This window comes from Chionomys nivalis, chromosome 20 (genome assembly GCF_950005125.1).
Source record: "Chionomys nivalis chromosome 20, mChiNiv1.1, whole genome shotgun sequence".
NCBI classification, from domain to species: Eukaryota; Metazoa; Chordata; class Mammalia; order Rodentia; family Cricetidae; genus Chionomys; species Chionomys nivalis.
The window spans coordinates 31,712,972-31,765,297 of record NC_080105.1 but is presented as its reverse complement, the minus strand read 5'-3'; the positions used below and the strand labels follow the sequence as shown (position 1 = coordinate 31,765,297).

General features: G+C 42.1%; 1 protein-coding gene across 3 annotated transcripts; it reads left to right on the top strand.

Moving 5' to 3' along the window:
- Nucleotides 1–17,462: 17,462 nt before the first annotated feature.
- Pdlim3 (PDZ and LIM domain 3) lies at nucleotides 17,463–49,682 on the top strand. Of its 3 annotated transcripts, XM_057752792.1 has the most exons (8): nucleotides 17,463–17,666; nucleotides 28,991–29,142; nucleotides 30,330–30,414; nucleotides 38,907–38,974; nucleotides 43,905–44,168; nucleotides 45,488–45,618; nucleotides 47,676–47,787; nucleotides 48,921–49,681. In XM_057752792.1, the coding sequence occupies exons 1-8, from the start codon at nucleotides 17,574–17,576 to the stop codon at nucleotides 49,108–49,110; spliced, it is 1,095 nt and encodes a 364-aa protein (XP_057608775.1). In that variant the 5' UTR covers nucleotides 17,463–17,573; the 3' UTR covers nucleotides 49,111–49,681. The 3 variants fall into 3 exon arrangements, with proteins under 3 accessions (XP_057608775.1, XP_057608776.1, XP_057608777.1); XM_057752793.1 differs by lacking the exons at nucleotides 38,907–38,974; nucleotides 43,905–44,168 and adding an exon at nucleotides 38,386–38,573 and having other exon boundaries at nucleotides 48,921–49,682; XM_057752794.1 differs by lacking the exon at nucleotides 43,905–44,168 and having other exon boundaries at nucleotides 17,464–17,666; nucleotides 48,921–49,677.
- Nucleotides 49,683–52,326: the final 2,644 nt, after the last annotated feature.

Genomic DNA, 52,326 nt, shown 5'->3' with positions numbered 1-52,326 from the left:
TCATATAGGGTGCAAAGTGCCTGTGTGTTGGGTGTTCAGACCCAAGTCCACAGTGAGGTCACATGACGCACCATGTCTGAGCACTACCAGGCCCACCTCAGGTTCATTTGCCTTGGGTTTTGGATTCATTTGCGGTCACTGCAAATTCAGAAACTCTTCACCCTCACCAAATTTTTGCAGCCCCCACAGTTTCACAGTCCCCTATGCAGTCACGGCCCACCCATGGAAATGCTGCGCTTCGTCACTCGGTGTCCGGAGTCCCCAGCTCTCACTGTAGCCCTGCGCACTGCCAACCTCCCTTCTGATCCTGCCGCTCTGGCAGACTTCCACGCTGTCTCCATCCAAACCATCTCCTCTGGAACAAGTAAAGTTTCGTCTTTGCCAGAACAGGTCTTAGCCCTGAACCAAACCAGGCAGCTGTTTGCCAAACTCAGCAGTGATGTCTGATGCTAACGATCAGCGTGGAGCTGAGGCCCTAGGAGTGAATGATGGAATGGAAAACGATGACGCTTGATTTTCCAGGAACAGTTACAGCATATTTATAACAACGTAGGCTCTATCTAGCTCGCTCCAGCCTGCAGGGCGTCAATAAAGCTTATATTCATTTATTATTCTTATATGTTTGTGGAAAGAATGTTAATGAAACGGTTGCCTTATGAAAGGCCCTTGGTGTGAAATAAGTTGGACATCTTGAAGTTAAGGAGACCCTAAGCATTGTATTTGGAGAAATGGTCTTACTGGATAAAGAAGGGTGGCCTCAAGCAAGAGCATCCTCCTTTAGCCTCACAACTGCTGAGATTTCTGTCACGTGCCACCATCTGTCTTAGTGTACTATTCTCCCGAAGGGCCTGCATCCCCCAAACATTAAAAATTAAGCTGAATATCACATCCACGCTGGTCAAATTCCATTCTCAGGTTATTCTAACTTGGCATAAAAGGAGAAACACAACTAAAAGCAGAAAACTGCAATGCCGGTTCTACAACCTCAATCTTGTAGGAATCCCACTCTATTTAAACCCCCATCCTCTTTCCTGGGTGAATCTGTAGTGTATCTGCAAGGCTCATACCAGCAGTGGAAACATATACTAGGTGATACCTGGATTGTTCAGCATCCTCAAAGAACAGAATTAATGAAATATATACCTATTCAATCTAGGAATATGTCCATAAATACATAGGAGAATACCAATAGATGATTACTATTTAAAAAGCTGGTTTGTATAATTGTGGGAGCTAGGAAGTTCCATGATTTTCAACTGCATGTTTGATACACAGGAAAGTCAAGAGCATAACTCAAAGACTTGAGCACTGGAGAGCTAATGATGAGATTTCAGGCCAGATTGGAAGATCTGAGAGTAGGGAATTCAAGAGTAAAAGATAACCGTCCTAGCCTTCTTTAAATAAAGTATGTTCACTAATCCCAAAAGGACCCATCAAGACCTTAGTGGAGGAAAGAAAAATAATAATAAAAGAAATTCATGATGGAAATTCATGATGGGCATAACAACATAAAAATCTCAGGTCTTTCTTAATCAACTTTCAGTCATGATATTGTTTCTAATGTGAGGGCCACAACAGCAAGAAGAAAGACAATTTATCGAGGATTCTGAATGTCCTAGATGCCACTGCCCTGCCTTCCCATCACAGCTGGATGACAGAGCAGTATTAAAGGTCCTGGGGACAGTCATTCTATGTCTTCTTTTTTGTTTGTTTCCTGTTGTGATGTGTTTGCAAAGTATTTTTATTGGTACATATTTGTTGTACATAGTACTGGGTTTCATAAGGACTGTAGTTCCCATTTTAAATTGCTGTATAGAATGAGGTTGGAAATTGCTCTATCCATAGGAATACCATCTAAGCTTCCTACCAACCTTTCAAGTCAATCACCATTCCATCCAGCTTCAAAATTAATTAGTTCAGACCCCTGGACTGTGAGGACCTGTGGGAGTCTTTTGTGGCTGAGGCAAGTGAAAGACACCCGCAGGGCAGCCTGGGTCATTCTGGTCTGGGCTGCTTGAAGGCATCCATGGCATGCCACAGGGTGCCATTAGGATGAGCAGGTATCTGGTGGAGAAATGGGAGAGAAAGGGGCAAAATGGCTCGGGTGCTGTGGTAAGAGGCAGTTCTAAAGTACCGAGGCCTATGAGGAATGGGCTGATGTTGGTGGCCTGCTTGTCACTCAGGACCAGGGAAACATCCAAATTTGGGCTACTTCTTAGGGCTGGGTCTGTGGTCCTACTGCAGCCAGGGTCTGTGTTGACGTCCATGACCCATATTGTCACCAAGGCCATGGGTCTGGGCCACCACCTCTAGTCATTTTGGTGGCCCACGGACTATGACACCACTGGGCCCATGTTTATCTGAGTGACCTATGCGGGCCATGGTGACATTCAAGGTGGGGCCATGACTGGGTTCATGGCCTTACTGCAGCCAGGGTCTGTGTTGATGTCTGTGGAATCTGGGCCACCACCTGGGGTCATGTTGGTGTCCAAGGGTCACATTGCTGCAAGAGACAAGCCAGTCTGAATGGCCTACACTGCCACCTGGGGCCATTGTGACATCTGGGCCCAGACTCCTACCAGGGACCATGTCTAGGTCCACGGTACTACCATAACCAGGGTCTATGTTGGTGTCTGTGGCCCATGGTGCCAACAAAATCCAAATGTATGACCAGGGTCTAGACCACAACCCATTGATTTGTGCCCAAGGGCCATCTGCCTTCAAGGCCACACTGATCTGAGTGACCTACATGGATACCTGGGGCCATGATGTTCTCTGGGCCAGGGCTACTGCCAAGAGCAATGTCTCAGTCTATGGTCCTACTATTCTACCGCAGCGAGGGTCTGAACTGATTTTGGTGCTTTCTGTTACTATCGAGGGTGGTGTAGATGCCCAGGATCTGGATAGACATTTGAAAACATGTTTGTGTTTGTGGGTCTTGCTGCCACTGGGGCTATACAGATCTGGGTGGCCTGTGCTACCACTGGGGCCATAGTGACGTCAGGTTGAGTTGTTGCTAAGAGTTATGTCTGGATCTGTGGTTGTGATGATATCTGGAGTCTAAGATGATGTCCATTGTCTGTGTTACCACGAGGAAGGGGTGGATCATAGGAATCATGTGTGTTGAAAGACAACGGTGGTGCTGAGCAATCCTGACCCTCACCTGACCCTCGTTGGTCGCATGACTATGGGAAACAGGAAAAAACTAATGGTAGTCTTATCTTTAAAAGTTTAATGCCAGCCAGCAGTAGTGGTGCACACCTTTAATCCCAGCACTTGGGAGGCAGAGGCAGGGGATCTCTCTGTGAGTTTGAGGCCAACCTGGTCTACAAGGGCTAGTTCCAGGACAGGCCCCAAAGTTAAAGAGAAACCTTGTCTTGAAAAACCAAGAAAACAAACGCTTAATGCCAGCTGGGCATAGTGGCATACACCTGTGGTCCCAGCACCCAAGAGTCAGAGGCAGGAAAATCGCCGCAAATTGAGGCATCCCAGTCTACACAATAAGACTCTGTTTAAAAAATATGCTTAAAGCTTGATGCCTTTGGAAACTCTTTACTGCTGGTGTAACACACACGTATGTGGCTTTGTCTCTTCTGAGAGAGCATATATGAAGTGATTACATTTCTGTTTAACAGGCTTAGAGAATGCATATGATCCTGTACAGAAAAGACAGACAGACACTCACACTAGAGAATGGAGAAGGCCAGAGAATGCTTTCTAGGAAAAGTCTAACTTTAAGCCAAGATTAGAAGGTTCTATGGAGGAAATAAAGGATTTCAAGAAGATGGAAATCAAAACAGCATTCCCAGAGTAAAACTGAAGGAAGAAACAGATTTCAGTTGTAGCCAAGGCCACCCCAGACTGGACACTGACAGTGTTCCAGGTGGGAAGTTTGAGTCTGCAGAATGGAGTTGATGTTTCACTTGGCCTGAGAACGGAGAGAAAAGGAGACATAGAGTCTCCAGTCTTTACAAGATATGAATATAATATTCCACCCCTTTAGAGATGCAGACTGATGGCCTTACCCTCCAACAGCCAATAGGAAGAGAGTAAGGACAGAGTGAGAATCAAAGACTGTTACATCAGACAAACATTTCTACATGAGACAGGACTGCTCCTGGCAGCACCAATCTCTTCCAGGGAGAATGCTGAGCACTGAAGACACTCCACTTGGAGCTTATTTTCTTCTTGGAAAAACGTAGCCTTTTGACAAAGAACTGCCCATACCTCAACCACTGACAAAATGCAAGATGTTTGACTAGGACAAGCAGGATACAAGAAAAAAGACTGCCAAACCTTGCCACGACAGTGTAAGAAGGTTTTGAAAATTTTCTTTTTTTTTCTTTTTATTGTTTATTTATTTATTAAAGATTTCTGCCTTCTCCCCGCCACCACCTCCCATTTCCCTCCCCCTCCCCCATCAGGTCCCCCTCCCTCATCATCCCTAAGAGTAATCCGGGTTCCCTGCCCTGTGGGAAGTCCAAGGACCACCCACCTCTTGCTTCTGAAAATGGTCTGTCAGTTACTCTAGGCCTTAGCCAAAGTTGGTTGCTCCAACGTTGCAAATGAGACTTTGGGTAATTGCTCAGGCAGCCAGTTGTCTCTGTTATTTAATGCACATTTTGGAAGTTGCTTGATTGTACTTCCTGTTTACTCAAGTAATATTATTTCCCTTCTCAGGTCTTTGATGGAATTGAAGACTAGATAGTCATAGTTACTTTCCTCTCATGACTTAGCCAAACCATTTCTAATAGAAAACTTACTATCCTTAGGATAGGATAATTATTGAAATATTTAGCATATGTTTCTTTCTTGATATTGTTTATGCTGGTTGTAATTCTAATTTTTGTACTTGATATTTGTTCTTATTGTATATTGTTTTGTATTGGGTTTGGAACTTCTTATTTAGACAAAAGTAGGAGGTGCTGTGGGAACTCCTTTAGCCAATAGTCTTTAAGATACCAGCCCACTTGAGTGTGGTGTCTTGCACAGTCTCTCTCTCTCTCTCTCTCTCTCTGTCTCTCTCTCTCTCTCTCTCTCTCTCTCCTGCTGGATTTACTTCCTGTTCCTGGCTCATGCAGAGGACTGTTGATCTATGAGTCTACCCCTAAATGAAGAACCCTTTATTAGACTTAATTCTGAGCTAGTGTGGGATTACTTTATCATATTCATCTACACTTCTTATTCTCTAAGCCCAGAAACCTTTAATTCATACCATGAATGTCTACTCTGCATCTAAAACTCAGGGATGAGCACACAGTGAGAGATAGTCCCTCCAACTACGACCAGGATATAAACCTAAAATGCTCATTTCCTGCCCCTTTTCCACGAGAAAACTGGAGCAATCAGAGCTCCACCTTCCTTCCTAACCTGCCTGTGTTTCTCAAGACATTGAGGCACATTTATTCCGGGAAAAGAAAACATTTTTTTACGGAATTTACATGCACACTGCATGAAGTAGTCACGAGTTATTACGCCCATTTTTCATCTTCAGTTAAAGTACTTTTTCGAAAACAGAACCAGACACCACTCAGAGGGGAACTACGTTCTCTCTCCACTTAACTGACATATCTAGTACAGAACACACATGCTTGATTTGCTCAGAGGCCAGCATGGCCCTGGCGGGAACACAGGTGGGAACGCTCAGGGAGCAAGCAGGCCAAGGGCTGGGAGAGATGAGATGCTAGCAGGCGAGTTTCACTAACCAAGGCCAGGCAGGCAGCCATCTACAGCCAGAGCTCCCTGTAGCATCCCCCAGGGGTTTCTGTCCACTCTGTTCTCATTTGAAATGTTTTTATAGCGATGATAAACGGACTCCAAAGAGCAACGTTTCAGAACACATGGTCTCGGTTACTGGCGTAGGTTCAGATTCGGGTGTAAATGCGCACCCTAGCTCTTCTGATTGTTCCCTGGGGTCACTAAAAGCACATGAAAGAACTTGTAGAGAGAGAGAGTGCGTTAAAGGCTGATTAACCCCAGCAAGTGAAACGCCGTTTAATGGAAGATTAGGTATGTTCTAATTGTCTGAAACCCTTTCTGGCAGGAATTTCCTGGAATTCACTGGCTTCGCTGAGGCTGAAACGTCAATATTCAGAGTGTCCTCCTCCAGGGTTTTATGGCTCTACCTTCTGCCCTGGGGAGAATAAGACTTCAATCACAAATTCAAACCACTGCACTAAATGCTAATGAAAGTTAGAGGCATACATACATCCATCCATACATACATACATACATACATACATACTCTCAAGACACGGCATGAGGAGATCCGAGAAAATCAGCATGGCAGACAGCAGCAGAGCCATGGAATCCAGCTGGCCAGGAAGCCCTGATCTTCCCAATGTCCCTATGCCCTAGGTTTTGCAGAATTATTTTAAGAATTAGAAACAAAGGCCATGGCCATATTCACTGCTCAGCACTTTGCCTAACAGGTCGGGGCACCTCTCCTAATCTAGTCCACCACCATGGAACCGGAACAGAGACTCTGTAACACTAATGCTAATAAGCATTTCTCAAACTGCTGATGCAGAAAATGACATACTCTCCTTCAGCCTGAAATCCAACCTGAGAATAGCCCAGCAGAGATAAAAAACAAAAATGCCCTCTGGTAATCTCAAGTGGGAAAACAGACTTTAAAAAATTAATTTCTCTTTTCCTCCTTTTTCCTCCTTCTCTCAGTCTCTTTCTCTCTATATTTTTGTTCTCTCTCTCTCTCTCTCTCTCTCTATCTCTCTCTCTCTCTCACACACACACACACACACCTTTCTTCACAACTGTGCAGTTAGCAAGTGAGCTATTATTAACACCAGCCAGACACCTCAGCAACAGGATCTGGTGGGCAAAAGAGGACCCTGCTCACACCACAAAGTTCCAATTCATGTCCGCCAGCATCCTAATGACTCCCTTGATTGTCATTAGTTAATTCAGCACAAACAGTGGGAAAACTGCACAACAATTCAGGGAAGACTTCTAAATGAACTTGAGCTGAACCATCCCACCGTCTCCAGGAGCGAGCAGACATGGGAATGAAAGAGTACAGGCTCCTGCCAAGACAGGGGAGAGAAAGCATGGATTTCAGTGTGGCTAATTCCCTAGGAGAGATTTCGCAAGGGTCCAAATCTTCCAAAGCATGAAAATCACATGGGCTTTTACCAAAGAGGAAGTCAGACACAATGCAGGGAAGGGCTTGGGAGCCTTGGCTGGCTGCCCAGGCCCTTGAATGTGTTGGTTTATCCAGCCGGTCCAGCAAGTAGATGCAAATGCGGCTACAGAGCAGAGTGGAGTTGAGGGAGGTGACGCCATAAACAATACCACAATACCGAGAGTGGCAATTCTCAAGGAAGGTGCTCCTTGGTGGTCTATTGTTAAAGGAGGAGGTGAAAAGGAAGTATTGGCTTCCCAGTCCAACAGATCTCAGATCCCAAACCATCTCCATCTCATCATGACAAACAGCCCAGTGCCCAACTCTGGGCTGTCGGTATGAGAGATTTTCAGGAACACAGCCCTTCTGTAAAGCAAAGGACATTGTCGTTAAGACAAAAAGGCATCCTACTGAATTGGAGAAGATCTTCACCAACCCCGCATCAGACAAAGGTCTGATCTCCAAAATATATAAAGAACTCAAGAAACTGGACATTAAAATTCTAATTAACCTAATTAAAAAATGGGATACTGAACTGAAAAGAGAATTCTCATCAGACGAAGTTCAAATGGCCAAAAGATACTTAAGGTCATGTTCAACCACCTTAGCGATCAGGAAAATGCAAATCAAAACAACTTTGAGATACCATTTTACACCTGTCAGAATGGCTAAAATAAAAAACACCAATGATAGCCTATGCTGAAGAGGATGTGGAGTAAGGGGTTCACTCATCCATTGCTGGTGGGAATGCAAACTTGTGCAACCACTTTGGAAAGCAGTGTGGCAATTTCTCAGGAAATTGGGAATCAATCTACCTCAGGATCCAGCAATACCACTCTTGGGAATATACCCAAGAGATGCCCTATCATATTACAAAAGCATTTGTTCAACTATGCTCATAGCAGCATTATTTGTAATAGCCAGTTGTGGCTTCTTAATGTGTGGCCTACAGACCACCCACACTGGATTTTGACTTTACAATTTAATTCAAATCTCTTGAATAGAGAATGTAGAAGTTTACATTTCTGATAGGCATCTAATCTGTTTTAATGTATATAAAAATTGATCTGGCTAAGGGGAAAAGGCAAACTTAAACAAATCTATACCCTTCCCTTCACAGTAGTTACACACACACACACACACACACACACAAATAGTAGGGAGCAGAGAGAAGAAGAAAATGAAGAAGGAAAGAAGAGAGTCAATTTAAGTACTATATGGAACAATTTAGTAAAGAAATCCGAGTCCACTCCACCTGCGAGTCTATGGAGTGACTGCTCTGTGGTATTGGGAGCAAACAGGACATCTGTGGCCTGTGTCAGGCAATTAAAGTTCCTCTAAGCCATCTATTAGTGCTTTGGCTCTATCCTAGGGGCAATGGAACACTAGTGTAGGATCCTAATCAGTACATTGACTGTCTCCACCTCTCAGCCTACCATGTATTCATTGACGGGAGGGAGATTCCTTTTGACCAACATAGCCATTGCTGACTTTCCCAGATCCCCCTTTCCCATCATTAGCAAGCCTTGAAGGTATTTCTTACATTCACCTCTCCATCTCCTAGACTTCAATCCATGGCAGACTCCCTCTGTTCTCACGATCCTGTTGACTCTGCACCCTCCAGTAACCTCATAGTTGTCAAGTCCGTCAGGCATTCTATGATGCTTGCCTTCTCTTGAACTTTTCTCCTTGAGTGTCCCTATGTTAGTACTTTAGACCTCATCATCCATGTTCCTCTTATTTTCCCGTACTTTAAATGCTCCTGTTTCTATTGTTCCCCATTTTTACAATCAGTGAACATCTGTTCTTGCCCCACACACCTAATTCCTGGGAGCAAGCTCATCCAGCATCTGCTGCTATTGTCTGGGTAAGAATATTACCCTAATATTTAGAAGCTTAAAAAATACCCATTTTATTAGCCTCCCACACACTGCGGTGTAAGAATCTGGAAAGGGTACAGCGAGAATGAGTCCTCTTTATTCAAACCATCTGAGCCTAAGCTAAGAAGACCCAAGACTAGGGAAACTTGTGGGCTAGACATGTGTGGCAGACAATGTGTGTGCCACCCCAGATATTTGTATCTTAATGGAGTGGCACTATGGATACTATAAAATGGGAACTCGGAGGGGAAATTGAGTTTGGATGAGGTTTGTGGGAGGGGGCATCACACTGAGATCAGTGTCCTTGGTAAAAGAGGAAGTGAATAGAGCAAAAAGTACAGCACAGGGCACAGCAAAAGGAGGCCATTGGCAAGCCAGGAGGAGGCCCCTCACCACACACAAGATCTCCTGACACCTTGATCTTGAACTCCCAGGCTCCAGAAATAGAACTCAGTATTTTGTTATGCTTTCCTGTCCATGTTTTTAGTCATAGCAGCCCAAATGGATGAGGACAGACTGGAGAGAGGAACATTTTACTGGTGTTTAGTACCTAATCTGGAGTGACCAGACTGTGTTCCAACATGTCATCTCTTCATGCAGCCTAGGCTGCCCTGCAGCGCACTAGCTTGGGACTGGAGGCCAGGATGTTATAATTAACAGGGCAGCAGCTGCATGGTATTTTCTGACTTAGCCTCAGAAGCCACACAGTATCATTTTCACCTGTAACACATGAGTCATGCATCACTACGAGTTCATAGTGAGGGGACATACCCGCCATCCCTTGAAATGAAGACTAACGTGTAACAGCTTTGTAAAGGACATATGACAGCCACATGGCTTCATATGTGACTTCAAAATAGTCATCGCAAGCCTGGCTCTAGGTTTATGTTTCCAACTGATTACTGGTGGTGGTGTTTCTTGTTATTTTATGTAAAAACAGGATATAATTACAGGCACTTCTTAAGAGGAAGACATAGTTCTGAGTATTGACCATAGCAACACTAGGAAAATATGTAATATTTTAAAATTATTTCCATTGGTATATAATAATTGTACATATTTACAGGAGACTGTAACGTACACATGTATTCAACATATAATGATCAAATAGCAGTAATTAGTATATACTCGTCATCTCAAACAGTCATTGCTTGCTTTGGAAGCACCAAAATCCTTTCATATAGATATCTTGAAACAAATAATAAGCCATTATTAAATGCAGTCACCCCACTGTATCATAAAATACTAGAACTTCTTCCCTTTTCTGTATCTTTGGTTTTTGTTTTGTTTTGTTTTATTTGTTTGTTTTAACCGAATCACCATTTCCATTCCCCATTCCCAACTTCTGGAAGCCGCTATTCTATTCTCTACTTCCATGAGATCAGCCTATATAGTTTCTACATCTGAGTGAGGACATATGGTAATTGTCCTTCTATACCTTTCATCACTGGTTTCAAAAAGATGCTAAACATTGCACATTAAGGTCACCCAGAAAATACAATGGAGCCATTCTGTGGCCCAAGCAATCTGTTCCAAATCTTAGTCTTTTAACTAGGAAACCACCTGGCACAGATCTTCCGCAGGCATTTCAAAATCAGCACAACCAAAATAAAGTTTTAATCTACCATTTCCCAATTAAAGTGAAAATATCTTACTGTATCTCTTACATATTCTCACCTGACTAAAAATTCTACCATTCATGTAAAGCCCAAATGTCAGGTTGAGAGCCAACCAAATCTCTTATATTCTCTAAATTCCCATGTGAAATTTGTCCCCAGACTATGTCAATAGACCTCTTAAGGATTCCCACACTCCCCCACTATTTCCCATCCTGTACACCCCATAAACACTGTCCCCTTTCTCCTGTACTAACTTTTATGTGAACTCCTGCTTTATGCTAGCTTTAATAAAAATGGACCCCGAAGAGAGAAGCACTATTAGGCGGCTTGGCCTTGTCAGATTAGGTGTGACCTTGTTGGAGGAAATACATCACTGTGGAGGCAGATTTTAGGTCTCATATATGCTCAAGCCATGCCCAATGAGACATACCATTTCCTGTTGCCTGCAGGTGAAGATGTGGGACCCTCAGCTTCTCCAGCACCATGTCTGCCTGCATGCCACCAGGTCTCACCAGACGATAATGGACTAAAACTCTGAAATTGTAAGCCACCTCATTGGTCATGAGTTGCCATGGTCATGACGTCTCTTTATAGCAATGATGATATTTATAAGTATAAAATTAATTGTTACACCCACTGCTTAAAGCTCTTCAAAGACTTCTGATGGAATAAGCTAAAAATATTAGTTCACCATACAAAATCCCCTCTGGTGTGGCCTCTGGGTACCCTGGTCACCTGTGCTGTGTCAGCCTCTAGCTGTGAGAAATGACTTGCACCTTCCTAACTTACCGTGAATCTTGCCTTTCCATATATACACTCTGTTTTCCTTCTTAGTCTTCCCCAATTCAGCCACTTGGAAAACTTACTTTTAAAATCGAAAGCTAAGCAGACATAAGCAGGAGGCAGGACACTGTTGAGGATAATCACCCCTTTGGAGATTGTGTACAATGTGATTGGATTAGGAAGTCAGATATCAGGGAACCAGGGAAACCATGCTACATCCTGTTAGCTCTGTCTCTAGATGGTTAAAATGCCCCTTTGTGACTCAATAGCTACAGTTGGGTTCTTCCCACCATATCAGAAATTTAGATACCATGGCACCTTCATGATGACTCTCCACACATCAAAGATATCCTGATAAGCAGAGATAGAAAGAAAAAGAAATCACAGGGACATTATGACCCCAGAGCATCTCCCTTAGAGTGGGATGAAGGTTGTACCAAAGGGGAAGAACTTAATGATGACATCTGATAAAGAAGATTACTTTACCATTAATTATCAATCAAAATCCATGCACAAATATGACAGACAAATGGAGCATCTGGATCAAGCCGCCAGCCACTGCTCGCACTTCACCACAGCCACCGCTCATTCCTCCTTTGAAAGGCCAGCATACCCCTCCACTCCGCCTTCTCTCTCTGTCACGTCCATCCCCAATGAAAACTCCGCCTCTTGAACCAAATGCTCCTCTCAATTGGCTAGCAGACAGGTGACAGAATTCCTATAGCATTATCAGAAGAGGGCAGTACAGGTTGCAATCTGAGTACACAGAAGTCTAAGGTACAAGTTGTTGGGAGCTGAGGTCAGGCTAGACTATACAGAGAGTGCTGTGTCAGCCAGGCACACAAGACTGTGCTTCAAAAAGCTAAAAGAAACAAAAATAAGACTTTCCCTAGTGGCATTGCCCACCTACAGCCAGCCTTGCAGAGCTTTTCTTGACGTCTTTCCCAGGGACAGGTGGTTATGTCACTCTTATTCCATCACACCAGTGCGATACTGGCACAGAAGATGTGGGAACAACCAACAAATACATGATTGAATTTCAGGTCCACTCCATGAGAGGAACTCATGTCTGAGGCCACTCAGGTGGCTGAAAACCTAAGAAAAATCAAATACTGCTGTTCTGCTAAAGGAACAGAGCCATCTAAATGCTCCTAATGACACTCTTCCATTAACATAGACCAGTTCTTGCTTAGCCACCATCAGAGAACATTCCCCTGAAGTATATGGGAACAAATATAGGAACTTGGAATACTCAGTCCTAAATGGGATGTCTCCATCATATCCTTCCCCTCAGGGCTCAGGGATCTATGCAGAAGAAGAAGGACATCAGGACCTGGAGGGGATGGAAGATGACAAGGACACAGTGCTTTCCAGACACAGCAGGGCTGAGTATGCATGAACTCAGAGAGACTGTGGCGTCAGACACGGGTCTAAGCCAGTTAGGGCCCCAGCACTGAAAGGGGAAGTAAACACAAGCTCCTATCTCCTATCGGCAACCACTCACAAAGAAGAAATTAGTTTTCTATGACAGTGTCATAATGAATGTACAAACCACACTTAAGGGCAGCCCCAACTCCAACAGTAGATGGCCAAGCAAATGAACTCAACGGAATTCTTAAAGGGTTTTAATTTCATACTGCTTTGGCTGGGCTTTTTTTTTCCCCTTGAACCTTACAGCCCTTTTTCCTGTATATTATTGTTTCCAATTTTGTTTTTCTTTTAATGGGATTTATTTGTATGCAAGTGTATGAGTGTGTATCTCTCTGTACATTTCTTGTGCATTTTCTTTAGCTTTTTTGTTTGTTTGCTTGTCATATTCTGCTTTGTTTGTTTGTTTGTTTGTTTAATTGCTTATTTGTTTTCTAATGAGAGAGAAAAGATGACTTTGGATTTGGGTGGGTGGAAAGGTGGGGAGGAGCTGGGAGGAGCTGGGAGAGGAGAAACAGCAATCAGAATATATTGTATGAAAAAAATCAATAAAAATTAAAAGTATAAATAAAAACTTACAAATATGATGTTCTGCAGTTCCCTTTGAAAAAAGAAGAAAAAGGGAAAAGAAAATAAAAATGAAAATATCATGTACAGCTTTGATCACTTCTACTTGGACAGTTCTCTCTGAACATTTACCTGTTGACCTCAGTGAACACTGGATGGAGGGAAACTGCCCATTCCACATTTTTCTACCCTTACTCTGCAAAGCCTTAGGAACCCATTGGGTAGTATATAAATGTCATATCAATGACATCTGTATCCACATCATAACTGCTTTTTCAAAATATTTATTTCTGTGTGTACACCTGTGTATGCAAACAGAGAACAGAAAATGGTATTATATGATGTGGGATTCCCGTCTGTTTGCTGTGAATAATATTAATCAATAAAGGAACTGCTTTGGGCCTATAGCAGAGCGACAGGGGAACCGAGCTAGGCAGGGAGAACTAAACTGAATACTGAGAGAAAGGAGGTAGAGTTAGAGAGAAGCATGTAGACCTGCCAGAGACAGATGCCAGAACTTTATATGGTAAACCACAGCCTCGTGGCAATACACAGATTATTAGAAATGGGTTAAATTAAGATGTAAGAGTTAGCCAATAAGAAGCTAGAGCTAATGGGCTAAACAGTGGTTTAATTAATACAGGTTCTGTGTGATTATTTCGGGGCTAAGTGGCTGGGAACCAGCAAGCAGTCTTCCCACAACAGTTGTGTGTCCTCTATCATTCTCTGCCTGCTCCTTTGAGGCAGGATCTCTCCCTGAACCTTGTGATAGCATCTATTTGACAGGCTCGGAGTCAACAAGCTCAAGCAAGCCATCTCTTGTCTCTGCCTGCCTTAGCACTAGCCAATGCCCAGCTTGCTGAGTGGATGCTGGGATCTGAACCCCAGACCTCAGAACTGCACAGCAAATACTGCTGTTGGGCGTTCTCTTATCTCAAACCATAGCTTATTAAACTTTGTGCTGTAACCTCATATGGGTTTCATGAAATAAAATGTGCAATCACCAAAAAAGGCAGCAATGAAAGGTATCTGAATACTTGATGCCCCCCAAATGAATTCACAATCAAATATGTCATGAATCTGAATGTTTCTGGAAGGACTGGACCACGCTGCATTTCCTGACTTCATTCTAGTCCTGAGTCTGAACACACATGTGTACTTACACTACACATGCCCTCATGCCATCCAACACTAATGAAGACTTCCTGGAACATCTCTGTTGAGCTTGAGTGTATTGTGAGCTATGGATTGTAGCGTTTTTACTCTACAAAAACTTCCTGGTTTTAGAAAAGCATAATGGTTTAATCACAGAAAACAAAGTCTTTAATCCTCAATTCTCATTCTATCGCTAGAAAACATTGCTCTGTTGTTTTCTTTACAATGGGGGAAAGGGGAAATGAAAATGGGCGAAAGACCACACAACTAGATCTTAGGATATTTGATCTTTAAAACTGTGGTTTAATGGGGCTGGCCAGATGGCTCAGTGGCTAAGAGCACCAACTGTTCAACTGTTCTCCCAAAGGGTCCAAGTTCAATTCCCAGCATGCACATGACAGCTCACACCTGTCTGGAACTCTTGTTTCAGGGCTTCTGACACCCTCACACAGACAGACAAGCAGGAAAAACACCAATGAACATAAAACAAAAATTATACATGTATATATATATACCTGGGTCTCAAATGATACAAAAATTATTAAATAATTTTGACTTGAAATTAGCACAGAGTGTCCAAAACTTTCTGACATGGCCCTAAATATATCGGTGTCATTCAATCCTACATATTCATGGGAAGTGATGTTCTAATCATTTGCAATTATAAAAACAAAATCATGTTCAACTCTGGAAAACATAAAGATAGATAAAGATAGTCTATGTCCAGTAATATCAAATACTTAGGCAGGGTTTAAATGTTTATGTAAAGATAAACAAGCACATTCTCTTCCATTAGCATGTAAACTTGCTTTTCTCCTTAAAAGTATATATAGCAAAGAGTGTTTATGATTTATTATCAATAAAGGTTTGGTTTGTATACCCATTTTACATATACATTATTTATAGGTATATGTATGTTGTATGTATATGTGAGTGTATGTGTGTATATGCATGTATGTATGTGTATATATGTGTGTGTGTGTATGTGTGTATGTATATTCAGGTTGATAAAAAAATTCCTAGACAAAAATGAGTGATTAGTGCAAAAGTTTAAGAAGCTCTTATTTAATGGTACCAAATATTTAGTACAAAGACAAAGAATTATAGTGTAACTAACCTGTCCTAAAGCCAGTTCATAAGATAGGTATAAACAATCAGTGATGACAACCACACAACATCAAGTAATTTTCCTCACTTTTTGTAACAACCATGTGTGTGCACACTTGTGAGTGCATGAGTGTGGGAGGGGGTGGGAGTGTACAAATACCTAGCCGTTGACTGACAGAGGAAATGTGTTCTGCAATCATACACCCACCAAAGTAGTCAAAAATAAGCAGAATGAATTGTTTATTTTACTGATAACTCAGCATAGAGGGCCCTGGAAAACACCTAAAACTAGAAAAATCACCTACCCCCTGAGACCTGTACAAACTACAGTATCGGGTTAAATGATGCCATTCTTGGTTCTGGAACCCACACTTTCCCAGACTGAGCCACTCTGTTTACAGATTCCCGAATCTCCTTTCCTTTTTCTCCAAATGCATCCATCCAAGCAGAATGTTCTGTTGAACGTGCTCAGCTCTCCTGGGCCAGGGCAGCCCTATCCTATTGAACATCAAGTCCAAGACTTCCTTGGGTTTTTAAGCATCTCGTGCTTCTTTTCCCACATCCTTGCCTCTCTTCTTGTGAACCAGAACATTCTGACCCATAACACCAGATGCACTTGGTTCCATCTACAACTAAAGCAGAATGCTACCCAGACACCCCTGGCCTCTATTCCTATACAAGGCAGACACTGACGCTGAGCCGATCTGGATTGTTTCTTTCCACTTCTGCCATGTGTTAGCTATGTGATCTTCTGTGAACTAATCCCATTCAGACAAGTTATTTCCCAGCCTAAGAACTGATACTAACCATAGCAATTTGCTGGCCTGATGAAGATGAACAAAGACACAGGTAAAGCAATCGTTGCCACCTGGACCACAGAGGTGATTAACAAACAGTCACCCCTTTCTGAGGCACTGCAATTTCCCTCAGTCTGACAGTGGGTCCTTCAGGTCCCTTTGTTCCCTTTCCTGTAGACACCCTCATTTTGGCTGCAGCAGCCAGAGAGCTTCAAACCCTACATTCTCACACTTACCCCTGTGTACCAAACAGCCCTGTCCAACCTGCAGACCCTGGACACTCCACCTGCATCTGGGGGTAGCTATGAAGGTAGCCCAAACTCAAATAGAAAACTTACCTAGCACATCATCGTGAGATTGGGGGAGGGGGGCGGTAAACAGGGCACGAGAGGGGATAACTGCAAGCATAAACATCACAGATAACAAACCACGTCTAGGTCACAAGGTGAGGCATGCCTGATTAGGCCCAGATAATTTAATTGCAGAAATACTTGGTATTCTTTTTATACTGTGAGGGACACCATGAAGAAACATTTCCTGATTCTCGCAATACTCCTACAGGTACAGTAATTGTTCCTGCTTTACAGACGAAGAAATGAAGACTTTAACTTGGCCAAAAGTTAGGAAGTAAGAAAATATTAACTCACTCAAAACTGCTAAATTCCGAAGTGCCTGGATGTGCTCGTGTGTTGTTTTTAATTGAAAGTACCAAGGGTGCGGTTTGATTGCTTTTAACGTTCCAGCAAAGTGCACTGCTGGGCAAGTAGACCATGAATAAGACAGGTGTTACTTAAAGGAATGATGGACGCTGAAACCTGAAGCCTCTTTGAGCCTCTTTCAGCCGGGAGAGGTCTGGACGACTGCACCCAGCTAAGAGCTCCTCTGGCCAGGCGCTGTCTCTCACTTCCAAAGTTGGAGCTTTCCTTGGTGGGAGGGGGGCGGGGAGGAGGGGAGGCCAGTGACGTCACTCCGCAGCAGGGATAAAACTCCCCGACAGCATTCCCAGCTAGGTCGCAGCCTGGGGAGCTAAGTGGGTTGTCCGGTTCCGGGACACGCAGTGTGCACCCGTCGTTTGACCCGGTCCCAGGAAGGCATCATGCCCCAGAACGTGGTCCTCCCGGGCCCTGCGCCCTGGGGCTTCAGACTCTCGGGGGGCATAGACTTCAACCAGCCTTTGGTCATCACCAGGGTAGGTGTTTTCCGTTCTGATTTTTGCTAAGGGTCACCTGGCATCCAGGAGGCGCGGCAAGTGGCTCTGGAGCTATAGGAGAATAACCAAAAAGCCCGGGGAGGGAGGCAGGATAGCGCACCGAGTGAAGGGGAGGCGGGTGCTGAGCTTCTGGATCCCAGTTGAACTTCAGCAACAGGCTGAGAAGATGCGAAGCGGTTTTGAAATTTATCCAAGTCGGCTCACACACCCTGCATCCCTTTTTCTTGGTCCCCCAGCCCCATGTCCAGGAGAGGACAACCGACAGTGCCAGTTCCTGGGCTCAGAGGAGGGTGCCCTAGCTGGGGGTGCTTTGGGCTCTCCCCACTCCGCTTCTTTCATATCAGACAGACATGGGGAGAAAGAGGTACTGAGAACGCACAGATATTTGGTAGAGCGGAACTTGCACCTGAGCAATTCTCTTGCTTGGATGAAAACTTCGGCAGGGTGCTGTTCGCAGGGCATAGCGTGGCTTGGCCAAGTTGGAACCACTCATATCAGCTCAGGCAGGGAAAATATTACTAATGTGTATTCCTCCGTTTCCAGGCATTTTGAATAAATATTTTCCAAAGCTGGGAACTTGGCTGAGAAAGGATTACCTATAATTCAAACTACAAAAGAAAACCTGTGCAATAGTTTACCTGATAGGGAACAAGTACTAATGCTAATAACTTTGAAAATCAGACTTTAGTAGCAAAAGCAAACGACTTTTTTCCATATTATCTAAAGCAGAACCCAACAAGAAGAGGGGTGTAAAAATGAAACCCAGGTTTCCTTTTCTGATAGCTAATTTCTAGAATAATTGTAAAACATTATTGGTCTAGTTGCTAGTTTCTCCGTTTTTTTTTTTAAGCAATCATTTCAGTTACTACATGCAAGCCGTTTTAAACATAAAGGCATAAACTTTCAAATATTATAATTTTATTCTCCAAATGTTATACTTCTCTTCCTGCTCATACTGTATTTTACAAATGTGTGCTTTATAACCTAATCATTCGCAGATTCTTGGATAAGACAACATATGTATGTCGATATCATTTGGGGAGCACTCTGCCTTTTTAAAGTCTCAAAGCATGTATCACAGGGATGCAAGCAACGGGTCATCTCAAGATTTGTTTTACATTTTTCAAAAACATATAAACATGTCTGACGTGTGTTTTTATATGAGACATGAAAACATACCCCCAGAAATGCTCTTAGTAAATTAAGTAGCAAATGCTTCCGTGATCTGGGCCAAGCAATTCCTTTTATAGATTCACCAAGGAGAACAGTTTCCATGGTTTCTACTAAGAAATATGCTTAGTTTATATAGTTTCACTTGCTCAGATTAAATAACAGAAGCTTTTGAATCCTAACAAAGAATAAATCATCTTTAAATTGAATCGTAAAGAATGAATTATGTCATAAAGACCCTTAAAGAAACTTACAAAAGAATTATCCTACTTTTAGTTTGTAACATATCTGTTGAATGAATCATGTGTTTGAAATTAGGGACTGTTGACACTAAAAGCAATATTATCTTAAAGCGATCTTGCGTCTGCATTTGAACTCTGAAGGCTATTGGTGAATGTATTTGATGTAATGACAGGTTTACTTGAAGAACCATTCTGTCTTGGATTTCTAACTCCTATCTAATCTGGGCCACAACTGGAGACACTTGATTCAGTCATAGACCAGACATTATTTATTTAAAGTGTGCCTTTTCAATTATTTTAACTTCTAGGGAACAGAGAACACGGAACTGTTCAACCCAACTTGTTTCTAAAGCCATGTGTGTCAGCAATTCTTGTTGAATAGACACAAGCCTGCTCACTTGGGCTTCTATGCCTTCATTGAAACTGATTAAAATATATATCCACTGAAATTACAGAGACATGAGAAATCATTTAGATAAAAACCTAGGAGGAATTAGTCAAAAATAACTGCTGTTACTATGCAGTGGAATAATTCAATTTTGTAATTTTAATATTATTCTAGAAGGTATTGACTAACATTGTGTATACTGTTATATTTTTTGCTTAGCACACATCCTTCTAAGACTATTACTTTGGTTAACTCACTTCAAGCTCACAACATCCCTATTCGAGCAGAAAAAAAAAAAAAGGTCCCCTTTTACAGATTAGAAGATCAAGCCTTCAAGGCACTCTTCAGCGCACCAATGATCACAAGTGGAGAACCAGGTTCACCCAACTCCAGTGCCTGCACGCTTAAGACAACACATGATAAAAATGTCTCCTGTAACATCCAGTATGTCAGTAACCCATCTCCTCTACATCAGGGTTCACTGTCTGTTCTTTGGGTTGCTATCTTTATTCAAGACATCACAATTTCCTGCCTAGAAGCCTGCCTGCTTTCTCCTATTCACCCTGCGTATTCTTAGCACCCATTGAAAAGCACAAGGGGCCTGTCATCCTCCCCCGCAACACCCTCCGGTGACTTCACCAGCTTGTAGAGAACAGACGATGTGTTCTTCAGCATGTCTGAAGAACACGTCTGTTGTGACTTCCTTCCCTCTCCCTTGTCTCCTCTCACTCCATACTTGGGCAGTGATGCCACAGCTCTGGCTGCTTGTGACCTCCCTGGCATGGCTGAGCTTCTGACACACGTCGCTTTCTCCCAGAATTCTTTGCTCTACCTCCATCCACCCATGGTCCTCTCTGCCTATGAAAACCTATTCAAAACTTCTCCCCAAGCTCTCTTCTAATCATGATCATTTCTTTCATTGCACAATGATGACTTTCCTCCTATCTGCTCTTATTATCATGTCTATACCACAGATACTTAAGCATACCCCACTCCATCACCTTTTACACTGGAAACTGTTCAATATGTAGCACCATCTTCTATATCATAAATGCCATAAGTATAGCCATAATATAAATGGGTAACTTGTTCACCCTTTACATAACTTTATTTCCATAAATAATAGGTAGGTTGCGCTCCCCAAAGATTCACTTTACAATAAAAGTAACTATTTGTCTATCTGGTTAAATTCTTAAGGACGCAAAAGACTGAAATGCAAAAGTCACACTTACTGTCACAAGAAGGTCCTTCCGTACACAAGAGGTATTTTCTTGAGTCATTGAAGTCAGTTTTTGTCCTACTACAAGCTAGGTTGTATGTACCCTTCACCCTGTCGTGTATAAATGCAGACTATGGAGGGTCCCCAATTCATGACCCTGCTGCTTTTTAATGGCATGAAAGTGACACACTTTCAGTTCAGTTTTGCCTCTTCCTGTGCTAGCAACTGACACTGTGCTACTCTGTCTTGATGCCGGATAGTGGCAAATAAGTCACAGCTAGAGTCGACCATGTGACGAGGAGAGCAACAGTGAGCCTCTATAGTGTATTGTGCTGTTCTGCATTAGGATGTTCAGTAGGGTTGATATATTACATTTTGTTGGTTTAAGATGTTTTCAATTGCACAAAGAAATTGCAATAGGTTGAAATGTAACTTCATCTTATATCAAGGAGCATCCAGACAGCACTGCTAGAAGATGATGAAGCTCCACCCAGAGCTTGTGGGAAGGTTACTGATGGACAGGGTCTAAGCCAGGACTGCCAGATTCTTGACCTCTTATCCAAAAACTGAAAATAGGGGCTCACAAGGACTTGCAAAAGTGGCAAGATAACTTTGTTCTGATTATACAGATTAGAGAAGGAGACACCATCAAAACTGACAGGGGGCCACATGAGTGAGACGAGTCAGTGGACACCCCCCCCCCATCATTGTTCTGGGTCTCTTTTATTGGACTTAGAAGAAGGGCTTAGTTACCAAGGGATGTAAACTCTGGGTGGTTCTCTATGTTGTTTGAAAGGTTAGAACATCCATTCATTTTTCCTGTGTGCATGTCCCATCCTATGATGCGGCTGGCTTTAATTGTGTGCACAGCCAATTCTACATAGATATAAGATGGTAAGTAGGAAATTCTCCTAAAAGTTTACTAGGAAACACAGTTCTGCCTTATTTTGCACAGTATCCAAAGCCAGATCAAGGCAGATTAGCCTTTCTAGTCACACATCTATGCGATGGGAATACACTTGAATAGAAACTATCTAAATGTCGTTGTACTGGGATGAGAAAACTCATACGATTCTTAGAGATGGGAATGCCAGTAGCCTGGTATAGAGTGGGAGGGAGGTTCTGGGGGACTCTAAGGTTGCTAAGTACGCTGTTTGGAGCAGGGGAGGTGCGTAGCATATGCAGGCAAAGAAACTAGGCTGTCAAGCGCATCATTACTAGCAGGGGTGGGATGGGACATATCCAAAACTAGGGTCTCCTAGGCTCTCCTGCTTCAAGGTAATATGTTACCTCACCCCCAACCAAATCTGCTGAAATTGTAGTTCCAAAAGTTAAAGCAAAGGGTTTCTGTTCCCTAATTATTCACAAACCCACTAACCAGTGCAATAATTTTTAGTGTACTTTGAAGAAACACATGCACACATTAAAAGGCAGGAAAATAAACCACCAGACCCAAGGATTTCTAGACAACACACACACTATATTTTGTGTAAGATAAAATGTAGTTTGGGGACATTCAGTTTAAGAGACTGCCTCGGTCCAATCTGAAATGCCTCGCCCTACATTGTATTTTGAATACTCAGTCTTTAGTTCGTGGTGGAATATCACAGGAGGTTTTAGATTAGGGCCAAGCCTTTGAGGTTACACCTCCCCACAGTCCCACTCCCTACGCAGCCCTCTGTCCCCTCTATAGGTTACTCTGCCAGAGATTCTGTCATATAATGACACAAAACTCAGAGAGAGTGGTTATTTCACATGTCTATGTGAGTTTCTTTGGTTTTTCTTGAAAGAAGATCCTAAGGGTTCTTCTGGAATTTGCTTGACCAACCAGGAAATGGATTTACTCTCACAGACAAGTCACAGATTGTTGACATTTGTAAAATTCATATATAAAAGGCAGCACAAACTCAAGTTGTTCACACGTCATGAAATGGGTATGTATCTGAGGCCGGTATTCCTTTCCTCCATTTTTATCCCCTCTTCCTTCTCTTCAGAGAGCTTTGGGGTTAGTGTGGCTGTAAATGCTGCATGGAGCTGAGTACCAACACAGAGTATGTCAGTGTACCATTAATGCTTACAGATTCTCTCTTTCTCTCTCTCTCTCTCTCTCTCTCTCTCTCTCTCTCTCTCTCTCTCTCTCTCTTTCTGTATGTGTGTGTGTCTGTGTGTGTGTCTTTCTCTCTCTGTCTCTCTCTCTCTGTCTGTCTGTGTGTGTCTTTCTCTCTCTCTCTCTCTCTCTCTCTCTCTCTCTCTCTCTCTCTCTCTCTCCAGTCTGTTGCTTTAATATAAACTTAATTTGAAATTTGAAAATTTAAAAATGGGATGTGTGTATTTGGACACCATTTTTTCCCAGGATAAAAAGATTGATGTGAATATATTATCATAGTAAAACCCGTGTCTACAGAGAAGCACTCACTGGTACACATGTCCCTAACACTGATTGCAAAATATTCCATTAATTGACCAAGGCACCAAGGGAGAGCAATTATAACTTAGATGGATCTATAATACAATATAATACAGATGGGTCTCTCCCCTGTGAGAAGCTTATGTGTCGGTGGAAGAAGGGACACACACACGAACTGCCATGACAAAGTGGTCCAAGATTTCCTGAGAAAAGCATGGCTTGAGAGGAAACAGGGGCACAGGACGGAGGAGATTACCCGCAGGGAGGCTGCATAAGAGCCTGCGCTGTCAAGTGAAATAACAACAGTAAGAATTTCAGATTTTTCATTGATTAAGTAACCCCATATGAACATCTTACAATTTCTGGGCATCCATTTTCTCACATTAAAGTAACAGTAACTGTTTTATAATATTGTCTTAATAATTAAGCAAAAATGATACCCCTCGATAATAATACTATCATGACAGCAAAATGGTTGCCTTCATCCCAGACTGTGCATTAGAATCACGCACATCGCTTTGAAAATACCTATGCTCGGGGGTCATGCAGAGATTTTGCTGTAAATGACGTGAGACTGTCACTCTAGAAACTTCCACAGTGGATGGATTTATTTGCCTGGCAAGGATTCCAAAGTTTATTTGGTAGGGAATGGAGGACAACTGGATAGGTTAACATGAATGGTCAAAGTCATCAAAAGTATGTAAATAACACAGCCCATGGGTCCTTTCCTTGAGATTCTGACTTGGATTCCAAAACTCTGGTATAGAATAAAGTATTTATGGCAAACAAAGACCCTAGGTGATTCTTGTTATAAGGAAGTTTAAAATTATGATGCTGTGTAATTGACTGCAGGGATATGGCCAATTATCTCTCTGGTAAATTTATTAGTTAAGACCTTAATGAGGCCAAAAAAGAAATACCAATTTGTAGTAGAAGAGAGCTGCTTGTTGGTTCCTACTGCCCAGAACCAAAATAATCACACAGAAACCATGTTATTTAAATCACTGCTTGGCCCATTAGGTCCAGCTTCTTGTTGGCTAACTCTTACATATTAATTTAACCCATGTTATAGTAATCTGTGCATTGCCACATGGCTGTGGCTTACCAGCTAAAGTTCCATCCAGCTCCAACAAAGCTACATGGCTTCTCTCTGACCCCGCCCTTCTTTTTTTCCAGCATTCAGTTTAGTTTTCCCTGCCTGTCTAAGTTCTGCCCTATCAACAGGCCATGGTAGTTTTCTTTATTCATTAACCAATAAAAGCAACACATAGACAGAAGGACCTCCCACACCAAAAAAAAAAAAAACAAAAAAACAAAAAAAAACCAAAAACCTATGCTTCAACTGGGCAGTGGTGGCACACACACCTTTAGTCCCAGCACTCAGGAGTCAGAGGCAGGTGGATATCTCTAAGTTTGAGGCCAGTCTGGTCTACAGGGTGAGTTCCAGGACAGCCAGGGCTACACAGAGAAATCCTGTTTTGGGGGAAATAAAAACCAGAAAGATGAAAGAAAAATAAAACCCTATGCTTCATCTCACCTCTCTGTTCTCCCAATTGGAGAAAGCATAGTACTCAAAAGCTGTGAGCACACTATAAAGATACAATATAATAACATAATGATAGAGCATCAAAACAGAGCAACAGTAGATATTAATCATGGACAAAGGATTCTTATACCACGTTAAATGTTTAACTTACAAAAAAAAAGACAAGTTATGTGTCATTTTAGTCCTTAGTCATTCTAGTCATCTGCCTTACTGAACCGGAAAACCACAGACAATAAAGGCATTGTAAGTCTCCTTCTCCCTCTACACTGTTCTCCACCCAATCCATCCATTTGTGGAGGACTAAAGACAGTGATTACCAAGTAGAGAATGAAGTCAGAAGTGGGTTCTTGCCGTCACTAGCCACATTTCCTAGCTGACGTCCTCTCTAGATTCAGTTCTGTTGCTGTGATAAAACACTCTGGCCAAAAGCAATGCAGTAGGAAAGGGCTTCAGCTTCACAATCCCAGATCACTGCCTATCACTGCAGTGATATAGTGTCAAGATGACAATAAACTAACAAAGCCATCTTCTGAAATGGTCCTGTAGCTGCTCTTAGTTCAGCAGGAAGTCCTGGGTTACTTAGACAGATCTCTTTCCTGCAAAAATGAAACAGTCCTGTCTGCTCAGCCTATCAGAGAGCATTGCTGAAACAATGAAGACAGTTTCTAAAGTGTAGCATTTTGTATAAAGATAAAATGAAATTCTTAACTTTTGTATTTACTGTTAATAAAGTTTAGTGCCTTCTACCATCTAAAATATCTAACTTTGATATCTGTTGCCTGTTCAGTATATAAATTCAATATTTATTACTTGTTCAATGTTGAAGTTCTGATGTCTACTTAAATGTGTACAGACAACAGCACAGATACATACAGACACATATATACACAGCTCTATTTCCATTCATCGTAACCAAAGCTAAAATGGAAGAAAAAAAAGCTAACCACTTCCAGATTGGGATTGAGTGTTCTACACTTGAGTCTGTTCAGTTGTATTATTAAACCTAAGAGGGGCTTTACAAACAAGCACATCAAACCTCATTTAATGTTGTAACCCGAATGAAGCATTCTCACCCTAGAACCATAAAAATAGAAAATATTACCCTTGATATTCTATACTGAAAGAATATTAAATGATTAGAGTTCTTTTTATCTGCACAAGGTCTATCTACTGGATCCAGGAGAACTTCTAATGGAAAGTAGCCATGAAATAGCCTCCAAGGGTAAGACACACTAAGCACAGGCGTCTTCACCAAGCTTTATCAACTGTGCCCCCTAGAAAATCATCATGACCCAGGAACTAAGCAAACACATTAAACAATCTAGTGACAATACTGAAGACCTAGGGCACATGAGAATTAGCACTTTTTCAATTTTATTTATTTAACTGAATTTGAATGTCTCTAGAGGTTCAGAATGGGACTAGAACAAGCAAATAGAAAATAGCAAGTTGACCACTAATCCTATAGTAACATATTAGAAACCACTGAGTTTATTCCTGGAGCAATTGGAGGTTTAAAATGAAGCTTGCAGATAACTCTGATTTACAATTGTCGGTTTCCAAATGTAACAGTGGTAATTTCTCAGTGGTAAACATTAACTGATCTGGGATGATGGTTCAGTAGGAAGAGCTCTTTCCGTGCAAGCATAAGGATCTGAGTTTGGATCTCCAGCACCTGAGAAAACTTCAGGCCCAGCTGGACCTGTAACCCAATCACTGTGGAGTGATGGAGATGAGTCACTAGACCTGACCTTTACCCAGCCAACCAAGCATGAAAATGGGAGTTACAGGTTTACTAAGAGATCCTGTCTCAATCAAAATAAAGAAGAAAAAGATAAAGCAGATAAATGCCCTCCTCTGTACTCAGAGCACACATGTGTGTGCGCGCACACAACACACACACACACACACACATACAGAAAGAGAGAGAGAATCAGAGAAATCGCATACATACAAAACACAAGCACAAATACATAATTCATAATTTGGGAATACAAGCTTTTTCTTCTTAAGCCCTGACTTAAATTACCATTTTACTCATTCTTCAGTTTTTCATGTATTAAATCTAAACACCGAGAAATAGACTGTGAACCATTAGAATGGGATTACACCCTGATAACACCATCAAGAGTTGAAAGTATTGTAAGTTGAAATGAAATGTAGAGTGAGTGCATCTTGATAGATTCAGCACAGCCAAAACAACAGCTTACAGGCATGGGACACTTACAGAATATTTGTTGTTTATCAGCCTAGCCTGAACTTCACCATCAGCTCTCGCTCTCTCTCTCTCTCTTTCTCTCTCTCTCTCTCTCTCTCTCTCTCTCTCTCTCTGTGTGTGTGTGTGTGTATGTCGGGGTGTGTGCATGTGTGTGCTGGCTGGACCTGGGGCTCTGTTGTTACCTTCCAACATCAGCAAATGTTATACTGAAAAATCACTGGCTTAGGACAAGATCATACTACAGAACCAAAGAATGGTTCATCCTGAGTTATAGGCCTTTTGAACCATGGTGAAGTTGAAAAATCATCAGTCAAATCAGTGTGAGTCGGGGGCCCTCCATCGGATGAGCTTGCAGTCTCGTTGAGAAGACAGTAATATACAAGCAACTAAACAAACACAGAATTAAAGGTGACTAGAGAAAAACCGCTCCAGAACTTTATGGGAAATTCTAAAATGCATCATTTGCATCTAAACCCAAAAGATAAAAAGCAGCCACCAAGTGAGAAGTATTTCAGACAGAAATAATGCAGGAAGACCTCTAGGATGTACAGAATTGCTCTGCTTAAAAACTGAAAGGAAATCAAAATGGCCATTGAATCATGGATAAAGGAGAGCAAGACAGGTATCAGATGACCAGACAGTTAACTAGGGAGATAGCCATGTGAGGACAAGACAAAAAACCGAGAGAAACTTTTACCCAGAAAAAAAAAAGAGTGGTAATCAAAAAGCAACTTTTGATTTTTAACTAGATCTTCAGTAGATTTAACATTCCACATTTTCTATTTCTAACCATTAAAAATACTGTAACATATATCTGCCCATATCCTGAAACATTCTTTTCATTTTCCACTTCTAAAAGAATCATGCACATGTCTGATGGAAAGAAAAGAATGAATCTTGCTTTTCCCCTATTTTGAAAAAAAAAAATCTCTGAATTTTAAGTAAAATGTTTAGACCATTTATATTTAAAGTAGTTACTGTTCTGGTTTATTTAAAATCTATCTTATTAAGTGTTTTCTGTTTATTCCACCTGTTCTTCATTCATGGAGAAGATAGCATGACTGGAGGCAAATTTTCTTTGTGTCATTGCTTCCCAGGGGTTCTTTACATTTATGCTAACTTTACCCCAAACAGTTAATAATCTATTGTCTTATCTAATAGCAACTTTTATGACCACTTCTTCCTCCCTGCTCCATCACAGGTGGTCCATGCACAGACGTGTGCTCTTCCTTCCTTGGAGGTATCCATCTTTCCTTGAGTTTCTGTATTTCTTCCCAATGACTTCAAGTCTCTTGAATGTTATAAATGTTTATATTTTCAGGTTTCTTGTCTCTCCTCAAGATTTCTACACTCAGATGTTCTGTCTTAATTTAAGCTATTATAACTGGGTGACTTTTCAACATCAAAAATCATTTCTTGCCATTCTCAAAGACAGAAATCTGAAGTTAGGGTACTAACATGGTAGGGGCCTTGCAAGGGCACTCTGCCAGATTTCAAGTAACCAACTGCTTGAATTCTTACAAAAAAGGCAGAAAAACAACGAATCTGTTTCTGAAGTCTGTTTGGGAGGGCGCTAGTCTCAGTCATGATGAGTTTAGACCGTTGACCCTCCCAGAGACTTTTCCTCCAAAAGTCATCACTTCAAAAGAAATTAATCATATGAATGTATGGACTATAAATATCTAATCCATGCTGCCCCCTCACAACGATGTTAAAAATGAAAACATACCAAGTTGCTAAAGTAGTTTCAATTCAAGTACCAAAGTCGCCAAAATGTAGAGAACTATCTCCAAATAGAAAGTTCTGCTTAACAACAACAACAAAAAGGTATTGGTTTTCAACAAAGAAAGCATTTACAGATGTAGTTATAGAAAATATTTAGATGATAACAAGCGATAAGATGGTTCTGAGAACATGGCTAGTATGAAACAAAATTAGTTAACCTAATAAAAGAGCACAATCGATCAACTGAAAAGTCTTTAAAATTAGGGTTACGATTTCACAACACCTAAAACACTGAAAAGCTTTCCAGGGTGACATAGAAAGATTCAGTATAAAACTCGAGAGACTGCTGGATACTGGATTTTAAACGGTGTCTTGATACGTCTTCCAGATCACTCCGGGAAGCAAGGCGGCAGCTGCCAACCTGTGTCCTGGAGATGTCATCCTGGCTATTGACGGCTTTGGTACGGAGTCCATGACCCATGCAGATGCACAGGACAGGATTAAAGCCGCAGGGTATCAGCTGTGTCTCAAGATTGACAGGTGCGCCTTGGCTAATGGGGTCAAAACTTCATCTGGTTTTCAGGAGAACCCGAACCAGAACTCTAAATCACCTCATCTACTTTGTGAGAAATGCCATAGACCTAGAATTTTGATGGGATTTTATTTTGTTTTGTTTTATGTTTTTGTTTCTGTTTTTTATGTATCAGCCACTTTATTCTTGTATTCGCTGAAACTAGTCAGTCTAGCATGTGTGGATGAACCAATTTTTAAAAACAAAATTCTCTGAGATGTCAAAATTTAAGTCATGCAGACAAATGGCTTCTTTTTAGAGTAGCCCAGTGACTTGACCTTGAAAATAATTATAGCCATGAAAACACAAAGCAGAATGAACGGCTGGACCATCGCTCTGTGGGGTGGAGTAGGATTGAAAGGTGCCCCTCAAAGACTCTCTTGATTTGCCCCAATGTGACCATATTACATTTGATTGTTAATTTCCTCTCTACTGCAGGCTGTTCTGTACAGATTCATCCCAAAGACTACTACAAGGTGTGGGGGATACATATGTGTATAGTATATATGCAGATGCTTCTAGCCTATCTCCTAAAGCTGAAATTTGATCCCAGCTTCTCGTTATGAGAGCCTTGGTATGAAGCTAAAAATAATGAAATAATAATTGGTTATAGTGGCCGTTGTCACATGATTATCATGTTGCTGTAGTACCCATATTCTTCTCCATCAGTACAGGAGACTCAATCTATTAGCCATCCATAACCTTCATGGAGTAAAATAGATTCTTTCCTATCTGTGCCTATGGTTCTGAGCCACAGACACATAAGAGCTGGGCACACCACAGCTCTTTGATGCCAGTCACACAGCCATGTGGCCAATCTCTCCCTGTGGCTACAGTGGTGGCCTTAGAAGAATAGAAGAGAAGCGAGATCCGTGGAGTTTGCCTCCTGCTCTCTGCGGTGTGTCTCTAAGTGTCCTCTTCTGTTTCTCTTCCACTGGAGACCGCACCATGCACTTGCTCTGTTCCCAAGTCTGCAAAAATAACCTAAAAAATAAGTCTAACAAAATGGGGACATGCAGAGTAAGTAGACACTAGATTCTTCTGGCTTAAACTAGTCAAGGCTGCCAGTGTTTTTCACAGCCGGAGTGGAAAATCATGTGTATTTGGAAAGGATCTGGATTGAGATTTCGAGCTTGCAAGCTTGTTTTGTTTGCAGGGCAGAAACCCGCTTATGGTCGCCACAGGTGTCTGAAGATGGAAAAGCGCATCCTTTCAAAATCAACTTAGAAGCTGAACCACAGGTATGACGTTAGGAGAAAATAAAATCACATCGCCCTTTCTGTTCATGGGTGGGGAGGCTTCCTGGGGGGAGAACTGACAAACTAAGAATCAGGAGCAGGTCACCTATGAAGTTGCGATTGGGGTCTACTCCCTGAGATTAATTTAGATGATTCATATTTTCTTATATCCAGAGACAAACAGAGCAAGGGCCTAGGTAAATATCTCTTTAAAAGTCACGTGTCTCCTCTGCCGGGCATGTTGGTATACGTCTGTAATCCCAGAATTTGGGAGACAGAGCCAGGATTGCTGCAAGGCTGAGGCCAGTCTGGAATAGACAGGAAGTTCCGGGCCAGCCAGGGCTACAGACTGAAACCATGACCCACTTGAAATGCAGGAAAACACACTTTCTCATTCTGAACAATTTGACTACATCTGCCTGGAGTCCACTTTTATTTTCCTTCTTTCCATTTTTTTATGATAGACTTCTGCTGAATAAATGGCCATGATGTAATCTGAGAACGTTAAATTGTTTAAATGAAGCAAAAATAAAAACCGGGCTGGGCCATTTGAAACAGGTGGCGCTAATCTAATAGTTGTAATCTTCAGTTCGGTAAGGTCTTTGCACGGGTCTTGTTTTGACACCCTGATTTAATTCTCAGTTCTGACATTCTCTAATTAAATTTACCTTACCTAAAAGAATTGGATTTTGTTATCATGGAGATACTCCGCTCATGCAACTGCCTTATAACAGATAAAGGATTTTTCCCTTGAGGCAACCCTGTCTCGTGATCCACATGAATCTAATCATCCGAGGCTTATCTGGCTATGCCCATTTTCAACCCCCCCCCCCCAAAAGGCTGAAATTCTGAAATTGAATCAAACCTCAATTATAATACACTGGAAAAATCTAATTACGGACAGGGCTTTAGAACCTCTACTTAGAAGCTGCCAAGACTTAGAGATGCAAAGATACATGTTTAATATCATCTCTAAAACAAGCTCTCCTGGTAAGATGCTAGCTATTCCTATAGTACAGTTTGCTAATGAAGACTGCTGGGGAGCACAGTTATAATTCACACTTCCGCACTCTTGCCCTTGGCAGGGTCATCGGCTCCGTGTTTTCTACTCGCCCCAGTAAACCTCTCTTTTCTCTTCATTAAATAGACATAGCACAACATAAGTACAAGTGTCTCACAGGCTGCTCAGAGATTTCAATAAGACGATACAGGCAACGGCCTTTCGAAAGCTAGTGGAAGGAGTGAGATTGCTTCTGCTTAACTGTCTTCTCCCCTCAACCTCCAAGCTGTGAGCAGAACCCTTCCAAACTTTCTTGACAGTGGTCACCAGCTGTTTACAGAAGGGCTTTCTGTCTTCACTGCCGCTGTGAGACAAGGAAGAGACAAGGAAGAGTCCCTTCCTTATGACTCTTACAAAGGTCATTCTAAATTGTGCTCCTTCAAAGCTTCATTTCAGTTAAAATATAGCTCCTTCCCTGGCCCACACACAGAAAAGGAAACACAGTATGTATTCTTTCAAGAGAAGGGTTAATAAGATTCTTGACCTAGGTTTTGACTTAAAGGGAAGAGATAATCTATGCCTAAAAGTTATGAGCCAAAAGAAGAGAAAGGGGGCTGCAAAGAAAGCAAGCAGGATATAGAACATTTTCAAGACAGGAGCTGTTCTCCTTACTGAGACCTTCCCAGGCATAGCGGGCAGCAAGTGTCCAGTAAGTCCCAGACTAATGGGATGGAGGCTAAACTGTGCATTTCCTAGCATTGACCAGGATGGGTCCAGGGGACCAGTTCTCAGAACAGATGCTGCCTCCAGCTGTTAAGTTTTGTGTGATCTTGGAAGGCGAGTGGCATATTTAGGTCAGAGAAAACTTTCATTCTTCAAAATGAGCAAACACTGAAAAAGATGGGAGAAGAGATATAGATTGGCCATCCCAGATTTAAACTGCTGAGGACCAGAAGCTTCGGGTTCATTTGAAACATTTGTATATACAGTGAGATACACACATATACAGTGAGATACGTTACTGAAGAGACTCAACCCTAAACACAAAATTTGCTTTTTGCCTTTTTTCATCTTGACACGTAGGCTCAGGGGAATGAGCCTTCTCGTTGAGTCAAGAGCCACTGCACGAGACCAGGCGAGGAGTTTCCACTTACAACCTATCTCTGCTCAAAATCTTTCTCATTTTGGAGCAGTTTTCCTTTCTGAGTTTAGATTAGAGATGTTCAACCTGTAAACACAGCGAAAAGATCTAAAAGCTGCTGGTGTCTCGCCCTGGCACGCTAGGGTCATGCATGTTGGTAACTGGCAATACCTCAATCAGCACTAAATTGATACAAAGGAAGGTTAGATGAAATACAACATTCTAGATACATCTCTGTCATGTGTACTCAGCCCTTTGTGGAAATGCCCGATGCCTGCTCACTTCCCAAACACATCAGTTCATCATCTAGAGACAACAGAAGAGAAAAGGGAGACCTGTGTGGCCCTTCTGCATGCCTCTGTTGACTGTCCAAACTTGGAGCCTAGAATGCATTGGATGAGATTCCCATCTCGGTGTCCACTCACAGCACACATCAATCACTGTATTGTGTGCACCCTTTTGCACAATTTTCCCATCCCAAATGTGTCCTTGTTTTTAAAACTCTAACTCTCCAATATGAGATGCAAGCTCTGGGGAACTAAACAGATTCCATCAATGGGCCAAACCCCAGATGATATTTAATCACAGTTTCCACTCCTACCCTGGTAAGAATTTATTAAACCAAGATGGGAGTCTGTATTTTGCTACCTAATCTCTTCAGAATTTAGAGTCGATCGATGATAATCCTTGAGCTGGAGTGAGAAAAGAGGTCTCTCTTGCAAACCTGCATGCATTTATTTATCACTATCACTTTTCCAAGAATTAGCTTCTAAGACATAATTCTAATTTTAAATATTATGGCCTCTTGTTAATCATTTTATTAGCCCGGATATGCAGAATTTAAGGGTTAGAGTAGACATATTTTTTTTACAATTTTTCAGATAGGGAAAAGGAAATGAAAGGAAATGAATTTCTTTCCTTTTTTAAGTGAGAAAGGTGACGATTAGGTTAACAACTGCAGCCAGGATTCAGATGGCGTCTTTTAAAATTCCATTCGGTTGAGTCATGCCTTGTCCTTATATACTCGCTCTCCAAGAAGCCAGCCTCTGACAGGCTCCAAGATAAGAACAAGTTCAGCTCTCCTAATCATCAAAGGGTTTCCTCTTATGCCGCTCTTCAGCCAGATTGCAGCGTGACTAGCTCACAGGGCGCAGGCATTTGGTCCACAAAACAGCTTAATTTCAGTGTAGTTTCTGCTATCGGAAAGTCCTGGTTACAACACAGCGGGACATTCTCTAAACAGATTATACACTTGGCATCTTTGCATTTGGAAAAAAAAAACAATTTTTAAGTAATACACACACACACACACACACACACACACACACACTGCCTCTCAAAAAGATTTACTTTTCCCCCTTAATGAGAACTATGTAAAAAGAGCACCTTTCCGGAGAGCAGAGGTGTGTCAGCGAGGGAAAGGAATGGCGTCGGCGTACACCAATGCTTCCATTTCCCTATGCTGCTACAGGTGAATGGTAAAACGCAGCCAACAATAGAATACTTGTTTCTCAACCCAAGTCAAATTGGTATAGTAAGTACTGTGACCTTTGGTATGGGTAAAATATTCTTTCTTGTTTTTAACATGCTATCTACTCATAACATACTATGAAAATAAAACATTATGCCCCATTATCTAAGACCAAGGTCAAGAGATACGTTGATATTATTTATACATATGGTGTTTTTCCCTCCAAGTTTAGACTTGGGGGACTTTTTCTTACATAATTATAATAATTGATTTAAAATGTTAATGGATAGGGTTTTTCTTTCATCTTTCCATGCTGTCGCTAAATAGAGACATTTTGTTTTTATGGATTCAGATTTGAGTCTTATGCCTCTATAGGCCCTTAGAAGTTGTTCAGATCAGTTTCCAGCAACTGAATGGATTCATTCCGAGTCTGGCAGTCTGTGCGCAGACTCTGGTATTTTTCCGAACAAGGCATCACTCTGAACAAGGCGTCACTCTAGATGGGCCTTGTTAGTCCTTCCTAAAAGTAAACTGTTACTTTCACTCCTGCTTAATATCATCCGGGTAACCCAAACATACGATGTATCTATTATAGCAAAAAAAAAAGGGAGGGGTTAGAAACAAACAGAAAACGGCTCTGTCTGAGCAGGAAGGACATTATGCCCATGTCTTTGTATAGATCTGTGTCTTCCTATTAAAGTGGTGTTTACATGTGCGGCCAGTTTGTTTCCCTAAAGCTAACTTCAATCTCCTCTCCAATGTTTTGGTAACTAGAAGATCTACAACGCAGTCTCTCATGCACATTTCTCACGGGGCTCCTCTAACGGGGGGTAGAAACTCTTGAAGCCCATCACTAGAGGAAAATGATGGTTTCAGAGTGGCTTTGTATTCCATTTGAAGGGTGGGCATGAGCGTATAGCTTCGTAAATTCCAGGCGCGATGGTACAGACCCATTGCCTCACTTTGACTTGATCAACTTTTTTCTCGTTTTGCATCGTTGATCTCTTGCCTCCCTGCGGTTTTCATATGAAAGATTTAGAGAATGGTAGGTATAGGAGAGGAATGGAGTGTGTGGGTCAGGCACACTGCTTCAGATGAAGATGGTAATGGCCTTGACCCTTCATCTGTGCACAGCGTCATCAAGTAAGAAACTGAAGGTGAACTGGCTTTGAGTGTTGTCCTTGTCCAGGTCATTTCTAGGATTTGGGTGGCTACTGCCACAAGTCCAATTTTTCTGCTACCAGTGGCATTCCACAGATTCATAACTTTAACCCAACTATTTAATATTTCACTCTTTCAACACATTCTCCTTTAACATGAGCCCCTTATGTTTAAAAACCTGATTTTAAAATTGAGAATTAATTCAAATGGCTACTTTTTGGTAAGGTAAGAATTGTTTGAGGGCTGGAGAGATGGCTCAGCAGCTAAGGGCATTGCCTGCTCTTCCAAAGGTCCTGAGTTCAATTTCCAGCAACCACATGGTGGTTCACAACCATCTGTAATGAGATCTGACACCCTCTTGAGGAAGAAATCTGGTCGGTTGTCCTCATCAACATAGACCATGAAACCCAATATAGACAAGTTCAACAGAACTACCATATATGGGTGCCCACGCATGCTTCAGCATTGCCAGGGCATAAATTAAAAAAAAAAAATTGGAAGAATTATTTGATGGCTTTCTCTGGGTAAAATAAACACAAATGTGAGGATATAAAAAATGCTACATAAAAACTTTATGTTGCATGTGCTTTTCCAAGAAAAGAAAAAAGAACGGAATTAAAGAGGACTAGAAGGCGTCTAATTGGCTTTGTCTTTTGATTCTGTTTGGCCATCAACAATGATGTAAGACTTGGACAGAATGCTGCCTCTCTGTGCCATCGTTAAATTTCTTGTTTAACGATGTATACACGTTGGTGTATACACTTCATTGTGCTTTGGGGACCGACTCTAGAAACCCTTAAACTAATGCTTTGCAAAGCCTAAACAAGAATGTTTCAAGCCTGCATTAGAAAGACCTCCTTTTGTGATGTGAATAGAACATACGGGTATTTTTTTTCTTTTAACCAATCATACATTTCCAATGTGAGAGAGACAGAGAAAGGGACAATGAAAAACAAAACTGAATTCCCAAAGGAAAGCCTGGAGCTGGCTGATGTTTGGAAGTCCTACCGGGGATGCTGAGAGCACAAATATCTTCAGACGAGCTGATCCCTTTGCAGGACAATCATCATTCGTGCTTATCCATTATTTGAAAGCTTACAAAGTAAAAACTGAAGGCAGATACTTTTTCCCCCAATCAAGCCATCATAGTATATTAATTAATTATTGTAAATGTCGTACTATTCACCACGATTTTTAAGACATTTCATACTTCACTCTGAAAAGAATCAACCCAGTCCCACAAAGCTGGAGTGGCTCATTTTATCCTGACCGACTCGCTCTGTGATTAGCATGGAAGATTTATAATCCATCAACGCTAAATTGGACCATTAGCCTCTGTCTTCCTCCTATCAAAAAGAGTTGCAAAGGCTCAAGCCATGAGTGCTGTCATTACTTATAATTGTCCCCAGCACACTTTTTTTCAAGCCATAATAATAGGTAATCAAAGTGATAATCACAAAATACAGCCAATCCAAATTAAGATCAGCACAACACCCTCAGACCATACAGCCATGTAAATGTTTGCACGAACTTTTATGTGTTGCGGGACTCAAAACTGGGACATTTCTAAAACTATGTTTGGTGGCTTCAATACTCTTTTTACTGAGTAACAGCAAGAATAATGTCATCCAGCCAATGCCTCAGCATCAAGATATTCTTGTAGAGAAAAAAGAGGTCTATGAACAAGGTATTAGTCAGTCTATTACCACTATACAATCATGGGCTAAGTTGTATTCACCTTAGACCTTTTGAGCTCCAGGATACTGTTAACCCATGTGCCCCATCTTGAGGAGACAAAGACCCTGTCCTTCATACCATCGCAGATTCTCAGGCATCATGACACTGGGGACAGAAGGAAAAATGCTTCAGTAGCTAAGCACTGAAGCTGTGCCCATTTGCACTGTCATAACTATGTTTGAACATGGTCTGTGGGCCTCTATGGGGAAACATTTCAAATAACCACGCATCATTTCAAATCTGTGTGCAACACTGACTGCATATTCCCAGAAGAAAAGAAGGTTATAGAGATGGATGTAGCTACGGCTGCCAGGTAGAATCAGGTGCACAGAGCACAGACCCATGAGTATTTTAGCATCCCTACCAGCTTCCTCTGGTGCTTCTAAGACAAAAATGAACAGGTTTGAAAATTGTCAATGTATTCAAAACAAGAAAACATTATCCCTACGCTTAGATTGGGTTATTCAGGCATGTTTCAAACTCAAGGCTTGAGACGCTGCTGTGTGGTCCTGTGGGCAACAAAGTAAAATTATACAAAGGCACATGCACACACGTGTGTGTGTGTGTGTGTGTGTATCCATATATGTCCATATATACCCATATAAATGTGTATATATATATATATGTATATATATATGTATATATATATATATATATATATATGTCACATCTCTGGATTCCTTTCATTTGTCCTCCAAGAAAGGGACAACCATGAAGAATTCCTTAAATACACATGCTACATTATCACAACAAAGGGAAGGAATTCTGTGCATGGTATTCCCACCTTCACAAAGTCTTCTCATTCTCCTTGCTCGTTAAAAGTACAGCTGTACTCAAATTAATGATTTGGGTCTTATTGCTATAAATATTTTTTTAAAAGAACAAAGTGATCTGTGCCTAGATCAGTTCAAGTGACTCTCTGTAGTTATTCTCCACCGCTCACTTGCCAGATGATCTTCATCCTCTCAGTCAACACGGAGGAAAGCTCATTCAGATGTGGGGGTAGCAGGCTTGCCTGGGGAGTGCTGGACCCTGGGTTCTGTTGCCAGTGTCCCACGGCCAAAGGGCATTTGCAGAGAAGAAAGCACACGTGACCTTGCTGGGGAGGACATTAAATTTGGCCATTTTTTTCTAAACTAAAAAATCTCATTTCGAATACACTGCTTTTTGAGTTTCCTAAAGGAAGGAGATGAAGCCAGAAAAAGAGAAGGCCAGACCATGCTTGAATTTTGAGATAGCGAATGAGGTCCAGTCCATTGCAGCTAACGTTTAGTCGATGAATGTAGCATGTGTAAATTGCAGAGACATGGTAGAGAGATGGACCCTAATTCCTCTCCTAATCATTTTGCTAGTCCTAGAGCAGGTAATGATGTCTCAATTAACAACAGCATCGCTGCCGGGTTTGTTCATTAACCGCTGTGTTGTGCGTTCTGTGGCTCTGTGTATTTTGTCTGCCATGTACAGGAATTCAAACCCATTGGTGCCGCGCACAACAGAAGGGCCCAGCCTTTCGTTGCAGCAGCAAACATTGATGACAAAAGACAGGTAGTGAGCGCTTCCTATAACTCACCAATTGGGCTCTATTCAACTAGCAATATCCAAGATGCGCTACACGGCCAGCTGCGGGGTCTCATCCCCAGTTCACCTCAAAAGTAAGTACTGTGCTCAGTTCCAGCCAATGTTCTTCACAACGTGGTTTCTTTCCCGATGTCCAGCTCTTGGCATTTCCTCCTTTACTTTCTCTAAGGTACTATCACACTTTAAAGAGAAGCATCTAGAACTTGGCTCTAATTGTTCTGGAGCCCAATCAGTCGGTTCCTGAATAGTTAGTAGCTACGAGGTCTGGTTCCGTCATCACCCTTCTTAGGCATGTCAGTATCTGGTGGTTAATCATCCTCTCTGCACAAAGTCTCATGCATTTACTTTTACCCCCAAAAGATGGAGCCACCACTGAGGGATTTTTCTTTAACCCTTTGTTTTTGCAGGATGTGAACTACTTTGAACACAAGCACAATATTCGGCCCAAACCTTTCATAATTCCAGGCCGAACAAGGTCATAAACTCTGAGATTGTGAAGTTTGAAGTGCATGCTGCTTTAATCAATTCTTACTAACCGTCCAGAAAAGTAACTTCTAGATGTCTCAAGTGACTCTTCACTGTGAAGCTTATGTTCAAAGCAGAAGGCAACAACTCACTTAGCAGCGAAGGGTAGCACCCGTTACTGAGGGTAAATATTGACTAGATGGCAGGGCTGTGAAATCTTAGGTGATCACGGTGTGTATTTATAACTAATGACCCAGAAGCTCTGAGGATCCCATCCAGAACACAGTGACCTCTCAGGCAGGCAGATGAACCCTGTCCGAGGTCAGGAAAGCCCAGCCTGCAGAGACAAAAAAAAAAAAAAAAAAAAAAAAAAAAATGGAAACCAGCCCAGGCAGCAGCGAGGGAAAGCCAGGATTGCTTTATGAGTTTGACAGACTCTGGCTATCCCACCTCAGTTCCTGCCTCTCTTTGCACCTTCAAACCCACCACTTTAGCCCTGATAGAAGACTAGCTTTTCATACGTATGAATTCTTTCAAAGGAAGAAACCTTTCTATCTGGTGAAAATCAGTATTAAGATGAGAAAAGGAAGCCGGGCGATGGTGGCGCACGCCTTTAATCCCAGCACTCGGGAGGCAGAGGCAGGCGGATCTTTGTGAGTTCGAGACCAGCCTGGTCTACAAGAGCTAGTTCCAGGACAGGCTCCAAAGCCACAGAGAAACCCTGTCTCGAAAAACCAAAAAAAAAAAAAAAGATGAGAAAAGGAAAACAGTTACTGTGAGTGTTGTTGACTCTCATGGAATACTCTGTATAAGAAACATAATAATACTAAAGCTCTAAATTCTTTATCTGTCAATCGGAGATGTGATTATAGTGGCACAATCGTTTCCAGAATCTTCTCTAGACACTGAACTTGAACTTCGGTTGAAAGGAATACCAAAATCGCAACTCCAGGAAGCCTCAAACCCATCACTCTGTCCTTTGGTTATAGTTAACCCAAGGGAGCTATTGATCAGAATAGGTGAATGCTAATGGGTTAGAGAAGTGGCAGGATGGGGTGCATCAGGTGCCCCAAACTGGTAGTGCATAGGTGATCTCACGCCTTAGGCATGATTTATTTAGCCCTCCCATTGTTTGCTTTATATTTATTTATATTAATTAAATATCTTTATGTGCCATTTTATTGAAATGTTCATTACTGTTAAGTTCATGTTAACTGGTACATTTCATAATTATGTGACTGACACTGTAGGTACTGAATTCCTGTGACTAGGAAATCCTTACATCATATGTGGTTTTTCTAAGTGTAGATCCTTCATTAAGCCACAGGAAGGGTCAGGAGGTTGTCTCCAAATAAACCACATGATTTTCCTATCAGACACAGGAGAAATGTGAATGGGAGAGTGAGAGGAAGGAGCTAAGAAAGCTGTGATGTCACAGGAGGTGTCTCTGTAGGGCTGGTCCCATGTTTTATCCCCACGACCTAGAAATGAGCCTGGGAGCATCACAGTGTGCACTCATCCCATGAGCACCGGATAAAGGCATCAAATCCAGAGAGTACTCCGTGCTTCCTGAGTGGGAGACACGAAGCGTCAGAATCCCCTATCCCTGCTCCACCTTTAGGTCTACGCCGTGCTCTCTGTCCCCTTCTTCCCATTCCTTCTCCTCCTTGTCTTTTCCCCTTTTTTTTTTCAATACTACTCCTACAGATCTCCACCTTACGTCACACAACACACCATATTAAAAGTTAAAAATGCATAGGACACACGCTTTTAATCCCAGCACTCGGGAGGCAGAGGCAGGCGGATCTTGGTGAGTTCAAGGTCAGCCTGGTCTACAGAATTAGTCCTAGGATAGCCAGCACTACACAAAGAAACCCTGTCTTGAAAAAAAAGTTAAAAATGGTATTTTATTATTGAATAATATATAGCTAAATATATTGAATGAAGACCTAGGACATATTTGATTGTACAATTCAAAGAAAGTCAGGGGGCATTCTGCTATATTTATATCATGCATAATTTATATAATATATTATAAAATATAATTTATTCTATATTAACTTTAAGGTGGTGATAAAGACAAACCATTCACAAGTTTGTCACTTGCGGATACCTCTTGGTACAACAGAATTTAGAAGAAAGGAAACTTCTAAGAACGAGTAAATAAATGACTGGTACCTATGCACAGATCTACAGACTAGCGGAAATGCGTCTCTTCTTCCTTCCTCTCTCCTCTCACTATTTGCTCTAGCCTCAGAACTTTCTGCTCTCTCCCAGTGATTTTTTTCAGTAAGGTAGAATTTTGAGAGACTCCGCATCAAGCTAGCACTGCAAACGAACAACTTGTTCAATCCGAAGTAGAACAGGTGTAGGGGATTTATGTGTCGCTCTGTCTGGTGTTTCGGTGCCAGCTCCGGCTCCGTGATGACTTCATCACAGTCGAAGCCATTTAACGCTCCACTGTTCTTATATTGAAATATGTGACATCTTAAAGCCGGAGCCATAACTCAAAACGTGCACAAGATATTTTTACGGATCTGGATGTAAAAACGAAATGTTTTTGCGTAGTTTTAAACAAGTTACATCCAGAAATCTGCCCTCGCCACCAAACGTCTGAACACAGTCCCAAGGAAGTTCAGTGTCTGTAGGAGAACCCACCTGGCTGTGAGATAATTGAGGTCACCGTCCCCTTTCCAGGTGACCTGTTACATCACTAAGACAGCCTCAAGAGATCACACATTCCGGGTCATTAAGGTTAAGTCCCTGGACTCATGAGGCCATTCTGCAGTGCCTAGAGTCCCTGAGAACCATTTTATTCAAATCAACCCAGGAACTCTCTTAACATTGACTTGGACATTTATAAAGGTCACTCTCGTTGGTGTGACATCATTTCCTCCATTTAGTAGACACAGGCCCCTAATTTATGAGTCACAGAACCCCAATTCGAATGATAAAAGAGGGAGAAATAGAAGACACAGTCTTTGACAAATTAAAACCACATGCACATATATATCAATATACAATCCCTAATGGCAGAAAAAGATTGTTAATTACAACTCAGAATAAAGCATATCTGTGAGTTCACGTTGATGATAGCTCACCCAGCATCTAGCATCCTGTCTGATGCACAGGAAACCATGGAAGTTCTAAGCCTCTCCTGAATGGGCCTATTATGTTGGTCCCTCAAGATTTAACTCATTGTCTCAAACTCCCATTTTTCAAGTGCACGAACCTCATTACACTTACGTCAAATCATTTAATTCCTGACCAAACTGCTTGACAAGAGAAAATTTTCTTCCTTTTAGCAGTTAAAGTCAATTTTAGGAATTGGTGCTGAGCCTAAAAAAACAGTGAGTAAAGCCAGATGGCATTTTGGTATGTGACCTAACTCATGTCCTAGGCTTGGTTTTAAACAAATTCTCAATAGGCAGGAGCAAAATGCCTGGTGTAGGAAGTTGGGTTGTACAACACAAGACCCTAAAATCACTGTCCAGCATCCTTTTGGGTTTTGGTGTCTATGTGGGGCTGTAGTTAACAACAGTAGCCCTTCAAAGCAAATGCAAAGATGGGGTCCCATCCTTCACAGCTGACTTTCAGACAATCACATCACATCCGTGTATGTGTCTCAAGTTCACAGCAACACCAACAGGCAATCATAACAGAGGTTTACATGAATAGCTCGACATAGCTCGGCGACGGAGTGACTAATCAGCATGCCTGAGGCCCTAGGTTCAATTACCAGTACCAAGTTGATTAATACTAACTAATTAACAAATGCATGCCCGGTGTGGCTGCTTGCCAGTTCATTTTTGTAAAGAGAACCAAATCGCCCTCGTTCTTGACTAGAATGACCAACCTTTGTAATATTTTTAAAGTCCCTAAACAATGTTCTTAAAAGGAAATAAATATGCATGGAAATATGTGTGTGTGTGTCCAAAATCTTGCATGAAACACCTCTGTACAAAGGAAACAAACCTTAGCCCAGAGTAGCATCCGAATAATCCAAGATGACCTACTTGTTCTGTGATCAACCGCAAAGTGATGAGCATTTATTGACTGTTTCTAGCTCCTATGCTAAGTTACAGAACGGCATTTTAAAAGTATATTCTTAATAAGATAATATATTAAAATAGTAAAGTATTGATAAACTAGCTCAAAAATATAATGTTTATTTAGACTGTCCCACAAGTTGCTAAGGCTTGACTCTGACTGAAGCAAGCTTATTTTGAAACGTTTAGCCTAAATCTTCATGCTACATAGTGTTATAATTTATGAAATACCATTCCTTATATTTCAATTATAAAATCGAGAGACATAAAAGGATATCTAGCTAATCTTCCTCTGCTGTAGAAAATCCTTCAGCCAGTAGTCTTTAAGTTACCCGCCCACTTGGGCGTGGCCTCTTATACCCACATAAAGCTCATATATGCCCACGTAAAGCTCACTTGCTCTTTCTTCCAGCTGCTGGATTCCCTTGCTGTTCCCTGTTCGAGCAGAGGACTGTGATCTGCGAGTCTACCCCTAAATAAATAACCCTTTATTATACTCAATTCTGAGCTAGTGTGGGATTTCTTTTTAGCATCCCTTTTCATTCCTCCTCCATTTACCTGTGATATTGACAGAAACTAAATTATTTGGCCTATTTTTTTTTAATGAGAATAGACAGTTGCTGTCTACCTGCTTTATATACTCTTTCCACACATTCACCCTCAACTTGATAGAATCAAGCCAACAAATGCTATATCACCTGCGACTTTGTATTGTGTCCAAATTCTTTGAGCGTGTATTTTTTTCAGCCTCCCTCTCAGGAACACGTTAGTCAGGGATTAGACTGATACAATCGCCCCTTCTGTCCCAGTTCCTTCTAATCTCTCTGTTCTTGTTTTCTGTGTTCTCCCGGCCCCTCGTGTCGTCTCTGTGTCACGGTGTCATTAACACAGTGGCTGCAGCACGCCTTCCGGTGTTGACTGCGCCAGCGGACGCAGCACCCCTTCCTCTGTCAGTACCGTTAGCACGATCTGCCCAGGCGACTTGAAAGTTGCTGCTAAGATGGCCCCTAACATTCCTTTGGAAATGGAACTTCCTGGTGTGAAGATTGTCCATGCTCAATTTAATACACCCATGCAGCTGTACTCAGATGATAATATCATGGAAACACTGCAGGGTCAGGTTTCCACCGCTCTGGGGGAGACACCCTCAATGAGGTAATACGAGTCTGTTTGAACCGTGGGCCCCCTTGACTAAACACGTGGGCGGTGTTGACTTTGACCGTGTCTTCTAATTGTCTTGGTGGAAAGAAAGCTATGTGAACGCTTCAAAGAAAAAAAAAAATCTTATTGCAAACATTGAAGCCTGTGATAAAACTCAGTCTATGTAGATAAGAGACAGATAGCAAAAAAAAATGAAACCACATAAAGACCAAATGGATGTCTTTGGAAAGCTACGGCGTGCTTTATAAATGCCTGATTTAGTATTCTCAGAAGTGGTTGGTGATCTTCCATCTGTCTTTTGTAGGTGAAAAGATGGGAGGTGAGGACAGGGAGAGACCACAGCTTTTACAGGATGGTCCTTTCTCTTTCTCTAATTGCAGCGCGTGGAAAGGATTGCCTTGCTGTCTAAAATGTTTGCATTTCATTAAGGTTTTAAAGCAAATTCTTCCAGCTGTTAGTGAAGATATTCTGTCTTTATTTTGACTCGTTTCTTTTTTGTTATTAATGTCTGTTCCAAGTACCTTTGCAACCAAGCTTTTCCAATTAAAAAGATTTATTAACGGAATAAAATCCCATTGCTTTAGTGTTGCAAAATCACTTTCTATAAATTATTGTGATACTTGAGAATGCTATGTAGCAATATCTCAGAGTTGTCACGGGGTTTATACAGTGAGTTAATCCCAAAGCCATTTTGTAAAGAAATATATATATATATAATTTTTTAAAATATGACAGGTGATTAAAATATACACAGATAAGTTTCTAGGTGGTACAGTTAAATAACAAAGTATCTAGTGCCTAACAAGTAATAGGATGATAACATTTTAATTGTTCATTATTAATATATTTACTGAAAGCATAGTAAATAAAACTGCTCTCATGATTATTAATGTGACTACTAAAAACAATAGTCAATTTAGCAAACATTCATGGAGGTTACTTTACTATGTGGTTTGAAACACTGTCAGGTGAATTCCATTCACTGACAAGTTATATGAAACTTGGTTTTATATAAAAAGGGGATTATTCAAACTTCTATGAGTGAGCTCACTCCTCTACTGTGTCTGCTGGGCTTTTTTTTCCCTGAAAAGGGGGGGAGGCAGTTTTACATAGCCATCAGACCAGGACTTGTTCCTTAAATTACCATGTCCTGACAGAAGTCACCTCTGTGAATTCACATGGTATTTCTTATACTAGAGACTCACTTGAGAGTAACCCCTGCTCAGCACTGGCTGGGAACAAAGGTTGATACTGTTATCATGTCACCTCGCGGGACCCCCGACGATGCGTCACCAGCTATATTTGTGTTTCAGTGAACCCGCAGCCTCAGTACCCCCTCAATCGGATGTGTACCGCATGCTCCATGACAATCGGGATGAACCAACTCCTCCTCGCCAGTCAGGCTCCTTCAGGGTGCTCCAGGAAATGGTGAACGACGGGCCTGGTGAGTCTCTACTATCCACTGACTTGTTTGTAAAGGTCCTCAGATGGGTGGAGAAGAGGAACTGAGCAATAGGGGATGGACGTCTGAATACTGGTTTTAGTCAGTATTCAAGTGAGTCTTTGCTCAGAAGGATTTAGGGAAAGAACTTTCTGGATGTATTCAAGTATTTATGAAACAAAACCACTCATTTAAGTAAAAAATACCAAAACCAAATTCTATCCATAGTAGTCAAGGGCCAGCATAGCTTATTAATCAGAAACTTTCATTTTCAATAGATACTAGAAGACTTCTCAGCCTCTTCCCCCACAGTTCCTTGAAGTATTATAAACCTTGAGGCAAAAAAAAAAAGAAAACATGAAATGGCTGGGTGTGATGGTGCACACCTGTAATCTGCTCAGGAGGCAGAGGCAGGCTGATCTCTGAGTCAGAGGCCAGTCTGGTCTACAGAGTGAGTTCCAGGACAGGAGGGCTACACACAGAAAACCTGTCTTGAAGAAGGATAGATAGATGATTGATAGATAGATAGATAGATAGATAGATAGATAGATAGAAAGATAGACAGACAGATAGATAGATGATAGATAGATGATATAGATGACAGATAGATAATAGATAGATGATAGATAGATGACAGTAGATAGAGAGATAGATAGATAGATAGATAGATAGATAGATAGATAGATAGATGATAGATAGAAAGATAGATAGATAGATAGATAGATGATAGATAGATGACAGATGATATAGATAGATGATAGAAAGATAGATAGATAGATAGAAAGATAGATAGATAGATAGATAGATAGATAGATAGATAGATAGATAGATATGAAATAAAACCTACTATTCTCCTTGCTCTGAGCAAAGTGCCTTGCATATAGTATTACTAAGTTTTCACAATAACTCGGGAAGGTAGAAACTATTATTTGCCCCAATTGACAAATGAGAAACAGAGGCAGAAGAAAAGCGGAGTTGGATAAGGTTACACAACCAGTACGTAGGAGTGATAATGTCTCTCCCAATTCTGTCATCCTCCGGTTTATACTTCAGCCCAGGCTTCTTTTTACTCCCTACAAGATGTACAGTGCCCTTCAAGAGTCACACAAAATGCAGAAATGCCTCATGAGGATGGGTGCAAAAGAGGAAGTGCTGGCAAGGTTCCAGAAACAATGGCCAACTGTGTCCATCAGTGGTGTGGATACAAATGATGCAACCACTGTGAGAAGCAGGGCAGGTGCTCCTTAGAAAATTCATTCAGCAACAGCCCAGCAGTTCTGTGCCTACACAGACATCTCAAAGCAGAAATGCAGACACACACTTGTACAATGGTATTCCGGTTATTCACAAGGACCAGGAGGATGGAAACATTCAAATCCCCGTTGAGACCCAAGTAGATAGACAAAACGTGATAAAACATACCCAGGACAGAGTGTTATTCCACCTCTAAAAGGTATGAGATCCTGACTGACGTGAGAATCTGGATGAACCTTGAAAGCTGTAGGCTAGGTCAAAGAACCCGGACGTAAAAGGAAAGAGCCTGTTGGTTCTGTTTATATTGAACATCTAGAGCAGCCCAGTTTATAGATAGAAAGTGGAGAAGAGATTTCTAGGGTTGAGAGGGAGGGGAAGAGCACTTCCTGCCTCGTGGTTACACGGGCTGCAGTTTCTGTCTACAGATAACGAGAAGGGAACAGAACACACGTGATATACAGCAGGTATATCCTCAGAAAGCATTGGAATGGCAAATTTTATGTCGTATTTTTTCCCAGAAGACAACAAATGAAAGAAACTCTCTGCTCCCTCCAGCATCTTGCAAGAGTTCCCAATAGCAGATTTTGGAAGCAATTTCATTTTAAAGGGGCTGTTTCAGAACCAAGTCTCTTCTGCACCAGTGGGTCCTACTCCCTTTGAAACCACGGGGCGGATGCAGCTGAAGGATTCCTTGGGCTAAAGTGCACACTTTAAAATAGACACTAAAGTGCTCGCTGTCAAATCGACTCCAAGTACAAACGGAGCCAGCTGTTCCCTACCATAAATGGAAACGCTTTGTTTTTCAGATGATCGTCCCGCTGGAACAAGAAGCGTGAGGGCTCCAGTTACTAAAGTCCACGGCGGAGCTGGCAGTGCCCCGAGGATGCCACTCTGTGACAAGTGTGGCAGTGGCATTGTGTACGTCTTACTTTAACTCAGGAATTCACGTTGAGTCTCGTTGGCAGTTTTCCATTTCTTGTACTTTTAAGCCTTTATGTAGAAAAGGCAATGTTGAAAAGGTTAAATTTCTGTTCCTTAACTTAAAATAGAACATCTACAAGGCTTTAGCGTATTTGGCCAGTGTGCCGTAGTCAGAACCTTAAATTGGCGTAGCACGTGGGTCAGCAGGCTGTACCTTCAGAAATACTTTTGTGAAAAAAGATTCTGCCCAAATGTGTTTATGAAAACAATTTCCAAGAATCATGATTTCCATTTTAAAAGTAAATTTTATTAACATATAATCTTTGAATACTTACTTTTCTATATAGAAGAGAAACAGATACAGGGACCATTGGGCTGTGAATTAAAATGCATTGTGTGACCAATTATTTTAATTATACAAATATCAAGATAGAAATTTTTAAAATACTGTCAGCTTTCATTGTCAAGAAATTCCATGTGGAAACAGTCACCTTTGCCGAATCCAGATGTTTTTAAATGAGTCATATCATCTTAAATGTGTTTCACGAGGCCACCTCTCCCATTTGTTTATCCCCAGCACAAGTAGAAACAAAATTCGCCCAGTTATCCAAGAGAGCAGTGAGCGAGTGAGGGGCCTGCTTAGAATGGAAGGAACAGAGGGGGGACAGAAAGAAAAGGGGGTGGTTTAACAGCATTTCTGAAAACATGCAAGTCATGACATCACCAAAACTAATTGTTGCTCCTAAAGAAAAAGAAACCGTGTCCTTGGTTAAAGTGAGCCCACCCAGTGAGTGTGCCCTCTCTACTGGGTAGAGTAGATGCTGGACTTAGGATAGAAAGTCAGCCGAGGGACTTCCAACTTTGCAGCCCATGGCTGCCTCAAAGCAACCGCATAGATTATGCTCCCACTTGTAGAGAACCTGGGGGCGGGGTATGAGACAGAAGCCTCCAGTTCTTGAAGTTACGTGTTCGAGACTATGAAGACTATTCACACCTCGGTATCAGAGGGGAGGCCAAATGTGTCATGCCAATATCCGATGTTCCTGACTGTGAAACTGCCGAGCCTACGGCAGCATCCTCTCCCTTTCTGGACTGGTTTCACCCGTGTCCTCTCTGTCTTCTCCCCGCAGAGGCGCTGTCGTCAAGGCCCGGGATAAGTACCGGCACCCCGAGTGCTTTGTGTGTGCTGACTGTAACCTCAACCTCAAGCAGAAGGGCTACTTCTTCGTGGAGGGGGAGCTGTACTGTGAGACCCATGCGAGAGCCCGTACGAGACCCCCAGAAGGCTACGACACCGTCACTCTGTACCCCAAAGCCTAAGTCCTTTGCAGACGAGAACACGCATGCTCGCACCCACGCACACTTACACTGGCCAATGACATGGATGGCTTTAGCAGAAGGAGCGCGAACAGTCACCTCCCAATCTGAAGCCACGGCTTTTTAGGCATGTATCCTATTGTGTAGTGAGGGCAAGAAATGGGAAGGCAAACGCCCACCTCGTGACAAAGCCAGTATTATCTGCGATTTGCAATTCTTTATCTTTGGGGACAGCAATGGTGACATTTAAAGCAATAATGTTTCAACCTTATGCTCCACCATTCCCATCTGTTATACCACCATTGGATGTGGTAACACCTGGATATTTGGGGGAGTTGAGTTGTTTTTCCTTCAGAATTGCTTTTGACAATTGTAGTAAGAAATGCCAAATAGCAACCTTGTATTCTAACAGAATCTGCAGGTGTCTGTGTCTGTTTTTCCTAGCGTGCTTGTCAGGAAGCCGCTTCCAGGATTTCTGTTTTGTAGGCAAATAGCTGTGCCACGGGACAACAGAAACACAATAAATACGGGAAGCATGTTTTTAAATTCCCAGTGAACCAGTATTCGGTGGAGTCATCGTTTCAGCAGGAGGACCCACTCCTATGTTAGCATGCAAACAAGCATTATAAGAAGCCCGTGTCCTCGTTAGGTTTTATACTTCAGTCCCTTGTGTGTATGGTAGGGGCTGGAATGTGTTCGTGGTTCAGGGGGTGAGGGGGCGGGGTCCTGAAAAAGAGTGACCATGTTTGTGGAGGCCAGCGATCAACCTTCATGTCATTCTTCAGGAGCCGTCAATGTTGGGTTTGGGGACTCGGGGCTTGCTGGTTTGGCTAGGATTGAGTTTTCAGCGACCCAGGGATCTGCCCTTCTCTGTGTCGCCAGGTGACCTTACAAGTAGCTGTCTGCACCTCTGCCTTTTTAACGGGGCTGAGGATCCAACTTCGCCCTTCACGCTTAGTAGGCAAGCTCTTCATTGACTGAAGAACTTCCTTGTCTCCCTTGCTGTTTCTCATGGGCCCTAAGTTTCTACTGATGGGAGGAGCATTGAAATTTTCTAGTTTAGGGTAATTCAATACGTTTCCCATTATACATTTTTTTTGGCTTGGGCTTGGGCTCTTTTTATCTTTTAGGTTTGTTTATTTTATTGTATGTATGTGCGTATTTTCTGTGCGAGTATGTATGTGTACCGCGTGCATGCCGGATACCTCCAGAAGTCAGAAGAAAGGGATGGGTCCCCTGGAACCGGAGTTAAGGGAGGTTAGGAGCCGCTATGGAGGGGCTAGGAGCTCAACTTGGTCTCTGCAAGAATACCAAGTACTCCAAACTAATCAGCCTTGTCTCCAGAACACAACACTGTCTCTTTTGACTGAAACGTCTTGTTCACATAAACATCCAGTAAAATGGGAAGCTCAAGGTCCGTCACGGTTGTTTCTCTCTCTGACTCGGTGTACCCTCTTCTGTACCCCAGGATGGCATCTCCTGTGGGGGGACCACCTGCTAGGACTCCCTAGGCCCCACTGCCGATCTCCATGTCTTTGCTGAGAACTTGCTCTCCGCATAGTTCAGCCCAAGTCTTAACCTTGTCTCTCCTGTCACCTCCAAAACTCTCAGCTCAGTCTTCCAAGGATTTGGACATCAGCTCTGACTGGCGCCTGGCCCTGGGAAGTCTGCCTTGGAAGTCCTGCTAAGGCTCACCTCCTCAGTCACCTAAGCTAGCGCCAACAGCAAAGTCCTTGGCTTGTACCTCTCACCTACTTTCGCCAGGGACGCCGGGACAGTTCTGAATCTGCCCCTTTAAAGGTCACCCAGCGGGGAAGCAGTGAGATGGGACTACGAGGACCATCTCTGGTAGTCTGCCTGTTGTGGCGTCACTCAGCCGCGTCTACCCGTGGAAGCTGCTGCTCGTTAACCTGGAGCATGTGTCTGCCTCCTTTCAGGTCCACTATGAGACCCTTAACTGTCTCCAACCCTGATTTCTCCAAGAAAATACCAGCCCGGCTCCCATAGGCATTCGAGATTGGAACCTCTGCAGTAAAACATGCTTGTTACTAGAGCTATTAAAATCAGCTCTTTTAGAGATTCAGGATGTGAGTGGATGTGAAATGCATCTCACTTTTGTTCAAGGGTTATTTTTAAGAATTTGTCCCGGAGCCCGGCAGTGGTGGCGCATGCCTTTAATCCCAGCACTCGGGAGGCAGAGGCAGGCGGATCTCTGTGAGTTCGAGACCAGCCTGGTCTACAAGAGCTAGTTCCAGGACAGGCTCCAAAACCACAGAGAAACCCTGTCTCGAAAAAAAAAAAAAAAAAAAGAATTTGTCCCGGAAAATGTTTTGGAAGGTGGAATGTAAGTGAATGGTAACTGACTTAGAAAATCTGGGAAAATTAAAACCAAAAACGACAACTGAGAAAATAGAAAGACAAGTGAATTGAATTTCCAGGCTCTTGAAAAGCATGAGAATTGACAAGACCAGGCACCCCAGGACCAGAGGTTAAAGGTGGGGCCACCAAAAGAGAAATAAATGGAATTTATTTAAGCCACACTTAAAGGCTAGGGACGCAGCTCAGTTGGTGCCGTCTTTACCTCCCAAACACAGAGAGTTGATCCTCAGCTTTAAATAACCCAAGTGTGCTGTGTGATGCATATCTGTAATCCTAGCTCTCAGGAGGCTCGGAAGTTCAAGGTCATCCTCGGCTACTTAACAGGACACTATTTCAAACCACAAACAACGTGGAAGTATTTGGTGCCTACACCCTTACTGAGCCCTATCAGCTTGCACCCCTCAGTGAGACAGCGAGCCTCGCACAGAAGGGAAGCAGAGCACTGCTGAACCAGAAAGGGAAGCACAGAGCACGGCTGCATGCTTGACTGCACATAAAAGAAACTAAGGCCGAATGGCTCATGAGGAATCGTTAGACATTAGTGTACACTCTGTTATGTAGTTTCAAAGCTGGGCATGGGGACAGACGTCTGTAATCCCAGCATGTGGGACTGAGACAGAAAGATTAACTAGAGATCGAAGGCTAGCCTGAGCTACCCATTGAGACCTTGTCTCAATTAGTCAGTCAGTCAATAAACACAGAAATGACATTGGTTTTCAAATTATAGTTCAGATATTGCAAATAGAGTAGAGCACACACTCTATTTAATATGTCCACACTCAAGATTAATAAGGAACTTAATATTATAATAAAATATAATAGTGCCTATAAAATCTGAAA

Excerpts from the sequence above, each read along its gene's own strand:
- Pdlim3 (XM_057752792.1), top strand. The coding sequence starts at position 17,574 with ATGCCCCAGAACGTGGTCCTCCCGGGCCCTGCGCCCTGGGGCTTCAGA. Across the intron at positions 44,169-45,487 it reads GGGGAGACACCCTCAATGAG|TGAACCCGCAGCCTCAGTAC; the intron begins GTAATACGAGTC and ends TTTGTGTTTCAG. Across the intron at positions 45,619-47,675 it reads AATGGTGAACGACGGGCCTG|ATGATCGTCCCGCTGGAACA; the intron begins GTGAGTCTCTAC and ends TTTGTTTTTCAG.